We start from the raw sequence: 56,521 nt of genomic DNA, 5'->3' as shown, positions 1-56,521 counted from the left end.
ATAGTTTTTTTACATCAAGAATATTTTGAAAATTTTATGTGAATTTAATTTAATTTTTAAATAATTTTAAAAAAGTGCCCTCATACATTAATATGATGTATTCAAATATTTATTCTGGAAATGCAACTTAATTAAGATCAAAACCGGATTGACAAGAAAGAGACCCCTCTGCTTACCAACTTGACATTCTTGACTTGCCCTGAAAGGAGAGCTGTTTTGGCATACTAACGGTGTTTAATATCAAATGCAAAACAATAAATAAAAAAAAAAGTGAATGACGTGTTACAATGACAACCATAGATTTTATTTTGATGAAGCGGCTCTTGATCTAGTCAGCAACCAATCTCTGTAATTAATGTAGCAAAAGGAGAGGAGGGGTCCGTCACTCAGGGTAATATCTTAGGAAATTTGCTTGGAATAACGTGAAATGAAATTTTTTTAAATTTGAAAAAGGATTGAAATCTACTTTTTAAATATAAAAATTATGAATCAATTAATGAATAAAATATTAAAGGATAATGTATAATTAAATTAATTAATAATTAATTTGGTCAAAAGATGGAGGAGAGATGAGATCCTTGAATTTTTAGAGGATCCTTGAAGGTTTAAGTTGCGGTTCTTTTTCCTTATGGCCAATAAGTTGCTTTCAATGAACTAAACATGCCCCATCTATTGGGACAAATAAATATACGATTGTCATGGGAATTTGCAGAAAATTTCTAAGGAAATCTTTTTGAGAGATTTGGGCACGTTCTCCATGCTAAGAACGCCAAAACGACAGTGAGACGTGGAGCAATCAAGACCAAGACAATCAAAGGACCATGCCAACTCGCAGTGCGCTTTTCTACATTTCTTCTACTCCTGTAGTCCTATATATCTTTTATTATATGTTATTCGGATAATGTTAAAATAAATAGAGCCAATAGGTTAATGGTTAATATTTATATAACAAAAATACTAAAACTACTTAAAAGAGAATTCTTCTTTCCTTACCTCTACTCTACTGATTCAGAAATTGTGAATGGTTTTCCAGGGGAAAGACTATATTATCCGTACACCTAGATAAGTAAAAGAATCATATATTACCTATAATTTATATATGGTGTGAGGAGGATTTTAGGAAACTATTATCCAAAACAAGAATTACGAGAGTGAGATTAAAGGCAAGCAGAACAACTAGGCAGAATTCAAGCAAAGCCATATTAAGACTGATTCTATTGTCTTCAAGGAACCGGTAATTGATTCCAATCCTTGTACCTCAGCAGCAGTGTGTGTGGGGTTAACATTGCACGAGTACGATATAAAATTAAATAAATTTAATTTTAAAATTATATATTAAATATGTCAAATTCACTTAATTCATCTTAAATTCATTTATTTTGTTTAATTAATAGTGTTACCATTTCGATATGTATATCTCGTTTATTCATTTATGATTTGTATAAAAAATTTGTATAAACTTTTTTTGAATTTATTAATATATTATTTTTATTTTATAAATAGCTTTTATAACCCAAGACATGGTATGTGACAATGGCGCGGAAGTCTTTAATCTTGACTTTTGGTGTTTTTATATAATGATGAATTATGGATATTATTTGAATTTTATTGTGATTCTCTTGTGTTGATGTTGATAGATTTTTCATATGCTTGATAGATATTATTTTTTTTTGAAAAGCAAGGAGATTTCATTAATCAGATGGGAAAAAGATTTCCCCTACAAGAGGCACAGCGTACAGCCAAAGCAAAACAAAAGGAATATTGGTTAGTATACCCATCTCATGAAGGGGTATACTTCCCCAGAACTCTTGTTCAAAATTAAATCACACGTATGGACTCAAAAGTTCCTCGTAGACTTACAAAAAGAATCAGCAAAAAATTAGTCCTTCCATTCAGCATTCTGGAAAAGAACCACCAAGACCGGTTTGGAGTCCTAACCTTTCGTCATTTGAGAATCCAGAAAAAACATCTCCAAAAAGCACAAAGACAACAATTCAATCCATCCCACAGTAGAAAAAACACACAGGAAATTCAAGCATAACCATCCAGCTGGCCTTTTGAAAAAAGATGGGAGTGTCATCAACAAAAAAAAAGGGGTTCTTACCTTGTCAGACGATCTCACCAGATAAAGTGATGGAGAAAAAAGAGAAACGAGGTAGGCTGCCCCTTTTAAGCCCAATAAGCTTACATTGGGTTATGAAATTCAATCAAGTCAACTTCTCTGCCCACTCCCTCCTTAGCCAAGAGATCAGCTTCCCGATTCCCTTCCCTCAGCGTGTGTCTAATTTTCCAATCTATCACTTTTTTCTTTAAGACTTCTATGTGCAACATCCATTTCCTCAACCTCCAAGGTGTTTTGGAAGGGTCATTAATCCACCTGATGGCATTTCGTGAGTCACTCTCGATAACAAGGGAATGGTTGTGCGCCCATATGGAGTTTAAGAACAAGATGAAAGCTTCCCTAATGCCCAGATATTTTGCCAAATTTGAATCTCCTCTGCCTATAGCTTTGGAAAATTTGATAAGGACTTCCCCTTTTTCATTCCTAAGTAAGCCTCCGATTCTCGCTTCACTTGGGCTTCCATTCGCAGCACCATCGACATTGAATTTTACTGCATCAGCACTTGGTTTCTCCTAAACAATTAAGGGTCTTATGTTCTCATCTCTCTGCTGATTGAGACCAATAGCAGGGAATCTGTAAATATCAATGATCGAACTAGCAGTATCTTGCCATCTAGCCTTAACCCACATAGCCACTATGAGTTTAATCAGTTCCCAAATGACTTATTTGTCCCAAACTTTGTTGTGAAAAACCACCTTGTTCCTGCCAATCCATACGATCCAAGTAATAGCGAACATCGCTGTTTTCCAGACCCTTTCACAATTTGATGCCATCTTAATGTTGTTCCACATAATCGTAAGATTTTTGAATCTTACTGGCATAACCCAAGCTAAACCCCACTCATTACACGAATCATACCACAGACTTATCACGCTTTTGCAACCAACAAAATAAGTGATCCACGGTTTCAATGCACTCGTTACAGAGCGGGCATGATGCATGAGCACTATTGATGATCCCTCTCTTCAGTAACTCTCCTTTGACTGCAGCCTTATCATGCAAGAGTTGCCAGACCAGAGCTTCCGTTTTATGTAGTGCTATGCCCCCCTAAACCCATTTCCATACCCTTTGGGTTATCCGTCCCTGTTCACCATACTTTTTGCATAACGATTTGACTGAAAATGTGTCATTGGCAGTTTTCTTCCACACTAGCTCATCTCTTATGTTTTCACAAAGAAAGAAATCATCGATTGTCTTAATAAAAGTATTGTACTACTCTTGTTCCCAACCAAAGCTATTCCTTCTGAGCTTGACTTTCCATTCCCAAATCCCGTTTTCCCATTGCCCAAACTCTTTGACAGTTCCACATTTGTTTTCAGCCAATGCGAAAATTCTTGGGAACATCTCTTTTAAACAATTGCTCTCCATCTACTCATCAATCCAAAAGCGGATATTCTCACCATCGCCGAGAGCAAAGCCAAAAAAAGGTTGAACCTGCATAAAAAGGAGTTAGTGGGGGATAGGGGTTTTGTGATGTTTTTCCAAATGGATGAAACTCTCTTTCCGATCAACACTTAGGGCAGAAGACACTTTACATTTTCCTCATTTTTTTGACTCACCACTTTCCTCCACAAATTCTCCCTTTCACTTTCATACCTCCATATCCATTTGGTTAAAAGAGCCTTATTTTTTGTCTATAGGTCAATGATGCCCAGTCCCTATTCATTTCTCGACTTGCACACCTTATCTCACCCTATGTAGTGGATCCTCTTTCTGTTTTCGCTTCCACCCCAAAGGAATCTATGTGATTTTTTTCAATTTCATTACTCACTCCAATAAGCATGGGAAAAATAGACATGTGATAAGTTGGTAAATTGGAAAGCACTGACCTCATAATCGTGATTCTTCCTCCCATGGACAGCAACTTTGATTGCCAGCCAGCAAGTTTATTTTGAAATTTTTGAATGACTGGCCTCAAAGTTAGCTTTGATCTGTGGTTAGCGCCTAGAGGAAGCCCTAAATAAGAACTGGGCAACGATTCGTTTTTACGTCCCACCAAGTTTGCCCACTCCTTAATAATATTTGACTCCATATCAATCTCCATTAGACTGCTTTTAGCAAAGTTAATCTTGAGACCAGACATCGATTGGAAAATTCTAAGAACCCTTTTAATGGTCTTTATCTACTCAAGATCAAGATAGTAGAAAATCATAATGTCATTCGCGAATTGGAGGTGGGAAACCGTGAGTCCATTTCTGCCAACAAGTATACCATTGAGAAAACCTTTCCTTTCAGCTTCTTTCATCAGAGAGTTGAATCCTTCCGCTACCAAGTTGAATAAGAAAGGGGACAGCAAACACCCTTGACGTAATCCTTGTCTCATGCGGAAGTTATTTGTAGGTGATCCATTCACAGCTTGATAGATATTATTGTTATGTTATAATTGTTTTATGATTATTAATTTTAAATTTGAATAATAGAGTTATATTTTATTTGTGTATGTTAAAATTAAATTATTAATAAAAATATTTTAATTTAATCATATTAATAATTTAAACGAGTTATTATTTGTGCCATATTGTATAAAATTTAATTTGACTCATTTAATAAATATGTTAAGCATATCGTATCGTGTGCATATTTAATAAATATATTCGTGTACATGTTATGATTTTGATATATTTAATTAATTGTGTTGTGTTTGTAGTTATCTATTTAAATATTAATACTTTATATTTATGCGAGACAATTAAAATACTTAGACACAAATTATAAACTGCACTTAGCACAAACCTTGAACATCTTCTCTCTCTTTTTCAAATCACTATAAAGAACAATGCCAGTTATTTGAATATTTGCCTGTTCCCTTTCTGTTTTTGTGCCGATAATAATAACTTTTGAAAGTATAAATTTTATGGCAATGTTATTGAGCTCAATTTAATTACGGCATTCAGCATCATTATGTAAATTATACTTATTTTTATATATAAATAGATTGAAAATAGAAATATAAAAGTAAAAGAGAAGTAGAAAAGCGTATTATTAAATATTTTGTATTTGTCCGTTAACGTCACCGTGTGATTAAAACTTAAAAGAATTGGGTTTTTTTATTTTTTATTATTATTATTTGTTTTGCTGGAATAACAAAACCAGAAAAGGGTAGTTACAACGTGCCACAACAAGAAAATGACAATTATGCCCTATGAGTGCATTCTTCTTTTCCGTCGAAGTTCCGATCTTCCAGATGCTTCGAGAAGCCAATTCATCTTTCGCAAAAACCCTAATCCTAAAATTCAACCCAAACCCCCACGATCTCTGACGCTAAATCCCAGAAATCCGATTCCACTCCTTCCAAATTTCAGTTCAAGTGCGGCAATCTCACTACTTCATGGGAATAATAAAAAGCAGTTTTTCGTTCATCGCAGGCACGGTTTGCGGAATTTACATTGCCCAGAACTACAACGTTCCCAACATCAAAAAGCTGGCTGACACCGCCTTCTTCATGGCCAAGCATGTCGAAGAGAAATACCGCAAGCCCAAGAACAGGGACGACGATTAGCTGCTATACGAATCCGTTTTTTAGGAACCAATGGAATCAACAGGTTCAATTTTGTTTTCTCTTCATGATTACAGGAAAGAAAAAAGATTATTTTGTTGGATCAAATACGATATTGGGGTTTTGTACAAGAGAAGCAAAGATAAATTACTGACAAATTTGGGTGCTCTTTTACTCAATTGGGGATATATTGGTTTGAATATTGTTGGTTTTTAAAAAAGTTTATACTTTAATTTTGAAATTGGAATCTTATGTTTTGGGATTTTGGGTTGATTGGTGTTTAGGGAATGAATGCAACAGGTCTTCAAAAGCCTGTAGCCTGTTCTTACTCACTCGGGCGTTTGTTCTTTTCATAGCTTGAGAAACGATAATTTACCATTAACTTGGTTTCAAAACAATGTCAGGCTTTGCATAATTCAATATTTTGTTCAATGATGGAGTTATGTTGATTTTGTATATGGAATTTTTGCAGGTGTTAGTACTATTGAATTAATTCTATTTTGCATGATAGGCAGTGATCATTCTTTTCATTACGAACTGGTGGATGAGTTTTCAAGTGGTTGTTAATTTTGGAATGTATGATATTTTCAATCAGCTGCAATACAGTTGCCAGCTGGGTTAACCCTTTCAATTAGCATTAGCCCTTTAAGTTTCTGAGATGGATTTCCCTTTTAGGCATTGCTTTTATTGAAGGGAGACCCTTTCCTTGTTAACTTTATTTGATGTTAACCTTGTGTTGTGTGTTTCTTTCACCTGCAGTTCGGTGGTTAATCCTGTGCCTTGATAGCTTCCAATTTTTGTTTTGGAAATTAGAACTACTCAGTTTTAAGAGTTAAGCGAATTGCTTATCTTTGACATCTGGTTATTAGTGAATTATGGCGTGGGGTTGGTTGTGTGTCGTTCCTCGGTTTGGAGTGCTTTGTGAGGCTTTTCTGGTGCCTTGCTCTCTCAAGGCTCTCTTAAGTCTCGAGTTTTCTGGCATAAAGGGCAAGTAGAATGTAGCTTCTAAGTGTTGGTGGTTATAGGTTATAGGGAAAGTGTATATTCGATGCCGGCATTGTCCCAGCTATCGTCATGATAGATAAGATAGATAGGTAATAATGCTTCTGTTCTCTTTCCGCAGCATATCCATCATGTCATGGCTTTCAAGTTATGTATATCAAGTGTATGCTTTCTTGCACGAGGCCTAAACATGGGCAATTTGGTGGCTACTTGAATTTTTGTTTTGAATCTCAATACTTTGGTCAAACTGTTGTTAGTGGTTTATCCTTTTTCTTTTGAGAATGTTTTAATAGAAACACCAGCAAAGATAATAATAAAAATTGATCCTCATTCTCGTTCATGGGAGTAGCTACACTCAATTAAACTTTTAATGGAAAGTACCCTACCCTGAGAAAATGTTCACCCTAGATATCATAACAAGTTTAAATCTCTTCAACGTTGACTAGATTGGCGTAATTCCGGGGGCACTGGTATATCAACAGTAGGTCTTTAACTGTGCGTAGACTGCAATAGCTCCGTGAACAGGATCAGATAAGAAGTTGCTTACCAGCTCCTGGTTAATGGGAGCGCCTGAATCAACCTCTAGGAATGCCTGTTGAGTAAGGATGTAACCAAAACGTGGAGCCCAAGCTCCACTTTCTTGAACCCAATCGTGCAGTTGTGGAACAATTATCAACCATGGAAGAAACTCCTCGAGTATGCATGAAGGGGTTCTGTCGCAACGTGCGGGTTCGGGAATCCGTCCGTCAGACGTCGGCGAAAATTAAAATCGTTTAGGAGTCGCCACCAATCTTTTTTATCTATGTGTGATCGATCACCTATTAACTCGATTCTATCGACGAAGTTCTAAATTGATTTTAGATTTGTCGACAGAGTGAGAACTGGTCCACGTTTTTAGAGATGGGTTCGGGAGTGCGGTTACGCACGGAGAAGGGTTAGCACCTCCGTGGCGCCCGTTCTACGAACGGTACCATTTAATCTCAAGTCATCTTAATATAGCATTCTCTTAGTTTAATCCCTACTTTATTAATTAAATTTTTATTAAATTAACAGACTGAGTTTTTTTTTATTTGGTTTTACGTATGCACATGATGCAAGCGTAAAATGATGTCATGACTTATTTATTTTAAATGATGGAGTCGGTAATCTTTTATTAGAAAATTGTTCGAAGATCATCCCAATGCTTTGGTGAAGTCTCTAAATTTTTCTCACCTAAAGATATTCTCGGAAGAACTCGTCTCTACAAGCTCCTCGGGGAAATCCCATCATCGGGATTTCCGCACCATTTGCAAAATAAATGTGGCATGCAATGATAATATAAAATGATGAAATCTACATGATCGTGTTTATTAATTAGTTGGTTGGTAATATTAACATGCTTAATAATTTCAAGAAATTTATTGACTTATTCATATATTTATCATTATTATTTATCATTATCATTATATACTATTTTAAACAACAATTATTCGGACTAATGGGAATAGGAGTATAAAATTCGGATTTATTACGACGCTTCGATGAAAATTCGTTTCGAACTCCGCCCTTAAGTGACTCACTTGAAAGAGACAACTCTTTGCCCCTGTTAGGTGGTAATACTCAAGTAATTGTTTCATTTATTTATTTTTATTATTTTTTTTTATTTGCAAGTCTCTAAATATATTTATAATATTTTTTATTATTGTTATTATTTATTTATTTATTTTATGTATATATATTTATTCTTCTTTTACTATTATTTTTATTTACTACTATCATTATTATTTTTTAGCATTAAAAGAGACATTTATATATATATGGCTAACTTTCCTAATGTGGTTTAAATCATAATAAAAATGTAATTTTTTTAAAACAAAACGGGCTAACTTCAAATTAATTGAAATAGGCCCAAACAAAAAAAATGGGTTATACTTTACTGGGCTCGAATTAGCCCAACCCGTCGACCTGCAGAAGCCCAAATCTGTTACACCCGGCTTGCCTCCTGAGATCCACAAAGCAGAGTTCAAAACGCACCGTTTGGTGCCTGTGGGGCTGCTCAAAACGACATCGTTTGGGCCTGGACCTTCCAACTTCTGCCACTCCACTAAAACGACACCATTTTGCTCTCATTCTTCTGGGTATAAAAATCTTTTTTAGCTTTTTTTATTCATTTTCAAATTTCTTTTTCTCTCTCTAGCTGGCCATTCTCTGTCTTCTCTCTAAAACCTTCTTTTCTCTCTTCGTCGGCGTCCTTTCTTCTCTCTCGTCGGCCTTTCTCTTTCTTCTCTCTACTCGCTGGCCTCTCTCCGAACACCTACTCGCCGGACTCTCTCTCTCTCTTCTCTCTAATCGTCGGCTTCTCTCCGAACACCTACTCTCTACCCGTCGGCCACCGCAAAAACTCTCTTTTCGTTTCACTTCTTCCCTTCTTCAACTTTCAGTCGGTAGCCTCCCTTGACGTCGATCTCCCTGTTGATTCTCTCCAACCCAAAAAACTTTTTTTTACCCTTAAACTCCCATCTCTCTCATTTTTCAGATCTCACTAGTTTTCTTTTTTGGTTTTTTCTTTGTGTTTGTTTTGATTTTTTTGTATTTCTTTGCTTATGGCTAGGTAACTTCTGGTAGTAGCTTTTTGATCTGTGTTTTCTGTCCCCTTTTTGTAGACATTTAAAAATAATAATAATAAATAAATAAATAATTTTAAATTATAATAAAATAAACTAAAATATAAAATAATATAAAAATATATAAAAAATATAAAAAAAAGGGTATGGCTGGGCGTATGCCCAGCCATCCCTTTCCCCAACCACCACGCATGATGGGGTTCTGGCCACCAACTCCCTGGTGCCAGAACCCCATCGTCGGGTTATCCAAATTTTTGGACAACCCTGCTTTTTAAGGACCACCTGCAAAAACCAAACAGGGGGCAGAAAACACAGATAAAAAAGCTACCACCAAAAGCTACCTAGCCACAAGCAAAGAAATACAAAAAAATCAAAACAAACACAAAGAAAAAACCAAAAAAGAAAACTAGTGAAATCTGAAAAATGAGGGAGAGAGGAGTTTAAGGGTAGAAAAAAGTATTTTGGGTAGGGGAGAATCGGCAGGGAGATCGGCGTCAAGGGAGGCTACCGGCTGAAAGTTGAAGAAGGGAAGAAGTGAAACGAAAAGAGAGTTTTTGCGGTGGCTGACGGGTAGAGAGTAGGTGTTCGGAGAAATTCCGACGATTAGAGAGAAGAGAGAGAGGTCGGCGAGTAGGTGTTCGGAGAGAGGCCAGCGAGTAGAGAGAAGAAAGAGAGAGGCTGACGAGAGAGAGAAGAAAGGACGCCGGCAAAGAGAGGAAAGAAGGTTTTAGAGAGAAAACAGAGAGTGGCAAGCTAGAGAGAGAAAAAGAAATTTGAAAATGAATAAAAAAAGCTAAAAAGGGTTTTTATACCCAGAGGAAGGAAAGCAAAACGGTGTCGTTTTAGTGGAGTGACAGAAGTTGGAAGGTCCAGGCCCAAACGACGTCGTTTTGAGCAGCCCCACAGGCACCAAACGGTGCGTTTTGAACTCTGCTTTGTAGATCTCAAGAGTCAGGCCGGGTGTAACAGATTTGGGCTTTTGCAGGTCAACGGGTTGGGCTAATTCGAGCCCAGTAAGGTATAACCCATTTTCTTTGGTTTGGGCCTATTTCAATTAATTTGAAGTTAGCCCGTTTTGTTTTAAAAAAATTATATTTTTTATTATGATTTAAACCACATTAGGAAAGTTAGCCATATATATATATAAATGTTTCTTTTAATGCTAAAAAATAATAATGATAGTAGTAAATAAAAATAATAGTAAAAGAAGAATAAATATATATACATAAAATAAATAAATAAATAGAAAGAAAATTCATAATACCTATAGATTTTTTTTAAGAAAAATATATATATAAATAATAACAATAATAAAAAATATTATAAATATATTTAGAGGCTTGCAAATAATAAAAAATAATAATAAAAAAAATAAATGGAACAATCACTTGAGTATTACCACTTAAAAGGGGCAAAGAGTTGTCTCTTTCAGGTGGGTCACTTAAGGGCGGAGTTCGAAACGGATTTTCATCGAAGCGTCGGGATAAGTTCGAATTCTATACTCCTATACCCATTAGTCCGAATAATTGTTGTTTAAAATAGTATATAATGATAATGATAAATATATGAATAAGTCAATAAATTACCTGAAATTGTTAAGCATGTTAATATTACCAACCAACTAATTAATAAACACGGTCATGTACATTTCATCATTTTATATTGTCATTGCATGCCACATTTATTTTGCAAATGGTGCGGGAATCCCGATGATGGGATTTTCCCGAGGAGCTTGTAGAGACGAGTTCTTCTGGGGATATCTCTACGTGAGGAAAATTTCGAGACTTCACCAAAGCGTTGGGATGGTCTTCGAATAATTTTTCAATAAAAGATTACCGACTCCATCATTTAAAATAAATAAGTCATGACATCATTTTACGCTTGCATCATGTGCATACGTAAAACCAAATAAAAAAAAAAACTCAGTCTGTCAATTTAATAAAAATTTAATTAATAAAGTAGGGATTAAACTAAGAGAATGCTATATTAAGATGACTTGAGATTAAATGGTACCGTTTGTAGAACAGGCGCCACGGAGGTGCTAACCCTTCTCCGTGCATAACCGCACTCCCGAACCCATCTCTAAAAACGTGGATCAGTTCTCACTCTGTCGACGAATTTAAAATCAATTTAGAACTTCGTCGATAGAATCGAGTTAATAGGTGACCAATCACACATAGATAAAAAAGATTGGTGGCGACTCCTAAACGATTTTAATTTTCACCGACATCTGGCGTACGGGTTCCCAGACCCGCACGTTGCGACAGGTTCAAGGAATCAACCGCTTTAATCAGACTCGATGATGATTTTTGAGTATGAATGGTCCTTCTTTCTCAAGACCCCAATCTGGTGGCAATGATTCATCAAGTTTTAAAAGTAGTCTACTCTCTTCCTCTAGCTGCTGGCATATTATTTGCTGAAAATCCAGTGCTGGCAGTTGGCTCTTAATTCAAGATTGCTAAGAATGAAGAAAACGAAAATTATGGGTGCTAAATAATTGGTATCTTGGTACAATCGTTTTATCCCGTTTTCTATGTCTCCTTGCCCTTCCTACAAAACCCACCAAAAGATTAGTTGGCAAAAGGAACGAACCAAAAGATAAAAGTGACTAACCAGTAAATCTGAAGCAGCTATTTCCATATAGAAGTCAAAATGTATCTTTTACTATGTAGAAAGTTAAATTGTTTATTCTTTTGTTCAGTTATCATGGAATGCACCAGTTTTCATCAGGGTATTGTAAACTCGTTAGATTACAAGGGGAAGAGCCTTGTTATTCACCTTTGAATGGCTTTGGAGATTCATTTAGAAAGCTAACAGCGTTCAGAAGTACCAGGTTCCCTTACAACTAGGCTTAGTGTTTTCCTTGGTTGTTGGTTCTTTCATTTATTCCACAGCCGGCCTAAGAAATATGGATCCATGAAAATATCATTTTCTTTTCTGGGAGAATTGGCATATTTCTCCTCTGAAAGCATCCTTTCATTATTTTGATGTTGGGCCGTGATCTGTTATCGGGTTAAGGGTCCAGAACAGGGCCATGCACTCCATTTCTTCTTCTCTAATTCGCATTACTTTGTCACATTTGATGGAAAAATTCCATCACCATTAAAAGTAACAAAGGCAAAAGATAGGAAACGACCGGTGCATATTATTATATGCAGAAAGACAAAAGAAAGATAGCATAGGATTTTACGTTTCTTACTAATCTATTTGTAAAATTTAGAAAAGTTGTCACTATGTGTGGTTTAGGGATGAGAATCAGTTTTCTAATCTCTATGAGAGACGGAGAAAGAGAGAGAAAGTGATGATTAATCAAGTGATTTTGAGAGATCAATAGGAATATAGGTTAATATTATTTTATGTTGATTGACGCACCTAGCAAAATTTCATTCGTAATTCGTAAATGATTAATATTTAATTTAAAATTTTTTAATTTTATAATTTGAAATAATCGTGATTTGTAAATGATTGATATTTAATTTATAATTTTTTAATTTCGTGGTTTACGCGGTAATCAAATCAAGTTCGTGGCTGATACACAAAAATAGAAATCATCTTGATATCTGTGGTCCATACAAAAATCAGTATCAGATTGATTAATTAAGTAAGGGACCGAAGGTCGGTTTCATCATTTTAGTATTAGTTTAGTCTTAGCGAGTGACAGAGCCAGTAAACCGCTGGGGTTAAAACCGACAAACAGCATAAAACCCCGCCAAAGCATCTATTTACTGCCACTATGTTATAATCTTGGTTAGGGAAAATTTCCCATTAACCTCTTCATATCTTTAGAATAATCTTGAAACCTAAACATTTAAAACTATTTCAGTGTTTAAAATTTCATGTCTTGTTTCATTGTTATAAAATTTCATAAAAAGGTTATGAAATTTCATATTGAAACATTTGATAAATAATTAGTGCATGTATTTTTTTATTTAAAAAAATATTTTTTTTTCATAATATATATATATATATATAATATTTATATGTTCAAATGACTGTTAAGAAAACGGCCTTGCGTCTAAGAAAATGTTTTCATTTGTCTGGATAGCAGTATTCCCCATGTTAAATGTGGCAAAGAATAAACGAGGTAAGAATAAACCAGGTAAAGAGCTCCTGCTCCTGGCAATGGCATCATTTTCAACTTGCCAACCCAGGCTTTTTCTTTCAGGATAATTAATTGATATATCTAGCCAACAATTACACCTGGACCAGCCTGCTTGCAACCATTAAGAGGACCAGCATTTTCCTTTTTTGCATATCTGATAGCAGCCATTATAGAAGCATAGCTTTCTCAAAGTCAAGTGGGCCGGTCCAGCGTTTGGTGGAGAACATTTATAATATAAGTGGTCGAGAAACGCATGGGCAGAGCAGCTGTTTTCAATCGTCTAGTCAGAAGGCTAACGAACCTTTTGTGTGGACCAAATTTTTCCCCGCTCCATTCCCTGTATCTATGCACATTTTGTACCTTTTCACCTTTCACACATCTATATGGGGCACCACTCTGGGCCAGTTTTCATATTTGGATGTGCTTTCCGGCCAACAGTTGTCTTACATTGTCTACCTGGATCCTCAACAGTCCTAAACAGAACTCCACTATCAAACTTGTTTCATGGACATTTCTGATTTCCTTTTCCTGAATCCTGGTTACAGAAACATAGGCAACACTTTTTCACTAAAAAATTGGTCGATGGTTTGATTCACTCTTTTGTTTTGCCAGTAAATTTTGTTTGTGTATAGGCCATGGATGCACAAATAAATATGGCTCCAATCAGGAAATGCTTAAACACTTTGACAATAAAGAAAGGGTGATATTCTGAATAAGCAATAATATTTGAATGATATTATAGCATACAATATGTACATACGGAGGGACATGGATAATCCTCCCTCCCTGCCCTCTTTTTTTTTCTCTTTTCCTTTTTCTCCCAACCTCTCCCTCCATTAACCAAGTAAAAAAAATAACTAATAAAAACATGTATCAATCTAAAACCATGGAGAAGGCTACAAAAATCTTCTCCTTGCCCAAGCCATAATCAAAGGCTCTTCCCTCTTCATTTTATAGCTAGAGCTAAGACAGACATGAAAACCACACACTTTATACAGACGGAGCTCCTGTTGCCCCTGCAATAAATCAAACATCCAGTTCTGCAGCTTCAGATCTTGACTCCTGTCCACCTTGTGACCTTGATTCAGAAATCCTTGCAGCCACCTCGGCCACCACAAGCCTTGTCAACAACAGCCCTGCTACTAGAGCTGCTCCCATAAGCATGGTAAAAACTGCACTCCAGCTCTTGGCAGAAATGTAACCAGTTAATAATGGTCCAATTGCAGCACCAACAGAACCTGTTCCATCTATGATTGCTGTCACAGTTGCCAATGCCTTTGAGTTCCCCTTTAACGAACTGTGTGTTCCCAGGTCGGCCGAGACGGCAGTTGTTATAAGAGCATAGGGCCCATTTACAAACATGCCGGAGATGAACATGAGAGCTATGTTCATTGCCAAGGAAATATGTCCATAACTACGATAGAAATAAAGAGCAGGGATAGCGCAATACATAAAAGTTGCTGCTGTTATGGCTCTGGCATCTAGACGATCAGAAATGTGGCCAGCTAAGATTCCTCCGAGCACCCCTCCAACATCAAAAAATGTTGACATGTTTCCAGCTGTCTCGTTGGATAAATATTTTCCCTCAATCGCTGCCAGATAGATGAATAGAAACGAAAATTAGTAATGAATCATCTATAGTCAGCCAAGAACATTTTAGAATCCATGAATTCAGCATGTTAATGTAGTCATTGAATTTACATCAAAGGATGAACAAAAATCCTATGGAGATAGTTCAGAACAAAATGCAAGCAATTCAAAAGTTATGAAACAGCTTCAGGCATTCTAATGGGACAAAAGGTATTCCATGTTGGTTAAAAAAGGTCACAAGTACCTTGGGTCTATACAAATTCGATATTTCTATAATTCTATGTCAACTAGCGACAATCCATAGAGTGCCCTGTTTTTTTCTATGGTCAAGGAAATCAGTCTTTTAATGATAGTACATGGATGCAGAAATATGTGATTGGTGAAAGAAAATATATTAGAATACCTGTATGGCTAATGTAGTATGGAAGCCAATAGAGGAATGTGTAAGCAACCAATTTGGCAAAGAAGAGGCAAAATGCAAAAGGAGCAACCCCAGGGATTTTCCATGCTTCTATGAACCCCACAGCTTTTTCCTTAAGCTCAGTATCTGAGCCCAACAGAGGCTCTGTTACCCCCTCTCCATTCTTCCTAGGAGAATCTACTTCATCTTCTTCTCTATCAACTCCAACCGATTCAGGACAAACAGGCAGTAAAAGGAAAACCACCAAGCCCAAAAAAGCAATAATGAGACCTGGCACAACAAAGGACCAACCCCATCCATAGCTTAATAGTGCTGAAGCAATCAAAGAACCAGTAATGTTCCCAACAGATGTGTGGGCATTCCATATACCCATAATCAGCCCTCTCTTTTTCTTCCCGAACCAGTTACCTACTACAGCAACAACTGAAGGCCATCCTGTTGATTGAAACAAACCAGCGATCATTTGTACTATCAGGAAGTAGTAAAAACTATGGAGTTTAGCCCAGTATCCAACACCAAATAGTGCAGTAAACAAGCCAGTTCCGATCATTCCCACTGTCAGAAAGATCCTTAAGTTCATTCTATCACCCAAGTGTCCAGAGAAGTACATTCCAAAAGCATATACCGCGAGAAAGGCCACATCGAGTTCACCAAGCAAGGCGGTCCCATCAGATCCATTAAAAGGGGCCCAACCATCTCCTAGAACCCACGAAAGTCTTTTGCTTTCAGCAGGTTCACTAATGTATGTTATCCTCCATGGGAACTTCAAGCCTACATCAGATGACTGGGGATCAAGGGCACTCTTGACAATGCTGGTGGTTTTCCTTGTTGCATGGTAGCTAGTGTAAGCAAAAAACGTCACAATCAAGACAATGGCTTGATAGGTTTTATAAGAAAGCTTTGCTTTCGTAGTGGATTCTAAGAATCGAATTCCAAGAGGCTTGCTATAACTTCTCTCCGCTGGCAATTCAGATGGTGAACCCATATAATTTTGATTCCCTCAAAAAACTATAAAGAAGAAGTACGGCTCCAACTTCTCCTGATAGACCAAAAACAGCAAGCTGGACATTTGAGAAACCAATAAGCAATGTGAGACAGTTATTCAATAAGCAATTCCAAACTAATATTTACTCAACCAACAAGAGAATTCTAATAATAAAAGATCCTATAATCTAATCTAACAATCAAGTTAATGTTGATTCATACTAAATCAAACAATGATTTGATATCACTCAGAAATAGCACAAATATCGCAGAAAAGTCGTTAAATTCAGGGCAGAGTGCAGCGATGCTAATTTTCCATGAAATTTACCGTCCGTCAGTCCCCATATTACTCTCTTTTTTTTCCTCCAAAAAAAAAAAAGGAAAAAGAACAAGCCATGGCAAAGTTACCATATCAAGCTGCTATAAAATTGAGATACTGTGCTAAAAAGGTCCATCAAAATCTAGTCAAAGTTCAATTCAACTTCTAAGGTGAAAAAAACCAGTCCTTAGAAACTAAAAAAGATATTCCCTGTCTTCACTAAAGAAAAGACCCCGATTTATTTCTGACATGAACTCTCTCAAATTTAACATAAAAATCAACTGAATCCTTGGATGGATTGTATCCAAAGTCCACATAATCCGTTATCAATGATGCTAAATAAGAGAGGATTCAATAGGATCTTAAAAGAAAGCAACATATTTCAAAAAAGGGCGCTTAAAATGAAAACAAAACACGATCGAACGTTATATACTGCTTTGTAAAACGCAGGTGTGAATACAGATTACACATGAAAAAACAGAGAATCTCCAAGAAACAGGGACAAACTGAAATTTTTTCGGACTTTTCAACACACAGTTTGACCATTCGGAAAAGAAAACACCCAGTCTGTCACACTTGCTTCATAGGAGATTCCCTTCATTAAATCAATGTTACCAGCTAAAGAATGTCATGAAGAATTCAAAAAATCAATATAAGAAAAGAGGGTGAAAACCTGTTTACAAGAATCAGAAACAGACACATTTAACAAAATACAGCAATGAAAAAGATCATTACCTCTGGCTCAGCTGAGCACACTAGATTGCTTCGTGTTTCAATATAACTCTTTCTTTTCTGTCAAAAAATATATCTTTCTTTCCTCGCTCAATCTCTTCTCTTCTCTTCTTTTTTTTTCTCTCCTCTGGTTTTTCAGTTGCCAACAAACGAAAACGCCTCACCGTTTTAAGCTGTGACAGCGGGATGAGTCTTACTGGAAAAACAATTATTTAAATATGGGAATTTCCAATCGTGCCCCTACTTAGTTTCTCAGTAGTTTCCTGTTTACTCCTTTATATACGGTGCTCGGTTTCTGTGAGTTGACTTAATTGCCCCTCGATAACACATGCTGGTTACAGCAATTATTATGTGTTAACCTTAAACAAATTCCCACTACGACAAGACACAAAACTTAAATTCAGAAAAAATAGACCAATTAGTTCAATTTCGTATATTGGTTTTGGAATTTTATTTTTGTTAATAAATTAATAATTACTTAAATTTACTATGATAGTAGTTTTTTTTCTTCTTTTTAATGGTGCAAGTCTCAAATAAAGTAAAAACTACATATGGAGTAGGAGAAAGGAAGAAATATGCTTGTTAACTTTTCTTATGGTCTTTTTCCCAATTAAGTCGCTAAGGGCAATAGGCAACTAGATCGCGTTCACAATAAAATGAGCTATATATATAAATAGTAGTCTTTTTTCGTAATTAACATACTGGAGGTAATGAAATGAAATTGAAAGTTTGTGGTTACTTTTTTTTTTTTTTTTGCCTTTTTCATAAATATATATGATTTTTTTTTCTTATTAATTTTTTCCACATATGAAACTTGAAAGTAACAATATAATAAAGTCTTAAAAAGCGAAACCCTACAAGAGCAAGTCTCCCATATTGAGAAGAAAAAAATTGACACAGCAACCGACTGTTACCCACTTTCCTACGTATACTAGAAACATTTTTTGTTTTATTTTTCTCATAGATATACAAATCTCTGCATATTTTTTTGAATAAAAAACAAATTTCTGGATGCGTTTTCAACTAATTCGTGTCACGTGCCGTACCACTATCATTGGAAGACCAAAAACAAAAAGGGATATGATAAACAAATAGAAGCATATAGAAAACAGAGTGCGATCATCAAAATATTTCGGTTTAGTTTGCGTGAAGAACAAGTGCAAAAATTAAGTTTGTGTGTGTGTGTGTGACCAAATTGAATGTATCAATTTAATTTGTAATGAAAGCTATCAGGTTCAAACACCAGTGGATCAGTTATTTTATTAATAATTTTCTCTTTTCTTTTCCTTGCAAATCCATGCTTCAACTTTTGAAAATTCTACTATATCGTAACACAAATTACACAAATGAAATTACTACTAAGCTTTTAGACTCATTTAAGTCAACCCATGATGAAATCTTTTCTCTAAATAAATAAAGAAAGAAAAAATGTTTAACTTTTAAATTATATATTACTAGTTTCTCTAAATAAATTTAAAGTTTTTTCTGATAAAATATTTTATTTAAAATTCATTGAAAAAGAATATTTTCGACGGAATAATTAGTAAAAAGTTTTATCAGAAAAATTGTAATCAAGATTGCATCACTTTACTAGCTTTGCCCTAAGCCTCCCGGATAATTTATTTTATCATGTCAATAGAAAATTAAAAAGACAAGAGTGTGTAATTTAGTCCTGGTGTGAAAAATGTGGAGAAGGAGAAGGAGAAGTTGAGAAGCACTGCCACCGGCGCAACCGTTTTTGTTTCTTCGTGACGTTTCTCTCCTTCTCCCAAAGAAAGAACAAAACAAGCAATTGTTTGTTTTATTCAAGGTTCGAAAGCATTTGGCATAAGCATTTAAATAAGGAGAGAGTCGTCGTTTAGTCGAGGTTTCCAGCCATTGTTAATTTAAAGGACATTGTTTTTCAGCACCTGACATAAGCAAAGGAAGAAGTTTTCCTAATTTACGAAAGGGCATGAACGTTTAATGCCTGAGATAAATTAAAAGCAGACGGAAAAAAATAATCAAAATCTCTTCTGTGAAAAAATGTTTGAGACATGGAAAGTGCCACATTTGGCTTCTCTCTTATTTTTCTTTGTATTCCTCTCATGGATTAAGTTGCTTTTTCTAATACTTAAAATTTTTTAAAAAATTAAAATTTTTATTTTGAATAAATTAAAAAAATCAATGATGAATTTAAAATTTTATATGAAGAGTGATTAAAAGATAATCACATAAAATTATAAATTTATATATTTCAAATTTTATATAAATAATAATAAAAAATTAAAAACCGATCATCACTTTTCATCACCAAAATGGCTCCTTCACTAAAAAAATATATATATAAATCAAAATTTGCAAGATATCAGCTTTGTACTCTCACCTCATATTCGGATTTAAAGCTTTTAACGGTTGAGAATATTAAATTAGTTGATTTTGATTTTTGATGTCAATGTACCTTTATTTTTCCCTAGTTTTCCTGCCCAACTTCTTGGTAGCGATCAGGACCCACCAAATTCAATTTTCCCGGAATAATATTCATCTATAAATCTACTCCGTCCGATCCACATCTCTAATGATCTGGTGTCCCAACTTTTTCCAGGATTATTATTTCAGGACACATGGTCCAAAAGGTCATTTCGGTCACACTATCCAAAAAATAACTACAGAGCTCAACCTGGCACAACCGTAATTTCTCCAAACATGGGGGATATTTCCGTTAATCCACTAGCCGGCTGTATTTGTAATTGTAGAAAGGGCGGGTGGACTCAAAGGCATATTCGCATATCCAAGAAGAATTATTCTTAACGCGCAGCGTATATCCTCCTCTTAAGAAACGGGGACCCGCAACTGCCACGTGGGAGTACGAATAATGACGTGTCAGTATTTTGGATCATGTTTAAGGAGAACTAAAGCCAGGATCTTAGGCCACGTTGAGATGGAGATACCAGGCCTCCTATGGGCTGGTTGTCGGCATCAGGGAGTGGCCTGATTAAAAAGAAAGTAAGGGGAAGCAGGGAAAGCACACAGAAATTTCGTTGTCTGGCATTTCCCGGTCGAATCAGACACTGGGGGCTTCAGCCTTTTTTTGTCAGTTTGGATTGTAGCATTCATTGAGTAGTTTTCGGATATGTGTAACTGTAATTTTCCTTTGGATCCTATTTCCATCACGTATCTCTTTAATTCTCGGTATATTGATATTAATGTTTGTCATGCGACAGACATTCACTCGATAGTGGGCTGCTGGGTGGTGGCATGGTCATAGCTTTTTTTGTCTCTGGATGTAACCTTTTGCATTCTGATAACATTTAAATTGATTTTTTATCAGATAATTAACGTGGTTCTATAAAGATTTAAGTTTAAATTATAGTATAGTTTAATTATAAATATTTGAGGTTTGTAGGAAAGGAAAATTTTACGTTTTGTTATGCAACCAAGCTGTATTATTGGACCTAGAGACATTTTTTTGTGGATTTTAATTTAATTTAACTTTATATACTTCGAATCTTAATTTGTTGCTTTATAGTAGTATTTAATACTTTTAATTAACAATTTTCATTTAAAAATAAAAAAACCTTTTATATTGTCAAAACCATGTAATTATTGCATAGTCATGTTTATAACATTTAATACATTTCAACTAGTGATCAGGTGTGCGCATATGAAGATGAATAAGATATATGGTTTTGGGTAAAATAAATTATTTAATTTTTATTTAAAAATAAAAGACTTTTTATATTGTCAAAACTATGTAATTATTGCATAGTCATGTTTATAACATTTAACACTTTCGGTGTGCGCATATGGGGATGAACAAGATATATGATTTTGGGTAAAATAACTTGTTTAATTTTCATTTAAAAATAAAAAATCTTTTATATTTTTCAAACTATGTAATTATTGCATTATCAAGTTTATAACATTTAACACTTTTGGTGTGCGCATATAGGGATGAACAAGATATATGATTTTGGGTAAAATAAACTGTTTAATTTTTGGTAGGCGAGGTGTGCCTTTTGCCATTAATTAACTAGATTAACTTAAATTATAATAATCAAATTGCTATTGTTGAGAATTTAAATAGTAGTATAGTGCGCGTTTATATGTTCAATCTCGTGGGTTGCGGCGTGCTCACCACCAAGCAGACGGACGACAGTGAAATTTCCCAAATGTCTGCTCCGGAAGTCCATAAACTGACGTAAAATAAACTTGGTTCGTTTTTCCCAACGTAACAACATTCGACTTATAAAAATCACAAGAAAAATTAAAGCCGTTCAAACTAAGTTTGCTGGCTGCGTTTTCCATAATCTTGTAAAGAGATGTATTGGCGTAAACTGATCAGCATCATCATCATCATCAAACGAGCCTCGAATAGAAAATTATTTTACCTATATTGCACTCTCAGCCCAGGGCACGAACCCTTGATTATTTAAATCATATGGAACCTAACTTATGATGAAATGGAACCCTCTCCACGTAATTCCTTTTTAGTTATAAGATGCCTCAACAGAATGCAATGGACGATGTCTGTTTGTTGCATTATATTATACGAGTCGTGTGTCAAACTTAATTAGAAGCATGTGACTTGGGGTTTTGCTCAGTGACGTGTGGAGAAAGGACACTCGTAAAACTCTTGTTCGTGAGTTCATCCATTGAGAATAAAATATGAAATGCGAAATTATTTTAATCTATTAGTAACAAAAAAAGTAACCACAAATACTAATAAACTAATGACATGTACAATTGATCGATGTGTACATGTACATATTAAGTATAAAGGTAGCAATAAGATTAATGGAGTCGAATTATTTGTTAATTTTATAGGTTTTTTAATTTAAAGAAAAGAGATTCGAATTTATTATTTAAACACAAATTATATATATTTATTATTAAATCAAATATTTTGATATTTTATAAATATATATTTAATTACATGATTTTATTACTTCTTTTTTTATTTATTTTTCTTTACAGAAATGTTTAAAATGTGAAGGCTCCATGGAATCTAGTAGATGGCACAAATTAAAGAAAAGCATCAAATGGATTCAAATCAATTTTATTTTAATTTTATATTAATTCACAATAAAATTGAAGAAATGTTTAATTTTGTTAGGAGTCATATATATAAGATGCTCAATTAGAAAATGTGGATAAGATCGCTCTGTATTTGATTTACAGAAATGCATGCTTCCTTGTTGCACAGATGGCAGTAGGGGATAAATTGCTTGCAAGAGGAACATAGGGAGGAACTCTGCTTGAGGTCCAACCGTAGCAACTGGATTATTCTATGTCAGCACATCAATTATTTTCTTCCCAAACACTTGTTAAAAGGACAATCATATTGAGTCGAGACTGGAGATTTTTAAGCACCAAAGAGGCATATTGACAGCTGATCAAGCATCATTTTTGGATGATCATGTTGAGGGGGACGTTGATGCTGATGCATCCATCCAAAAGCGATTATCATTATTGGCTTTCTGGGGTCTGTTTTGTTTTGGATCAGGAAGCTTTTTCACATATATATATTTCCTGAAATGGAAATTTTGGGGAAAATACATGGAAAGTTCGTCTTCTGGAGTTTTTCTGCCTCATTACTAAAGGTTGGGCCGCTTTGGATTTTTTTGCATTGATTGTTTAATTTGGACATGCCTGGATATTTCGGTCACACAGTCGGAGGGAAGACTTACTACACCACAAATCTCTGGCATTTTTTTTTATTTAATTAATTGATATTTTACCCTCAACACTAGAAGGTATCAATACGAAACAAAGTTTCTTTTTGCAAATTCTATCATGAAATGATTAATGTTTCAAACTCTTTTTTTTTTCTATTTTCAATATCTTTTATTTATAATGAAACATTTATAAATAATTTAATTTACGTAATTTGTTTGAACAAAGTTTAACTTGATTTGAGTATATCTTAACGGAAAAATAATCACATAACTTAAGTTTAATTCTTTCTCTAAATAGTTAAGATCAGTTTTATGAATTTACATACATGTCAAATGCTGATCAATTCTAAAGTTGTTGACAAGATTTGACTCAATTACAAAGACGTCTTAAAGGAAATGGACCTACGTCAAAGCAGCTACACTTTATGGACTGTTTTGACCAAAACCGAAGCACAAGTGGTTTTCCTTTGAACGCAGAATACAATTTGCTATTACTTGTGGGCGAGACATGAGAGACCTACTTGCTACGTTTCTCCAACCGTACGTTTTGTTCCAAGGATTTGAGAAAACATGCGTGGCCTAATCTTAAATTTTCCATTTGATATAAAATGTAGTACGATTAATTAGATGCGCACGTGCATAAAATCAAATTGTTTGTTTGGAGTCATTCACGTTACCTTTGGTCAATGGCTGCGGGCGCACCTGCCAAAGCAGATGGATGGCGGTTGGTTTTCCTAGATGTCTACTAACAAAAGCGCGAACGTTTGAGGCCGAACGCTTACCTTATCTAAAACGTACTATTCCAAGGAATAACCCAGCCTTTGCCTATGCCCATACTGACTGCGCCCTTCACTCTCTCTCTCTCTCTCTCTCTCTTTGTTTTGTATTATTTCTATCATATATTATAAGAGATAAGATGGTGTTTGCTAGAGAATTTTTGAATAGTAAATTTTGTATGTTTTTGTATAGCCCGAACCTTTTGACTTTTTAAATTAATTGTCCGTTTAAAAGATTCTTTGAATTATTTAGCACCTATACGCTAACTGGGGATAAGCCTTTCTATGCTTTTCTAAAATTTTGTCTAAATGGTGAGCAATGAAAAGGGAACCATGGCTAAGTTGAAACTGAGTCATGTGTCAATTTAAAAATGACGTGCGGTCTGCATCGTATCACATAGTATTGGGTGGACTGCATTGCTTGGATAATGGGCGTGGGCTCACAGATGGCAACGCAGGTTTGTTTTCAAACGTTTTTTTCTTATTTCTTTTCAATGGAAAACCTTTTTATATATCAAAGGCTAGACATGGGCTCTAGCTTCTAGTTTAGTGACGTACAGAAAAAGACTTTCTTGCTTGGTCTAGGCTCTTCTCGAATTTTACTTCGACCTGAGAGGAAAGAGGAATATAAGTAACTAGATGAGATGGTATCCAATGAATTATACCTCATGTTCTAAACCAAAATAGAAAAATGCCCAACCAACGCTAAACAATCCGGTTCTTTTAATGGAATTTTACTCACCTTCTGATCCTTTTCTTTGTTGATTCACAAGGGGCAAACATGGTTTTATATTATCTTTGCAAAAGGATTGGAATTGACTGCTTCTGACTCTCAACTCGTATCTAATGTGAAGGAAAAATGGGCTGACGAATTGGATGGATTTCCAACTTTTCTTCTACTTGATCAATTAGAATTAGGTCTACATGATGTGTGTATGAATCTGCCAGAAGGTCTTTAAGGTTTGTTGGTTAAATGAACATTTAAAAGTTAGCAGGCCTTTTGCCACATATAGGCTGGGTTAAAGCTAGGCAGATTGCTTACAACCAAAATCCAAAAATAATCAATGGAGACTTTGGACTAGCTACTTCCTTTTCAGTGACGTACTGGTTTGTTTTCAGAGTAATGAAATATGTGCTCAGTCTGACTTTCAAAGTGGCTCAACCAAATAACTTCCCCTATTGCCATTGGGATTGGGATTGGATTTTGTCGAGTGATTTGCTTCGGCTGAAGCCCATAACGCATTTTTGGGCTTATAAATCAGGTCCATACTCATGATTTTTAAGGCATTTAAAAAAAATGTTAAAAAGGGGAATTTTCTAATATAAAAGGTAGATCTTATATGTATTAAATATAAACATAGTACAGAACAATCATTTCAGACAAGTCTTGGTGAGTTAATACCTCTAAAAAATGCTAGCAATTTGCTTTAAAAGTTATATTCGAGTTGATAATCATGTTGGATATAATTGTTTTCATGTTGATATCCATGTTAAATTCATGTTTATATTTAGAATTATTTTTCAAAGACAACTTACCGTTGTCAACATTTTGATTTGCTTTCAGAAAATTAGGATTCTCTCAATTGCATCGAGTTTTAAATTCTGTTAGCATCATGTATCATTCAAAATTGCCAACCTTTAACATCATTTAGAACCTATTTTCTTCAAAATAGAAACATTTAATATATTTTATTTTTAAACAATTAATTTTGCAAGACAAAAATACTGTAAAATGACAGTAATAAACTTGAGCTTCTCTTATGATTGAGTGTTCCAGCAAAAATAAAGATGCATTTATAAGAATGAGCAAAATCTTTTCGAATCATAAAGCTCGATTAAACTGAGGTGAGTTTGATTTTTTCAATTTGATTAAAACAGTTTTCAAGCTGTTCTGTTTTGTAAACTTGGTTATTTTGAAGCAATTAATAAAGCTTTTTTTTTTTTTCAGTAACAGGAAAATAGATGTTTTTTTTTTTTTATTGAAAGGAACATAGACGTTCTAGACTTCTAGTAAAGGTCTGGTACTCTAAAATATTTCCTGGTCACCTTGGCAAGAAAAATTATTCCAAGTACAAAGCAAGAACAGCATTTCACAGTTGAAGAACAATGATACTGTCAATTTCATTTTAAAACGGTTGTGAGTAACCTTTCCTCTTTCCTCTTTCCTCCCAAGCCACTTTCTTTTTGGAGTTCTCAATTAGAATTTAGGCCTCAATCCAATCCCAAGCTAGGCCAAGAAAAAAAAAAAGAAAATCAAATCCCACCCAGCATACCAATCTACTGTAGAATAAAGCAAAGCTCAATCTTCTAAAAGAACAAAATCCCTCTGTTTTATACACTGCAATTCACACAAACAACCTTCACTAGCAACAGGTAAAGCACACACATTTTACTTCAGGCTTCTAATTGGCAGAACTGTTTCATACTCATAGCCAGCTAGTATCTCTAAAATCATGCCCTCACTTCCATACATGACTAGAATCTGAACTACCATTTGTATAGTTGCTCGAATATGCTGTTCAAGGAGGCATCAGATGAACATTTCAAAACCAAGAGTAGCAACTTTGTTGCAATTTTGATGAGCTTTCAATTAAAAACTGTCACGTGGCAGCTCAGGAAAAGATTGTTTCTTATAAAAGCTTAACATGGAGGATGGCTAGAGGGTGTTGGATTTATGACAGAAATTCCAGCACATAATCTAGCGGTGAAAAGGTTGATTATGTGGCAATGAGAAAAGCTCTGGAGAAGGAGAGAGGCGGTGATGATTCTCTATGTAGCAATGAAGAAAAAAAAAAAAGTGGGTTTATCAACGGTTTCAATCAAATTAACATTATGTTTAGTAGTGATTTGTAGTTAGTACCATCCTCTCACAAACTGGCACCACGTAACAGAAAAGGAAGATCCCAGAACACTGACACAAATGCTAAAAATGAGGAAAAAATATTTGGAAAGAATCTGTATTCTGAAGACTAGAAATTAACATGCAAGTTGTAAAGACATAAGGAACAGAAATGCATGCTCGGTTCACGAAAACCTTCAAAGTTTCCCCACCTCTTCATTTCTTTCTCTTTTCTCTCTCAATTTTAATCAGTGGCTCCCCTAAAACAAAGCGAAGGAACCAAATAAAAAACTTTCAAAATTTCTCTAAGTTGAAGAAAACAAGGAAAGGCAACAAAAGATCATCATGTCAGGGTTCTCCTAAAGTGAAGAAAAGAAGGAAAAGCAAAACAAATTTATTTCCAAACATTTTCTCCCTTCCGAATGAGCTGATGACAGAAGTTTTAGCTCGGGTGGCTGCCTATTCATTCCACGATTTCTTCGATGTCAAGTTAAGGTGTGTTTTCTTCAGTTTCATCGATAAAGATTATTAATTATGATAATGTTCTGTTTCTTTTTGTATTCATTTGTTTGTACAATATTGTTGCAGTTGCAAGGTTTTTCATCAAATTGCTGATGATAAGTACATACTTCAACATGTGTCCCTTGAGAAGTTTCCTGTTACCCCATGGTGTTCAACTAAACAATCTTTCTTCTTAGAGAAGTGCAAAAGGAGTGGACATCCAGAAGCCTTATACAGGGAAGGAGTGGTTCGTATTAGACTTTTTTTTTTTCTTTTCATTCCCGTTGTCAACTTGCCAAGAAAATATGGGAAACTATAAGTGTTTTAATGCATATTATTATGTCTCCTCACCATCAGGTTGAACACTTCAGTTTTGCGAGGGTAGAAGAGGGACTAAACTGTCTAAATAGTGCAGCAAAAGTAGGACATCTTGGAGCGTCTTATGTGCTAGGGGTTATCCTACTCTGTACAGAGGAACCTGACCAAGAGCAAGACGGTAGAAGACTTCTAAAACTAGAAAAGTCAAAAAAAGGTGTAAGAGAAAGTCGAAAGAAACTAAATGACACGATAAGAAATATTTGGCTGAATAACTTGTTGGAAGGAAAGCCTAATTGTTGTCCAATGCGAGACCAACACAGAATAAGACGTGGGTGGCCAAGTGACAATGAGGATGATGTGGATTATGAAGCTTGTGGCTGCGACTTGGAAGTCATTTTCGTTTGTAATTTGTTACGCGGTATTCTGACATATTAACAAGTAGTCAAGAACAAGAAGCCAGCCGCAAGGAAATTCTATGGAAGGTAAAGCAGCATTGCCCTTGCATTATGCCATTATGGGAGGAAAAATGAAGGAAAATGATATTATAATTTTGGCATATAATAATTAATGTTTTCAAGTTGATATAGTTAGCTGGAATTGGCAAAACAAAGCCTGTGCAGACTCTCAAAGCTACGTTTTCTAGTTTCTACCCTGTTGCAAAGCCTTATTAGTTATAATAGTGCTTGAAGAGTTGGTTATCCTGTTCTTTAATTAACCCATTGATGCCTTTCATCCTGGAAGTTTGAATTGCCTTCATTCTCTCAGGGAAGGGTACCCTCTAATTGATGGCAAGTAAGAGTTGATACTTTGCAATACCCATAGAAAGTTTACTTTTCATTTCATGATCCATTTGTAAGCCAGCATCTGTCTAATTCAGCTTAGATTTCCTCTCTAATGTGACACAAGTGAAATTGCTTAATTAACCAACCTTTTTACTATTTGAGGAAAAACTTGTCCAACCAGTTCCAGAATTGGTGTTTTACCGTCTTCAGAGTTGTGGCTCGCGATCACTATTTGGAAAGGTAAAATCAAACGCTCATAGCTAAAGCAGTAAGCAGAGGGCACCGCTGTTGTTTAAATGAGAGCTGGCGTGGGTTGGACTGGACATGTTGCATATGGGACAGTGAATAATTCCAGCTCTACGGATTAATGACAGATTGAAGTCCTCATCATCTTCACTTTCTTTCTTTTGATAAAAGATGCATAAACTGGCTAACGCTGTTATAAAACTTTGTTGCTCAGCATGCTGGATGTACTGATACAAGAATTCTGCTGCCCCTTTACCTTGTACATTGAGTTCTCATTTCTATCTTTACCGTTGATTATGAATAATGGATTTTCGTTTCATCTCCAGGTAAATAAGAAATTACAGCGTTATTGTCTTTCCAGCTAACGATTGAAGAAACTCAATTCAAATCCATAATGCCAGTCCAGTAACTCGAATCAATCAAGATTCAACACAGATCACCACAAAATTGGAAACAGACGAACACAAAGATCCAAAAAAAGCCAGTTAAGAAGCCTTTGGTAAATTTACACCGTTTCATACTGTGAAGAATTCTTTTGCAAATTTACTTATTTTCCCAAACAAAGCTAAGTACCCAAAACCCTAAAACATATCTACTAAAACCCAAACAGGCCCGAGCCGAAAGAAAGGGTAAAAACACTTAGACGTATCCTGCACAAAGCCCAGCAAATCATTCAATTTGGACCTGAATCACATCACTCCTCTCCTCCTCCTGAATCTTTGGCACAACCACTTTAAGCACACCATTCTTCATCTCAGCCTTAATCTGATCCGTCTTGTAAATCTTCTCAGGCAGATGGATCCTGCTTGTGTATTTCCCGCCACTCTCCTCATCTTCAGATTCTTTGGCAGCCTCACCTTTGATGATCAAAGTGTTCTGCTCCACGGAGACCTTGACATCCTCCTTCCCAACGCCTGGCATGTCAATGCGAAGGTTCAAGGCGTCCTCTGTTTCCTTAGCGTCCCAGCTTCGACGGAGCCCACCCCCCATTCCACGCGAAGCCGAGAGGAATGGGTTCTCCATGAATTGGTCCATCATGTTCAGGACTTGGCTTAGGCTCCTCGTTGGAGAAAAAGGGTCAAATACATCTGCACAGGAAAAATGGAAGCCAAATTAGAGTCCAGTTTAAAGAACCAGAAAAGAAAATAAAGGAATTTGAAAGGAAAAAACAGAACGATGAACAACTACCTGAGAAGAAACCATCGCCGCGGCGAGAGAGTGAACGAACTTGGCGTCGATCATCGTTGAGGTCACGCTCGTCACCATGGTCGTCGAATTCGCGCATGGCGTTGGTGTTAAAGAGTCTGGAGGTGTATGGAGAGGTGGCGATTGGGCGTATCACGCGCATGGAGCTGGGTAGGATGTTGGAAGAGACAAGCCTCCTAAGAGCCAGGGACGAAGCCATTGCTGTTGATTTCTAAACAGAGAAATCTGAAATGCGCTTGGAGAACAAGAAGAATATTTACGAGCTAATTCTGCCTGAGGTTTTTGCTGCCTAAGAGGACGTCAATTCGTGGCTTTATAGGACTGGTGCCGGCAGCTGCTAGGGAGAAATTTCTAGAATATCTGTTATCGGATGATTCTCGAAGCACATTTCAGACATATTCTCGCAGGTCTGCTTGGCTCCCAAGAAAACTGAAATAGTATTTTGGGCTTAGGCCCATTGGAATTCTCATTTCTTCTAGAAAAGTCTCGACCGCTCGCAGCTTTCAGCTTTCTAAATGCCAATATTGTATTGGTTTCCACATGGAAAGTGAAATTGAGTAAATCCTACTGACATAGTTTATAGTAACCAATTCTTAGTTTTTTTTTCCCGACAACCAAACAAAGTTTATAAGTATATATGAGATGATGAAGAATATAGAGGAATTGGATTAATCCTGTTATAATTTTGCATTATGTAAAGATGACCAAAGTTTAATTGAGTTTGCATAGATATAGTCCTCGGAGCCATTACAAAAAAAATTAGTTTTAATATTTTTAGGTATTATTATAAAAAATAATTAATTTTAATAGTTACAAGCATTATTACAAAATATAATAGTTGTTAATAGTTTTAGTATTATTATTAAAAAATACAAATTTAGTAACTTTATGCATTTCAAAATTTAAATAATAATTATTCAAATATTATGTTATTTTGATCATCTTTTTATTTATTATTTTAAAAGTATAAAATTTGGAAATTTAAAAAATTTATATTAAAGTGTTTGCAAGTGTATTAAATTTTGTATTTTCCATATACAAGACTAAGTTTATAAATCAACACTACATTTTTAATAAAATACTTCTAGACATAACATTGCAATATAATTTTTAAGATTTTAATCCATACTTTCTTATATGTGCCAAACATATAACCTTATTTTTTTGACAATTAGTTTTTCAACAATTGCATTTTATTGGAATGTTACGGTGGTAAAATATCAATGTTAACTTAAAAGGTAAATTTTCAATTTGCATAATGGAATTTCTTTTTTCCAAAATTTGCATTTTTTATTTAATTATTATTGAACCTTCAAAACGAGGTCGTTGGAGTGTATACTTGTTCCCACGCCCCTGCTCTGCTTTAACCGGAAGGCAACTCCCATGTCGTCAGTTAGTCACCAGTTCACCATTAGAACGGCAAAGAATACTCCCCAGGAAAAGAAAAATCGTCCTCTCATGACTCGTAAGCCTTATAACTCAGCAGAAAAGAAACAATGATGCTGGATCTAGGCCCGTTTTCGGACGAGAAATTCGATCCGAAGAAATGGATTAACTCGGCGGGTAAGTCTCGGCACCCTCAGGACTCCCTCGACAAGCACATGGTGGATCTCGAGATGAAGCTCCAAATGGTCTCCGAAGAGATCGCCGCTTCGCTCGAGGAGCAGAGCGCTGCAGCCCTTCTCCGTGTTCCTCGCGCCACTCGTGACGTCCTCCGTCTCCGTGAGGACGCCGTTTCTCTCCGCATTTCCGTCGCCGGAATCCTCGACAAGCTCAAGAAGGTCTGCTCTTTTCCTTTCAGATCTTATCTCAATTAAATGTTGCATTGGATCTGGAGAAATTACCGGAAACTTGAAATGTTCCTTAATAATTGGTGGCCAAATCACAGTATATTTTTTTAATTTAAGCTGATTTAGATTCAATTCCAACAAATTACAGAAATTAAGCTTAATTTAAGTCATTTGAGTAATCTGACGCTTATATTTCTTATGTTCTAATGCTATGAAATTGAATTTAATGTTGGTTTTAAAATGAATTCATGAATTCGAAGGTGGACATTTGTTTTCTCTCAGTGATCTTGCAACTAATTGGCTATTATTTGCAGGCCGAGGGATCCTCAGCAGAGTCTATAGCTGCTCTTGCTAAAGTTGACACTGTCAAGCAGCGAATGGAAGCTGCATATGAGACACTGCAGGCGAGTATCATTGATTTTTTATCATCCTGATCTGTCACATATTCGACTTTCAAGTTCATGTTAGGGTTTCTTATAAGTATTTTGTTTTGTTTGTATCTGGAAAAACAGGATGCTGCAGGGTTAACACAATTGAGTGCAACGGTGGAGGATGTGTTTGCAAGTGGGGATCTTCCTCGTGCTGCAGAAACCTTGGCTAACATGAGGCATTGCTTGTCTGCTGTTGGGGAGGTAACTATATTTTAGTGCTATTTATATGATATTATCTGGTTTTTCATCCATAAAGTTAGATGGTTTAATGTTTATCCTTGAATTATCTGTTTCTAGGTAGCTGAATTTGCAAATATTAGGAAGCAGCTTGAGGTCCTAGAGGATAGGTTAGACACAATGGTGCAGCCTCGTCTCACAGATGCATTGTCCAATCGCAAGGTTACTGTTTTCTTTACAAGACTTTTGTTGCTTTTCGTTACTTGTGGTTCCATCATTTTATTGTTGTTAATAGATTGCTGTATACATCTCTATCTATTATGGCTGTACAGATTGATGTTGCTCAAGATTTGCGAGGAATTCTTATTCGAATTGGAAGATTCAAGTCTCTGGAGATGCACTACACAAAAGTTCACCTAAAGCCCATAAAGCAGCTCTGGGATGATTTTGACTCTAAGCAGCGAGCTAGTAAGCTTGCTAATGAGAAGAGTGAAGTTGAAAGGCTATCAATTAGTAATGACTTGCGGTCAAGTTCTCCAACAGTTTTCTTCTCAAGTTGGTTGCCAAGTTTCTATGATGAGTTGCTACTCTATCTTGAACAAGAATGGAAGTGGTATTGTTCACATTTCAATGCTCCACAGTTTGAATTCTCAAAGTGTTTTGCCATGCTTTCTTATTTTATTTTCTGGAAATTTGTGAAATACTTTAGATTTGTTTTGTCATATATGTTACCTATAATTTTCTGTAAAAGGAGTTCAGTACTCCGGAGTTTATGTTACTTGCATTTTCTGGCATATATCTCAGCAGATGATTTTTTTGTCGAAAGCTGCTTGTTCTACTTTTATTAATGGAAGAATATTTCTGAAAGAACTGATCATTAGCTAAATTCATTGCACTTTTTTGTCTTTAAAATGGGAAATTGGCAAAGATCATTGGATATTTGTGGAAATTTTGCTTTTTTCTTTTTCAAAGAAACCTAAATATGATGGAATATGAGCATTTACTAAACTCTTACCCCCAGGTGTACGGTTGCTTTTCCTGATGATTACAAGACTCTTGTCCCAAAGCTACTCATGGAGACCATGGCAGCTGTGGGTTCAAGTTTTGTTTCCCGCATAAACCTTGCTACTGGAGAGGTTGTTCCTGAAACTAAAGCACTGGCTAAAGGTAATAGTTAGCTTTCATAAGAACCTTAAATTGTTATGTGCATGTATCTGTCAGGGTCTCAGCGGAAGGGCAGCTCTTGAATATTATATTCTCACATTCCTTGTTTATGACATCAGGTATATTAGACATTCTATCTGGAGATCTGCCTAAGGGTAGTAAGATTCAGACTAAGCATCTAGAAGCCCTGATTGAACTACACAATATGACGGGAATCTATGCAAGAAATATCCAGCACTTATTTTCAGAATCTGATCTCCGAGTTTTAATGGACACACTGAAGGCAGTGTACTTTCCGTATGAATCATTCAAACAGAGGTAAGTTAGTACAAGGATAATAAAACTCAAATACCTTTTTTTGTTCTTTTTCCTTATTTCCTGATGTAGAGGCACAAATTCTACAGATCCACCTCGTTCTCTGGGTGCCCAACGGTGGAGTATAGTGTAAACTCAGCTTGTTTAATAGCAAACAAACAAATTAGGCTGTTTAGTTTCTAATCATTTTCCTCATGATCGTTTCTAGTTCAGGTTCCATTCGGCTTTTAACTTTTTCTTATAAGATGTGTCATTTCTGATTCTTGCAATTTTATCTATTTGTGTTGGATAGCAAAACTTGGTGTTCTCTTCTTTAATGAGTAACTGGATATGATCTAGGTATGGACAGATGGAGCATGCTATCCTCTCCTCTGAGATTTCTGGGGTGGATCTCAGGGGAGCTGTCACTCGTGGTGTGGGAGCCCAGGGTATTGAACTCAGTGAGACAGTTAGAAGAATGGAAGAATCTATCCCTCAAGTTATTGTACTTCTTGAGGCAGCTGTAGAGAGGTGCATCAGCTTTACCGGTGGTTCAGAGGCAGATGAGCTCATTCTTGCACTTGATGATATAATGTTACAGTACATTTCTACCCTCCAAGAAACCCTTAAGTCGCTTAGAGCTGTCTGTGGAGTGGATCACAATAATATGGGCTTCGACAAGAAGGAAGGGGCACAAAATTCAAGAAAGGTTGACTTGATCTCTAATGAGGAGGAGTGGTCAATTGTTCAGGGGGCCTTGCAGATACTCACAGTTGCAGACTGTCTAACAAGCAGGTCTTCTGTCTTTGAAGCATCATTGAGAGCGACTCTGGCTAGATTGAGCACAAGTTTGTCGGTTTCAGTATTTGGTTCAAGTTTGGATCAAAACCAGTTACACATCACAAATGATGATGGAAATGGGGAACCATCCTTGGGTGGAAGGGCTGCCTTGGATGTGGCAGCTGTTCGGCTTGTTGATGTTCCTGACAAGGCCCGGAAATTGTTTAACCTTTTAGATCAGGTATATGAAAATAAAATCTGTGCTTCCTTGTCTGTCTTCTGTTGCTCATATTTATGTTATTTTCGTGAAGCCACAGTAGCAGAAGATGCAAGGTCTTAAATCTTTTCATATCTTTGCTTTGGCTGCTGTGCTATTTCTCCCTCATGTAGAAGACTAGTTTTGCTTGCCACTGCACGCTGACTAACTTCGAAATGATGGTGATAATTTTTTTGTCATGCAGTCTAAAGATCCCCGATTTCACGCACTTCCACTTGCATCCCAAAGAGTAGCAGCATTCGCTGAAACTGTGAATGAGCTTGTTTATGATGTACTTATATCTAAAGTACGACAGCGTCTCAGTGATGTGTCTCGTTTGCCAATCTGGTCTGCAGTAGAGGAACAAAGTGCTTTTCCCCTTCCAACCTTCAGTGCATACCCTCAGTCCTATGTGACCAGTGTTGGTGAATACCTTCTTACTCTGCCCCAACAATTGGAGCCACTTGCTGAGGGCATTTCTAACAGTGACGCCAACAATGAAGAAGCTCAATTCTTTGCAACAGAATGGATGTTCAAGGTAGCAGTCTATCCTCTGAACTGTAAATTATTGAATATGTGACCTAACCATGATAGTTTCCATGCCTGGCTAGAAATCTTTAATATTAGGACAGTAACTTTTCTTTAAAATGGGGAGGGGAACAAGTGTTTAAGAAAAAGGGGGAGTTTTTTTATGAATCCTCCCAACTGCGCATTTCACATGCAATGTTGGAATTTCCACATTATCATACAATTAAGACATGTATTAACCCTATACATCCCCTTGGAAGTTCTCAATGGCCATGCCAGTTTGTGCTCTAGTATAGGCAATTGAGTGGTTGGCCTGAATATTTGAAGTTGCTCAATTTAGAGACGAAAGATGTTTGAATATACTTTGACTGAATTTTTGTTTTATGTGTACTCTATAACTAACATAATATATGTCTTTTATCACCCTGTGTTGGAAAGGTTGCTGAAGGTTCCACTGCACTATACATGGAGCAGCTCCGTGGCATCCAGTACATAACAGATCGTGGAGCACAACAACTGTCGGTTGATATCGAGTACTTGAGTAATGTGCTTTCTGCCCTTTCAATGCCAATCCCTCCAGTTCTTGCAACATTTCAAACCTGCTTTGGAACCCCTAGAGATCAGTTAAAAGACCTATTGAAGTCTGATTCTGGGAACCAGCTTGATCTTCCAACTGCAAACCTTGTGTGTAAGATACGGCGTGTCAATTTGGATCAGTAAATTTTGCTCAAAATGATTTTTGACTGTGTAATTGAATACAATTCCGTCAACATACCATAAGTGAATTACTGCGAAAAGATTTAATTCGTTATCTTACCAGTGAAAATCTTATGGTGGCCTCACCTTTCTAAATTTCTCCTGTTCTGATGTTCGAATTTACCCTCAAGTTTCCCGATTAGCGTTTCTCACATGGGACTTCATCCCTAGACACGTGCAATGGAACTTCAACGCAGTATTCGTCACCTCTTTTTTTTTTCCTCCAAGGTAAATGCAATGAAACTGCAATCATGGCTTTCTCAAAATTTACGTTCAGACCAAAGTCTAGCAGTCCCTCTATCAGCTTGTACCTTATGCACGCGGCCTCTGCCTAGGATTAAAAGGTGTGAATGGATAATAAAAATTCTCTAACAACAAAATAAAAATTGTAAAACATTATATCTGATTAAGAAGACTGATTTAGGATTTCGTAAATTTCTCGCCTTTCAGCTTTGAATAACGAGTAAACAATGCCATTTGTACTTTTTCTGGATCAATCCATTATCTTCATAGCAATGTGTGTGATTCCCGAGCTTTAAAACTTGGAAGGAAGAAAAGGAGTGACGGTTAAAAAAGGGGTTTCAAACTACAAGAACGATGCCTTCCAAACAAATTGAAAATTTGTGATCATACAAATCCATCACAAAGAACAAAAACAGGAAACCACAACTGAATCTTGTCCTTTACAAAACAATTAAACAAAAGGAAAGAATACTCTAATCCTAGTATATTGCTTAAATTTACAGTAGCACAAAAAACATGCGTGCTTAGGGTACTAAAAAACCTTCAAAACCACATATGTTTAAATGTACTTTCTCAATTTGTCTAAGATTTTCCCTGTATTATTCCACAACAGTAGCCTTTGCAAACAAATAGTAATTGATAAAAAGCCAAATAAGCATCCACAAAAAGAAAGAATAAAAATATATACATGTATAAGTATGAAGGTTAGTCAAGTATGGCATGGTGATGCTATAAATGAAATTTAATTTGTTACCTCATTATTGGAAAGAGGTCATCTTTCTCAGCAGCTTGACTATAAATAAGCATATAAAGGAAGAGGCATAAGAGACTCAAAACAATGCCCACAGAAATTTAGTCCAAACAAGATAAAAGAGTTACAATAATGTTATAATAATGTTATACCTACCTCAACCCTTTTCTTCTCTAGTAATTTTGATCAAAGGGAGTGGGTATAGTCTCAACAAAGCTGTGAGATACGAAGAGAAAAGTTTCACCCATGATGACAAAATTTAGCACGACTCCAAAAGCACATGTTTGTAAACTAGAAAAAAATAAGAGGTCTACCTCATTGGCTTTCAAAGCCAAAACATTTATGTACAGAATGCACTAATATCGTTGACCTGGACTTCTTGAGGACCTCCTGTGACTATGTCTACCAGGGGAACGTGACCTGCTGCGGTCCTTGTGCCTATCTCTGCCTCCGTCTCTTCCATTCTTGTACCTCCAATCCCTCTCTCCATCCCTACTACCTCTACCATTCCATTCTCGAGACCTTTCACGTTCCAAATCACGTTCCCTATATCGGTCCCGATCCTTGTCTCGATCACGATACTTGTCCCTGTCATCTGAATCACTTCTCCTCCTCCTACTCTCATATTCCTTCTCCCTCTGCTTTCTCCGTTCTTCAACTTCTTTCTCTCTTGCTAATCTTTCCTCTTCCCTGGCTTTCTCCTTAGCTGCCTGGAAAGTTCATTCAAGTTCTTCATTCACACTTCCACAGCAAAAGGATAAATGAACTAAAGCCCCCAATTCATTCTAGGAAGCAACACTTACCTTGAACTCAGAAATGAAATCCCGAACCATTCCATAACCAATATGTTGCTTTCCTGTAACATGGGACTGAGTCCTCTCAGCAGCATCATTAGCTACTAGAAAAGATCCGCAAACCTCACATAGAGCCATTTTTTTCTCCTGCGCAAGCATCAATACTTTATCGTTTTGAGGTTGTTGAGTCAAGGCTGTCTTCTCAGCATTAAGCACCTCCACCTATAAACAAACATCACAAAGGCCAAACTTCAAAATCTAAGAACTGCCAATGGTGATGAGTTGATATATCAGGAATGAAATGAACTACATAATCATAATTCAAGAAGCAATTAAACATAGACATAATCCCCAAGGTGATTAACGTTGTCTGTCCACGATGTGGCAACATTGGGTGATCAATATCTCATAAAACTTTTAGGATCAATAACTAATAGATAAAGGAAACTCTTATCAGTACCTTTCTCATAAGCGCCTCAGCTTCATCTACCTTTCCGGATTCACCAAGGTTTTCCACTTGTTCCAGCAAGTTTTTTATTTTTTCCTCCAACACAGATAGCTGCTCAGACTTTTCTGCAGATACTGGAGCAGGTGGCGCTGGTTCCACCTCTTGAGCAAGGCGTTCTCGTCCACGCCTAACCCTTCTGTCGAGGTCCATCACCTAGAGCAGAATAGGCATGTTATGGAATACATGAACATTAAAATTGTTATGACAAGCAACTATAAGGGATACTAGTTCGAAAAGAAAAGGCAATGGAACTCACCAATTTCTCACAAAACTGAGCCAGTTCAGCTTCAAATTTGGGCACATAAGCATCGTGTCTTGGGGACTTCTCAAAACTAAAGTCACAATTTTCAAACACCAACTTAAAACCGAAGCATAACAGTTTTATCACAGAATATGCAACGTTCAATATTGACACAATGGTTAGAAGGTCCACGATAGGATAAACCATGAACCCCCAAGGGGAGAGATGGATATGAATCCCATGGTACATTCATAAAAAATTTATGTCGATCAGAATAAGGCATGTCTGGTTTGGACAACTCAACCTCCATATAAGAGGTTCCAAAATAGCTTGTAGATAAGCTATTTGAGTAGACGAAGCAAGATAAAATATGCAATTACTTGGGGAAAATAACAACCAGCAAGTGAGCAAATGGGACAAACTAATGCAGCAGAACCAGATGCCAAAGAAGCAGCAAGAATGTAATTTAAACCAAGAGGCTTTATAGAATCCCAGAGTTTACACCTTCACCACAATAGAAGTTAAAAAAAAAAATCAACCACAAAACCCATGGAAAACAAAACAGACAGTATCTGAAAATCTCTGTTCATATTTGACCACGTTGCTCATTGTTCGAATGTCTAAAATCTTAGCAAACTACATGTATTAAAGACATCACCTGATTGAAATCAAAGAAAAGATAGCAACTGCAAAGCCCATTAAAGGAAGGATTATATCACCAATTTATTATAAGAGCTTTAGACCAAGTAATTAAAATGTTTTACCCTGCACATTATTCAACCTAAAACTTTTGGCAGCTCATAGCCATTAGCTCTATATATAACAATCCTTGCAGTGAATTTAATAGTGGCAAGGAACATTATTCCTCTTCAAAGTAAGTTATTGCTTACATCTGAGTTATAAGTTATAAAAACTTTACTGCATCTAAATTATACTTATAAAAACATGAATTACCATAATTTCTTCTCAACTGATATTACTACATATTACCATAGTAATTTCCTGTCCCCCCAAAGATAAACGGCAAAACTTTACGGCATTTTCAATCAATGTATTTGCCCTGTATTGGACTTCACTCTTGCAATAAAACAATCTCATCTTTTTAACATATCAGATGAGGTAAGGATGGAGACAGAAGGCAAAACATACCAAAGAAAATGTTTCAAAAGAGACAGTGTTTTGAGATAGGTCATAAGGGAAACGATCCAGTGCCAATAGGTAGGAAAAACTACTCTTCAAAGCGCATTACCCACCCAGTTACATAATCCAGGAATGATACCATTAATAAAACACGCAGAGAGGTAATGTTAGAAAGTTATATCCAGAATACAATCAAGGTCCTTATATTCATAAAGATATAAAAATATACATGCAATTTCATTTGTAAGTAACAGCCCCAACTATCTCTGATGGTGTCAACCACGATTGCAATGTCTTGAAGTGAGGATTGGAGTAGGATGGGAATCCAATAACAAGGAATAAATATCAATGATGTCACACACCATCTCTTACTTTGATATCAACTCATATGATTTGAATTTTCATGGCTATTACCACTCCAAAAATATATAGAATATATAGTATTTTATATTTCACTTTCTCTTGAAGAATAAAATTTAGATATTAAGCATTTTTTTGCGAGGAAAGTCACAGGTTTTACAAATGATCTGACATAAGATGTCTCAGATGCCTCATGCACAGGGCAAGAATCAATAAACTGAACTCCCAAGTAAACATCCTAGTTTGATGAGAGTTCAATAATCTCTCCCTACCCCTGCAAGGATCTGATCAAAATGTTTAGATCGGTTACCTCAAAAAGAAAAACCAGCAACACCTTAGCATACCGCGTGTAATGCATATTTAAGTTCCATCCTACACGGACATATGAAGCAGCTAACTTAATAAGGTTAATACAAGATCAACAATATTCTAAACAGATCATTTTGATTAAAGTTTACTATTACCAAGAAGGCTAAGCAAGGTTAAAAACCAAGAGAATAAGCACGGGCAATTAGATAGCTCATTGGGATACAGTTGTACAAAAACAAATTTCTTATAGCATAGAAATCCGGAAAGAATGCCCACTCAATCACACCTTTCTTTCAACTTTTGGTCATGAACTCTAGGGCATGGTCCTGATGCACAAAAAACCACCACGAAACAAAGAACAGTTATTAAAGAGTCCCATACTCTAAAAACTGACTAATATTGTAGTTAAAGCTGAGAAATAATGCAGCTAAGGAAAATTAATAATTATAACCAAAAAACTTAAAAGCTTAACCGTCTCAGCTACTATAGAACTCAATTACAGAAAAAAAAAAAAAAACTCTAATAATGTTATCAATTTCTCAAACCTACGATTTGCTTTTGCCTTTCTCGGCAACCAAAGAGCAAGTGAAAAGTTAAATCAACATAAAATTAAAAACGCACCGAGATCACTGCGAGTGTTGACGAAGAGGTCGTGAGGACAAAAGCGAACCATATAAAATCCACAAACCTCTTTATCATCCCATCGAATTTCCCTGTAACCCTTTTTCTCTTCCTCCGTTAAATTACGAGCTATAAAATTCCAAAAATAGTCAGAAATTTTTCAAAAATAAACTCATCCGAACGCAATAAATTAAACTAATCTCAGAGAAATAAAAACGATATTTCTAAATACCTGTTCCCATGAGTTCGTCAAGCAAAGCACGCTGTGCGTCCATGGCTTAGAGTTGAAAATAGCGAGAAATATTAAAGAATTTTGACGATTTTTCCCTAAATAGACCTCCTAATTTTTGCAATTGAAAATGCAAATCGAATATTAATCCTAATAAGTCAAAGGGGGAGAGGTTCAGGGTTTTCTACTAAGGAGGAGATGGAGTGGACTTTAAGGCAACTGTGAAGTGTTACCTGGGGTTCGGCCCTTTAGCTGGGATCTGGAGAGAGATAAAGAGGGAGGCAAAACGGCAATCCCAGTCGCATAAAAACGACACTAGGATGGACGTATATAAGGGGCATAGCCACATAGGGCAAACCTTCTTAATAAATGACCAGAGACTTGCCAAATTTAATAATTACGCGAAAAAACTTTGATACTATTTTTAATTTTATATCTGAGTACGTTGGTTATTATATTCTTTTTATTACTATATATTTTTTTAACATACAAAAGTGTATTGAGCTTTTAGTTATTTGGTCATTTAGCTTAAAAAGAATTTATTGTACTTTAGTTATATAATGGGAAGTTATCATGATTTTATTTTATAAATTCTATTTTATATATTTAAATTTAATTAAACTTTAAATTTTTAAATAAAAATAATAAAATACATTATTTTTCTATTCAATCAAATAAAATATCTCAATAGTTAAAATTTAAAAGAAAGAATGAGATTTATGAAACATAAGTAAACTATCTGTCATTGAATAACTTAAAGACTCAATATACTACACATGACTAGTAACAGTTTATATTCTTAATTAAAGAAAAAAATTGAGACTATGGATTCCACTAGCATTACATTCTAAATGCCAAATAGAGTGAGTAAACCACTTTGATAAGCTTTTTAATTTTTTTTTTTTATAATTGGGGAGGAGGATTCGAACCTTACTTTTTAGGTAAAGAGATTATGTACCAATCAATGAAAATAATTTATTGTACTTTGATAAGCTTTCTAATTCTTGTTATATAATCCATTAATTAAATAAAAAATTACATAATATAAGCTTATTATATTATTTAAAAAAATAATTTCATTAATTTCTTCTCATAAATCAAACTCAAAATTTAACATCTGACCAAATTTTAATCACTTAAATGTCCCTCCGGTTACTATTTAAACATGCTAATAATACAAATTAGGAAGTATAAACCTCAAGGTTTGCACCATGGTACTTGGCTGTTTAAGTGGAACTGCATTCCCCACGAATATTTTGATTTTTTTTTACTCCTAGTTAGATGTAACTGGTTCTTACTTTTCACCACTCTTTGGATGTATAATTTTTACGGGTTATCTGATCAAGCATACCAAGGCCATTTGCTCACCTTCGTTAAGAGACATAATTTGCTCCTGTTTTAGATGTGGCATAACACTAGCTTCAACGCCAGCATTGTACAAATAGATTAATGGTGGTTTTGTAGAACTAAACTTCATATTCTGGGAGCTTTGTCTCGCCCAACAACCTTTAATTAAGGCTCGTAAATAGTTCTCTTTTCTTATTAACACTTAAAGTTGAATTGAAAGCGACGATGATCGTTATTTTTTAATTTTATATCATAATTTAATTTTATTTAAAAAATAATTGATTTTTGTTTCGAATTGAATCATGAACTTAGATTCATAATTTTGTATTTATTTTTTAATTATTTTTAATGTAAAATCTTGAATTTATGAGAAATCATCTGTTGTAGGGAGACTATACCTTTTAATTTGCCTTGAGTAAAAAAATTTAATGCATGTGGCTTGTGTGCTTCACTCTATGGCCTATGCATGTTTATTGTTAATAATTGGTATTCCATACTAATAATCTTGATATTCAAGTTCAAATATTAATTCATAACATCTTTTGTACATAATTAAGATTTGTTTTGAAATGTGAATAACGACTAGAATGGTAAAAAGATTTTTTACAATATCATTAAGGACTTAATTTAGTTTTAAATTGTTATAACTTTGATATTGGTAGATAAGAAGTATTATCATATATGAAGAAGAAATTTGTCCACTTGGCAGTCCAATTGCTGGCGGTGAAGGCTTTTTTGTGCACAAGACAAACAAAATAACACAGAAAAAACTACTGGCTGTAAGGAGCTAAACAGGGTCCAACCACAAGGCAACCATTTCGGATTTCACACAATTATCCCCAAAACAAAATTTCTGTGGCTCTCCTTTATTTTTAAATGGACACTTAAAACCTGTCAAGAAACCAAACGAGCTCTTCACTGAGTTCATCATCATCAACAACAACCAAATCGATCCTTAAACCTATTACTTCAACAATGAATGACACAGTAGACAAGCTGGTCATCTTTCTAGCAAAGAGAGATGGCATTGACAAGCTTGTCAAGACCTTCCAATATGTCTCCAAGCTTGTTCACTGGCAAGTGGAAGCCACTCACCCGGATATTGCAAATAGGTTCAAGCAATGGGAGGTTGCGTCGGGTCTTAGCAGAAAAGCCTTTAGAAGTGGCAGGTTCCTTACTGGTTTCAATGCCCTGAGAAGAAACCCTGGCTCCAGTCCAACATTCAAGTTCCTAGCCGTTCTTGCTAATGCAGGAGAGATGGTCTATTTCTTTTTTGACCACTTTCTTTGGCTATCAAGAATTGGAACTTTGGATGCCAAGTTGGCAAGGAGGATGAGCTTCATATCTGCATTCGGTGAGTCTTTTGGTTATATTTTCTTCATTGTTTCAGATTTCATCATCATGAAAGAAGGGCTAGAGGCAGAGAGGAAGCTTATTGCTTTAGCGGAAGAAGATTCAAAAGATGCAAAAGTGAAGATAAGAAGCATCAGAGCTGACAGGGTGATGAGGTTGATGGCAGTGGCAGCAAACATTGCTGATTTGATTATCGCACTAGCAGATATCGAGCCCAACCCATTCTGCAACCATGCTGTGACTCTCGGTATCAGTGGACTGGTCTCAGCATGGGCTGGTTGGTACCGAAATTGGCCCTCCTAGAGGAAAATTATAGGGAAAACGATGAACAAGGTCTGGGACATGAAACTCTTTCAAAAACCTTGATGTGTAACTAGCTCGAAAATAGTGAGGATTATCGATTTTGCGTTTGTTTTGTTCTATACTTGGAAGGAGGGATGGTTTTACACTTCTACTGCTAAAATCAGCTTTATGTTTTAAAATGAAAATGATGGTACACATTTAGTGAAATATTTCTTTCATTCTCGAATTAATAAAACTAACAATCTATGTCAATAATTTGACTGCCATAGTGCCATTTGAATTATAATCAAGGTTTAGAGCTAATTGACATGAGGTTGGTAGGAACATGGGGTAGGGGAAAAAGAGTTTTTAGCTATTTCTTTTTCTTTGTTCATATTTCTTTATGGTATTACATCTTACTCTATTTATTCCTTACAAGATTATTTGAAGATCAAGACCTGTAAAGTTATGTGATGATGAAATAACAAATAAGAACAAAAAGAAAACGGAAAAATGAAATGATATCTGTAGAAAAATTTGGCAAAGAAATAATTATGCCCTCTGGTGCCTGGCCCTCTTCCATGGTACACTTCCGTGATTTGTTGTGTGAAAACCATGAGGGTCACTGGGTAAGTGCATTGCATGCCTACCAACATATGGTGTAGAGAAATTTCTCTCCATTTGGCTAGTGAATCTCTTCACACTCAAGATTAGGAACTAGTGAAATTTTGCTATTTCTAATTTCTACCATCGACAAAGGATAAGCAGGGTAACAATCACTTTCTCCACCATTAATTTCATCTCCAAACTCACATGTTTCCTATTTTTTTTTTAAAAAAAAGTAATAAGTAAATCGATGAAGAAAACCTAAATTGAAACTTTTCTTTACATAACAATGCAGTTATAATGTGATAATTACGCCTACAAATCAAACTCACATGTTGAAATCGTGACTAAACATGGAAATACATAACCTTTCTGTTTATTCATGGAAAACTAGGGAAAAAAATGCTACTTGCTTTGGACTGTTATTGTCATTACTTACATTATAAGAGCATTTTTTTTTTGTTATTTTTCTGAGAAAATAACTTTGGATTCTTAATCACGTGATTTTATCTTCTCTGTTGCTTTCATCATGGAAATCATAATTGGGAAAAAAATAAAGCCAATGCAACACTCTCTAATATGCAACAAATAATAAAAAGGCAGAAAAAGAAAAGACAAAAAAGGCATGAAACTAAGAAATGTACTACTAATCAATATTCTAGATTAAATTAACGTAAATGAGATATGGGTATGTAGGTTACTGTAGACCGGAGAGATTGCGGGTGTGCGACACCTGTTTTCTTTAATTGTTTTTTGCGAGGGAGGGTTAAAAACACGACGCCGTTTATTGCCAACTTTAGTTGCCAAAAAATTATAGAAGCTGAGTTAATTATAGTACAAGCTGTACTACATTGATTTACCGTTCTTTCCAAAATTTAGAGTATTCCACTTAAATCCGCCGTTTACTTTCCTTACCATAAAGAATAAGAATGCAGGAATCATTTTTTGTTGTCAATATCCCTCAATCTGTTTCTTCAGTCTATTATCAAAGAAATAAAAATAATCAACTCATTTAGATTTACTCATACTTCTTTTTTACTAAGTATATATAACTTTATATAAGTGGTTATTTCTGAAATCATATTATCAGGATGTCCATTTTTCATAATTTCCTTTTTATATTATCTACATCTAGGTATTAAGTTAAAATTTTTTTTCAAAAATGTATACATTTCAATTTTAATTATTCAATTCTTTTAACTTGTTTTATATAATGCTTAAAAAAGCTTTTAAATTATTTAAATTTTTTTATTTTTTATCATATGGAGTCAATTTTTTATATTTTTTTAATCAAATAAATTTTTATAATTAATATTTAATTACTTACTATTAATCAAAATGTTTATTTTTATTTTATAACAATGTGACGTTAACATGATATTGATATAAAACGTAAAAAATATAATATGATCATGTTATCATATAATATCACACATATAACGTTATTATCGATTATGACATATTAACTTGTTATGTTAGTGTCAGGTTAACTTAACATAACATATAATGATAAATAATATTTTAAATAAATAAAAAAATTAAATTTAAATTTTATTTGATTTAAAATATATAATAATTTATTTAAATAATTTAGAATTTTTTTTAAATATTATAATTTTTTTCATTTAACATATTAAACATAAATATCGCAGCAATAGCGCGGGTATCTTGCTAGTTAGTACTTTTCTGACACGTGGAAGTTTGCCGTCTTGTGTCAAAACGGCAGTCGAGCACTGCCCGGTGGATCTAAACCCACTTCTTTGCAAAATCCATGGGTCAAGCTTAGGTCGGTGGTGGCATAGAGGAAACCGTAGAGATTAGACTAGACCGGGGAATTGGAGAAGCTGGTTGACCCTGCAAGCTTTACTTCTTGTTGTACCCTATTTTCGGAAATTTTGATAATTGCCATTCTCCCTAACTTTCATATTTTGTCTTCTTTGGAAACTTCTCCGAAGATCTCGTATATTACGGAGGTTGTAAGACTTTGAATACTCATCTATCTTCTTTCTTTTCAACTCCGTAGCATTTTCTTCTTCTTGGTTTTTTTTTTTCCTCGAAAAATTTTCCAAGCACTAAAAGAGAGGAGGGTTGATGTTTTTGATTTGATATTTTGGGTGTTTGGATCAGATGGAGGACGCACAATCGAGATACGTTAAGCTGACAAAAGATCAGGCGCCTTTGGAGGATATCAGACCCGGTGAACTTAATCAGCCCATTGATGTTCCTCAGGTCTCCCTCTCTCTATTAAAAAAAAATCGGCTTTTCAATTTTTTTCCTGAGATTTTGAGTGTTTAATCTATAGAAAAATCTGGTATCTTCTTTCTGATTCGATTGTTTTAGAGAAATTTGTTGCTGTGGAATTTGAAATTGTTCGACCATGTAACTTTTTTATTTATTTCTTCGAATGCTTTAAGATTACAATTGTACCACACGGTGGTTGAAATAATATTTGAAAATATGTGAGGATAGTGGTGTAGCTATTTCTTTTAGGATGATAATTGGGTTAAAGCTTTACTTGAAGTCCAGCAAATTTGCACACGAATTATCGGCTGTTTGAAGGATTTTTTGGGGGGACATTCAGATCTGTCTGGAAGTCCTATTTTAAAAAGTTTGTGAAATGCTATAGTGGTTTTCCTTTCTGTGCCCAGGAAACATCCTTTAGCGTGTAGGTCTTTTGCATTAAGATCTTGTTCATCATGAAAATTATGAATTTGGAAGTGTTTAAGTCAAAAATAATAAATATAAGATGCCTTCCTGCCTCAATTTGAAGGTTGTTGGTTGTTTTCGATCTGGGAAAAAAAATTTTCAGATGTCTGTGCATGTTGGGATATAGCTTGACCATTCTGGTCAAAAGGTCATTTATTTATAAGAATTGAAGAATGATATAGCATGACATTTTGTGCAAAAAAGGTCTTTTTACTTATTGGGAGATGCACATTGATGTACTCACTGATATGGTGGATTGTTTTATAGTTGCATGTTCGAAAGTGCAATGAATGTGGACAGCCTTTACCTGAAAACTTTGAGCCTCCTGCTGTTGAACCTTGGACGACTGGAATTTTTGGCTGTGCTGAAGATACAGAAAGTTGTAAGTTGATGTGTCATAGTGTTTGCTTTGTCAAACTATGACTTGCCATTGTTCTTTTATGTTGTAGCTAATTGTGTAGGAATGCTTACATGCTTGTACGGATGAACAAATTTTTAAGTATCCTATTAGCTAACTGATGAGTCATTTTCTAAATCTAATCACTCAATGATTCTATACGTGTTAGTACATGTCTCTTAAGTGAAACAAAGGGAGAGCGCTTTTATTTGGCAGCCGCTGTAAGAAAATGGTTTAGTATGGCCCACCCTTATGCTACTGTTCTTTCATGAAACCATTTGTGTTTTAAATTAGCATATTGACTTGCTCTGCAGGCTGGACGGGACTGTTTTGTCCATGTGTTCTATTTGGGCGTAATATTGAGAACTTGAGAGATGATACCCCTTGGACTACACCATGCATTTGTCATGCTATTTGTGTTGAAGGTGGCATTGCATTGGCAGCTGCAACAGCAGCCTTCCATGGTATTGATCCGAAGACATCATTTCTCATTTGTGAGGGTTTGTTGTTTGCTTGGTGGATGTGTGGCATATATACTGGTCTTGCTCGGCAATCCTTACAGAAAAAGTATCATCTCAAGGTAGTATCTAAGCTTACTTTGCCCATATGCACTTATTAATAAGGCAAAACAAATACAACCTTTAAGTATAGAATATCCAGCTTAAGTAGTTGCACAGATAATACTTGTTGCTTGTATAGCTTTCACATGGTAGAATATTTTAATCAAATAAGCATTTGTATTATTGCAAAATATAGTATTAGTAGAATAATAGGGTCCAAGTCCTACTAAACATTATGTTTATGATTGACGTATTAGCTTATATCCATAGAAGTAAATTCAAAAAATTAAAGTTTGCCTGAAGCTCAATCTATCAATTTGAACCTTTTGAGACTTCTTATTGGTGAATTCTATCATTTGTAATTTAGTACTGATTATTCTTTGCATCTTACCAGATTAAACATGCAGCTTAGTCTGTTGTGTATTTTTGGCATGAAGCAAATCCTCCATTACATATGTTGGTCCTTATGCAAATTAATTAGAAAGTCATGCCTGAAAATTTAGTTGACTTTTGAATTTTCAATGTGTCTATTAATCTATATACCTGTACCGAAAATGAATTTTTCCCAAAAATCCTGGGTTTTGGAAGTAAAGAGATTCTACTTCATTAGTTGACGGACTTCCATTTGTTAACTGCAGAACTCACCGTGTGATCCATGCATGGTGCACTGCTGCATGCACTGGTGTGCTTTATGCCAGGAGCATAGAGAGATGAAGGGACGTCTGTCAGACAACTTTGTCATGCCAATGACTATTGTCAACCCTCCCCCTGTTCAAGAAATGAACTCTGCCAGTGAAAACCATGATTCAACACCACCCTCCGGAACTAGCACCAACTTGGAGATGCAGGCGCTGTAAGATCCGTCATTAATCGAACAAAAGCCATTTTGGTGAATGATTTTCGTCTCGGAGTGGTCTTATTTTCATGTTCTTGCCTTGTTTCTCAGTAGAATTGGCTAGCCTTCACACCCGAACTCCTCCATGCTCCCTTGCATACGCTCATGTTGGCACTTGGAGAGATGCTTTACTTAATTCTCTGATCCGTGAGGCTTTTTATTAGATATACAGATATGGTCACTTCAACTTTCATTGCTTCATTGTACAGGTGGTGCAATTTTATTTTATAAAAAGGTACTCCCATACGATCCATGATGATTTGTTGTCAACTGCCAACCACCCCTTTGAACGAGAATGTAGGCTGTCTCACCTTTGATGTCTTTATTATTGTTGCCATTTTAGTCGTGTTATGGTTACTGAAGTGACGCAAGTAGATCAAACGTCAACCAATTGAAGCTAAACTTTTCTGGAAATTCAATGGAAACAGTAAAAAGAGAAAACAAAGAAGAAGAGAAAAGAGACGTTCAAAGCAGTGGAAAAATAATTGGCAAAAAGCACAAATTCATTTCTAATTTCAGTATTTAAACTTTCACAATATCAACGTTTCCTAATAAACCGGATCGAAAAAGAAAATTTCACACTAACCAAAACACAGCTCAACGGTAATATAAACCAGACAAGCCACCTTGAAACAGAAAATGAAAAGTAGACTAAAACGGCGCCCCAAGGTGCGTATAAGACTCAGCTAAAATAAATCAAAACAAAACGACATGAGCAATATCATTTTGAATACAACAGGCTTAAAAGCTAAAACGATGGCGTATTTTGACTGGATAAGCTGGTGGCGTGGGCGTGATAATTTTTCTACTCAGTTTGGAACAGTAGAAAATATTCCCTTCTTCTTTCACCTCCATAATATCAGATAGGCGTAATACTTAAAAAGTTTTTGTTTTTATTTAAAAAATGTAAATAAATTTTTATTTATTTATTATCATTAATTAAAAATTTATATTTTTATTTCAAATCAAAATAAATATTTAAATTTTAATTTTTAAGTAAATAAATTTTTATATTTAATAGTTAATTTAGTCAAATATCATATATAAATATAATATTTATCACCTTTCAAACAATATTATGTTAATCTTTCATAAAATAAACTAATAAGTAATTGATTGATTAATGATAATTAATTATAAATATTTATTTAATTTAAAATAAAATATAAAAAATTAATTAGATATAATAAAAAAGAAAAAATTATTTAAATTTTTTTATATTATATATATTAAATATTAACTCACACAACTTGTATTAATTACACGTCATGGAAATGTTTAAACAAAATTGACGTGAAGGTTAGCATTTTCCATCTAAGCCGGTGGCGGTCGGCTCCTCCTTTTCTGATTGTATACAATAACGGTAATTCAATGCGTAAATAATCGTAGAAATGGGCAATCGGCACCCCACAAACAAATAATTGATCCAATAATGCCTGACTCTTTTCTCAAAGTTCCAAAAGCCTGAAACTTGTAATCCCTACCTACGGGCCTAGTCCCTATTATTATATCTGTAGTCTGCAGTTGTACCTGATCGTATCTTTTCTCTACCATTTCAATCTTTCTATCTACTATAATTCTCTAGTTTTTCAATTATTTTGCTTGAAAATTCAAAATAACAATTTAAAAAACACTGTTGTTTGTCTCTTTTTAAGTCAAAAGAAGCAAATGCCACCAGTGCTGGTCAAAGTTAGCTAAAAGTTCAAACTTCGAAACCTTTTCTGCTACCAACTTCGCACGCCCTTTTATTCCAGCAAAACCTTTATCTTTTTCCTTTTTTTTCTTTTTTGTTCTCAAATTTCAGTTCAGTGAATGGAGAGACAACGCTCAGATAATGGAAGAAGAAATAGACAGCCAAAAGCCAAAGATTCTTCGCAATGCAGAATCCAGCGCGCTTCATCCCTGCCCCCGATTGCAAGAGCTCCACCTCCTCCAGCCAACGAGCTGAAGCTTGCAGCGATAGCTATTAATTTGAACGTTCGGCTGAGATCCGCTGACATGCCTCTGACAATGCAAGAGCGAGCTATCCGGCGAGCCAGAGCTCTCGTAGACGCCAACCAAGATAAAAACAAACGACCCAATCCTACGCAGCTCGCAATGTGCCTTAAGAAGGTAACCCAAAATCTTGCCTATTTGGTTCTCAAAAGTTTTTTTCTTTTCAATTTTTTTAGAGTATTTAACTTTGAGGCTTGAAAAAAATTGATGCAGGAATTTGATGCATTGTATGGACCAGCATGGCATTGCATTGTGGGGAAGAGCTTTGGGTCGTTTGTGACACACGCGAGTGGAGGGTTCTTGTATTTCTCTGTGGACAAGCTCTGTTTTCTTCTCTTCAAGACGGAGGTCCAACCGGTTGTTAAACCTCCTACATTGCCTAGATTAAAAATTAGTAATGCCTAATGTTTTCGGTAGAGAATGAATGGGATCTTTGATTTCATCGTAAATGGAGGATGGCTTTACTCTATAATGGCGTTCTTCCCCAGCTCCTCAAGTATATTGTGGAGTGAAAATGCTGTCTGTGTCATTCAGCATTTTCTTAGAAAGGCTAAAGATGAAACTTGGTGAAAGTTTTCAGCGCATTTGGCGTGATTTTATGTAAGGATTCTTTTACATTCCTGTTCATCTTTTCAGTTTATGCAAAGCTATCTTAGGCTTCAATACACTAAAATTTGGATATGGAACCTGCACAACTGATTTGGGCTAGTTTCATCTCTTTGCACATTGAGGTAAAAAAGCATGGCTGTTAACTTGAGTTTCCTTTTAATTTTGAAGCTTTCATTTTTTTTTTTGATAAATATTATTCCCCACTTTAGCTGTTAATATTTTTACAAATTCCCAATTGCATGACCATGTTTTAGCCAAAATTCGGAAATGAAAAAAGGAAAAGAAAAAGAGAAATTGATGACAAACAGAGAATGAGACCAGACCTACATGATGTACGAAGCACAGTCCGCTGTGCCCTTTTTCAGTTTCAGATCAAAGAAAATAAAAAGGCACCAAACACGAACAGTGGGACAAAGGCAGAATACAACTATTATACTGTTGGCGCCTAGGTTTCACTCTCTCTCTCTCTCTCTCTCTCTTATTGAACTTTGGCTGGGTTAGGTTTTTGCTGGAAGCCAGCATGATATAATCCCTAAAGGACCTCAGACAGCCTTAATCCGACCACATAATAAACATAGTCTAGCACTTCTATTTCAGCTCCTAACATGTTGACATTGCAAGTTGGATCTAACCAACTTGAGAACTGGTCCCGTGACAATGAATTAAACCATGTCTAACCAACTCTAGGAGTCAGTGAGTAGGCTGCAATTGGTCCATTACCCCGGCCAGTCAGCATGTATAGCCATGTTTTTTTCTCTTTGTTTCTCCCCGTAAAGGAAGGGTGGTCTACTCTCAAAACTCCCCTAAAAAGGGCTGAGTCCGAAACGGGTCAAGACTGTCAAGGCACATGTTAAGACCGAGCAATGACTTGATTCAAGAAAAGATATGCCAAAATGTGCACGGAAGGACAGAGCCAAGGTACCTTGCAAACAAACAGAAAGCAATCAACTGATCTGAGCAGAAAACTTTTTAGTGTATTTTTTTCTTTTTCAAGGTAAATGTTAGTTTTACTATCTGGTTGTTAACAAGTGCTAACATTTCGGGGTGATACATGTAATTCTATGACTTAAAAAATATTATCCTTTTTGGATCACTGATGATTCCTAATTTTTTTAATTACTACTATTTTTGTTTGTATGTGTGTTATGTATTTAAAAAAAAAAACCCAAGAATTCTTTTCAACAAAAAACATGAAAAATGAAATCATCGAATGAAAAAACGCCATGTCAGCAAAAAGTTGTAGTTGATACTTGATCGGACTCGCACTCAATGATAATCATTAAAACCAGTATTAGTCAAATCCTATCTACAATCTTCTCCAAATTTCCGAATGCAGTAGAACAATTACTACCGTTTCTTCCCTCCTCGCTCCGTTTCCGAAACCGATATTTCAACATCCATGGCCAGAGGGATCCCCACCTACGACGGCGATCGCAGCTCCTGTGACTGCGGCGGCGGCAGTGGAAGGCAATACATAACAACGCAGTGCTATCCCTCTGCCTCTTCTTCGTTTCCGCGCGTTGATTCTTTCTACTATTCATCATTGAATCGTGGTACTGTCGGAGACGTGTTTTTTGGCACCGACGATATTAGGGACACTAGAGATTCAATGTACAAGGAAGATGTGATGGAGAGTTACTGTAGAGAAACGGCCATAAAATCTTTGAGGCGGCAATCAAAGAAGAGATCCATCTCGACTTTCGGGTGTGTCGAGTTCTTGAAACTTTTAAGGTGTTGTTGCAGATGTATAATATAAGATGATTATTGATCGATTAATTTCTAGTTAGTAGCATCGCATTTGACTGTATCTCCCTGCTCAAAAGAATTGGGAATTTTTATAAAAAAAAAAGTTAATAAATAAGCAGAAAATTAAATTTCTGTATTTTCCTGATTCTTTGGCTCCTTCCCTCTCCGTTCAGCTCATTATCAGATCAAATCAATTAGTTGCAGTAGTTAAAAAGATGGGAAAAAAATCAGCTGTCTTGAGTTCTCCCTATCTTTATACCTCTCGAGGCCGAGCAACCCTTTTTCTTCAAGCATTAGACAAACTGGGGTTTACTTGTTTTAGTTGTTTAAGTGCAGGAGGACGCAATTTGGATTTGGGAGATTTGGATCGGCACGATACGGAAGTTCGATTTACGGAGTTTCCTTCTTTCCTTTCATTACTATTTATCACTTCAACCGTCACATTTTCCACGCTTTTTTATTATTTTATGCTTCTAGTACATTCACGAGGAGTTTTCATCCCAAAGTCGGTTGGGTAAGATGTGAGCTGGCATTGGATTTTATAGTAGTTAGTATTTATAACCATTCCATGTATGATAGTAACCTTTATAGCATGTTCGGTGCCATTCCTCCTTAACGAGCTTTTGTTTCTTTCTTTGATTGTGAAATAGCTAAAGGAATAGTCATTCCACATCTTTAAAATTAAGAAATAACTAATACCACCTCCTTATGATATTAACAAAAATCAAAATACTTCTTATAAGTTTAAAAAATTACAAGTCTATTTGTATAAAATATTATTTAAATATTAATATTTAAATTATCAATTATTAATATTTAAAACAAATTATAAATTATTACTATTTAAAAATAAAATAAATAAGCATAATAACATTTAAATTATATATAAAATATTAATAATTAAATTATCAATTATTAATATTTTAAATAAATTAGCAATTATTAATATTAATAAAATAAAATAAAATAAAAATTAATCATACTAATTTTTAAATTAAAATAAAATATTAATATTTTAAATTATTAATGATTAAGTTATAAATAAAATATTAATATTTAAATTATCCATTATTATATTTTAAATAAATTATCAATTATTAATATTTTAAAAATAAAATAAAATAAAATAATTAATCATAATTATATTTAAATTAAATAAATTATTAATTTTTTAAAACATTAATGATTAAATTATAAATAAAATATTAATATTTAAATTATCAATTATTAATGTTTAATAATAAAAAATAAAAAAGTTGATCATAGTAATATTTAAATAAAATAAAATATTAATATTTTATTTTATTCATGATTAAATTATAAATAAAATATCAATATTTAAATGATCAATTATTAATATTTTAATTGACTTATAAATTATTAATATTTAAAAAATTGATTAAAAAATAATCATATATATAATAAAATATATTTTTATCTTTTTATTTTTTATTCATTTCTTATTCCAAAGTTGTTGTTACCAATCAAATATTGCAATAAATCATAACAATTATTCCTGTCGTATCTCATTCATCATATTAAATTATATAATAATTATTCTATTTTCATATAATAACTATTTTATTTTATTTTTATCTATTCGGTCAACCAAACGTAACCTTAGAGTTTAGTTAGAGATAAATAATGCTAACATATACCATGATTGATACATTAATAACACAATTAAAAATAACTAATTCTTACTAAATATAAACCGACTTGCTGTCCAAATTACTATTAAAATGCTAATCAATTATAGAAAAAATTAAACTTGATTTGATTATACTTTCTTTTAAATAAAAAAAATGGCTAATTAAATAGAAACATGGTATGTAAATGCAACTTTTGCATCATCTAAATAATCTGAAAGATAAAAAGAGAATATTGAAAAGGTAATAGGAACAATTATCTCAAAGCATAGTTCGTTTCAATACCAACATTACAGTAGCTATTTTTTTTTTAATGTTCTTTTATATTTTTTTCAAATCACAAACTTATGATATTAAATGAAAATAAAATTCTGGAAGGCCTTTGTTCTTATTGGTATATTTTAGAAAATATAAGGGAAGAAAGGGAGTTAAAAACTTAATAACATTGGAAAACCAAACTGGGATTGTTTTTCCCTTTTTAACTATACTTCTTAGGCTTGAGAAAATTCAGAATTGGAGTATCAGACATATTCCAAAGTCAGCCAAGAAGAAGTTGATAAGCGTGCTAAGCAAGGGCTCAAAGGACAAGTTATTTGTCGTGGATTCTAGGAGGTAACCACTCTTAACGCATATATAACTAACGTTGAACTTGAGATTCAAGGTAATGATTGATGAATTCATTGTGATGTTGTTTGTATTCGGGAATTGTGTGATAATGATGGTAGCCATTGTTACTTGCTTACATGATTTTTTGGTTTATTTCTGTTTCCGAGTAACCACTGATAGTGCGGATGGTGGAATTGTGAGTGGTGAGTCAATTGTCGCTAATGTTGATGTTGAATGGTTCGAATGTCAAATGCCCACTAATGGTCAGCCTATTGATTTATTTTTGAGAAATTGATAATTACACTGTTTCTCTCGGGCAATATTTGTTTATAGGTGCCATGTGTGAGGAATGTATAGAGCATATCCTCCATTTTTTGTTTCAGTTTTGTACAAAGGAAGTAGAGAATATTGGCTTTTTTGTATATGTATGGGTATCATATATAATGAAATTCATATGCTTTATCAATCAAAGAAAAAACTATACTTCTTGGCGTGTTGTGAGTCCACATTGTTTCTTTCATTGGTACTCCATGCGTACAGGTTATAAAAAGCAAAGTAAATATTTTATAAAAATAAAATCACTTCATTTAGATTGATTGATCAAGTTTACTATTCATATATTGAACAAGTGAAATTGTATGACTATATTTTTTTATTTGATTAAAAAAGTCAAAAATTAAAATATTTTATAAAATATTCATT

General features: G+C 34.9%; 9 protein-coding genes across 21 annotated transcripts; 6 read left to right on the top strand and 3 right to left on the bottom strand.

Moving 5' to 3' along the window:
- The first annotated feature begins 5,229 nt into the window (after window positions 1-5,229).
- Window positions 5,230-6,050, top strand: LOC18605359 (uncharacterized). Its single transcript, XM_007038327.3, has one exon. The coding sequence runs from the start codon at window positions 5,451-5,453 to the stop codon at window positions 5,619-5,621; it is 171 nt and encodes a 56-aa protein (XP_007038389.3). The 5' UTR covers window positions 5,230-5,450; the 3' UTR covers window positions 5,622-6,050.
- Window positions 6,051-14,029: 7,979 nt separating this feature from the next.
- G3PP1 (putative glycerol-3-phosphate transporter 1) lies at window positions 14,030-17,543 on the bottom strand. The gene is made up of 3 exons (XM_007038325.3): window positions 17,375-17,543; window positions 15,319-16,397; window positions 14,030-14,917 (listed from the first exon to the last, which is right to left on the bottom strand). The coding sequence occupies exons 2-3, from the start codon at window positions 16,319-16,321 to the stop codon at window positions 14,352-14,354; spliced, it is 1,569 nt and encodes a 522-aa protein (XP_007038387.2). The 5' UTR covers window positions 16,322-16,397; window positions 17,375-17,543; the 3' UTR covers window positions 14,030-14,351.
- An 8,939-nt stretch (window positions 17,544-26,482) lies between these two features.
- On the top strand, window positions 26,483-29,104 carry LOC18605357 (uncharacterized). The gene is made up of 3 exons (XM_007038324.3): window positions 26,483-27,138; window positions 27,232-27,391; window positions 27,502-29,104. Exons 1-3 carry the CDS (start codon window positions 26,816-26,818, stop codon window positions 27,895-27,897), a joined length of 879 nt encoding a protein of 292 aa, XP_007038386.3. The 5' UTR covers window positions 26,483-26,815; the 3' UTR covers window positions 27,898-29,104.
- On the bottom strand, window positions 28,961-30,085 carry LOC18605356 (HSP20-like chaperones superfamily protein). 2 transcript variants are annotated; one of them, XM_018118606.2, is made up of 2 exons: window positions 29,676-30,085; window positions 28,961-29,578 (listed from the first exon to the last, which is right to left on the bottom strand). In XM_018118606.2, exons 1-2 carry the CDS (start codon window positions 29,893-29,895, stop codon window positions 29,160-29,162), a joined length of 639 nt encoding a protein of 212 aa, XP_017974095.1. In that variant the 5' UTR covers window positions 29,896-30,085; the 3' UTR covers window positions 28,961-29,159. The 2 variants fall into 2 exon arrangements, with proteins under 2 accessions (XP_017974095.1, XP_007038384.2); XM_007038322.3 differs by having other exon boundaries at window positions 29,679-30,079.
- A 960-nt stretch (window positions 30,086-31,045) lies between these two features.
- Window positions 31,046-35,968, top strand: EYE (conserved oligomeric Golgi complex component-related / COG complex component-like protein). The gene is made up of 10 exons (XM_007038321.3): window positions 31,046-31,477; window positions 31,801-31,890; window positions 31,999-32,118; window positions 32,215-32,316; window positions 32,427-32,707; window positions 33,116-33,261; window positions 33,378-33,576; window positions 33,913-34,573; window positions 34,794-35,126; window positions 35,555-35,968. The coding sequence occupies exons 1-10, from the start codon at window positions 31,193-31,195 to the stop codon at window positions 35,834-35,836; spliced, it is 2,499 nt and encodes an 832-aa protein (XP_007038383.3). The 5' UTR covers window positions 31,046-31,192; the 3' UTR covers window positions 35,837-35,968.
- On the bottom strand, window positions 35,255-41,368 carry LOC18605354 (LUC7 N terminus domain-containing protein). Of its 12 annotated transcripts, XR_016025180.1 has the most exons (12): window positions 41,072-41,368; window positions 40,840-40,968; window positions 40,505-40,544; window positions 38,425-38,500; window positions 38,121-38,321; window positions 37,670-37,882; window positions 37,181-37,576; window positions 37,023-37,082; window positions 36,870-36,908; window positions 36,316-36,413; window positions 35,960-36,199; window positions 35,255-35,797 (listed from the first exon to the last, which is right to left on the bottom strand). XR_016025180.1 is itself a non-coding variant. In XM_018117797.2 (8 exons), exons 1-7 carry the CDS (start codon window positions 41,112-41,114, stop codon window positions 37,223-37,225), a joined length of 1,056 nt encoding a protein of 351 aa, XP_017973286.2. In that variant the 5' UTR covers window positions 41,115-41,368; the 3' UTR covers window positions 36,943-37,082; window positions 37,181-37,222. The 12 variants fall into 12 exon arrangements, 3 of the variants coding, with proteins under 3 accessions (XP_017973286.2, XP_007038381.3, XP_088660428.1); XR_016025179.1 differs by having other exon boundaries at window positions 35,960-36,203; window positions 37,023-37,576; XR_016025177.1 differs by having other exon boundaries at window positions 37,023-37,576.
- A 1,906-nt stretch (window positions 41,369-43,274) lies between these two features.
- Window positions 43,275-44,278, top strand: PEX11B (peroxin 11B). Its single transcript, XM_007038317.3, has one exon. It carries the CDS (start codon window positions 43,391-43,393, stop codon window positions 44,069-44,071), a length of 681 nt encoding a protein of 226 aa, XP_007038379.2. The 5' UTR covers window positions 43,275-43,390; the 3' UTR covers window positions 44,072-44,278.
- A 2,065-nt stretch (window positions 44,279-46,343) lies between these two features.
- LOC18605352 (PLAC8 family protein) lies at window positions 46,344-49,551 on the top strand. The gene is made up of 5 exons (XM_007038314.3): window positions 46,344-46,629; window positions 46,784-46,885; window positions 47,630-47,744; window positions 48,074-48,339; window positions 48,958-49,551. The coding sequence occupies exons 2-5, from the start codon at window positions 46,784-46,786 to the stop codon at window positions 49,174-49,176; spliced, it is 702 nt and encodes a 233-aa protein (XP_007038376.3). The 5' UTR covers window positions 46,344-46,629; the 3' UTR covers window positions 49,177-49,551.
- A 1,393-nt stretch (window positions 49,552-50,944) lies between these two features.
- Window positions 50,945-51,971, top strand: LOC18605351 (dynein light chain, cytoplasmic-like). The gene is made up of 2 exons (XM_007038313.3): window positions 50,945-51,326; window positions 51,423-51,971. The coding sequence occupies exons 1-2, from the start codon at window positions 51,027-51,029 to the stop codon at window positions 51,612-51,614; spliced, it is 492 nt and encodes a 163-aa protein (XP_007038375.3). The 5' UTR covers window positions 50,945-51,026; the 3' UTR covers window positions 51,615-51,971.
- Window positions 51,972-56,521: the final 4,550 nt, after the last annotated feature.

Source organism: Theobroma cacao, chromosome 3 (assembly GCF_053813885.1).
Source record: "Theobroma cacao isolate CCN51 chromosome 3, ASM5381388v1, whole genome shotgun sequence".
Classification (NCBI taxonomy): Eukaryota; Viridiplantae; Streptophyta; class Magnoliopsida; order Malvales; family Malvaceae; genus Theobroma; species Theobroma cacao.
This window is presented reverse-complemented; position numbering and strand designations above follow the sequence as displayed.

Bases quoted from the DNA above. Each gene is read 5' to 3' on its own strand.
- LOC18605359 (XM_007038327.3), top strand. From the start codon at position 5,451: ATGGGAATAATAAAAAGCAGTTTTTCGTTCATCGCAGGCACGGTTTGC.
- G3PP1 (XM_007038325.3), bottom strand. From the start codon at position 16,321: ATGGGTTCACCATCTGAATTGCCAGCGGAGAGAAGTTATAGCAAGCCT. The intron at 14,918-15,318 runs GTATTCTAATAT...TCTATCTGGCAG, and splicing joins ATACTACATTAGCCATACAG to CGATTGAGGGAAAATATTTA.
- LOC18605357 (XM_007038324.3), top strand. From the start codon at position 26,816: ATGCATGCTCGGTTCACGAAAACCTTCAAAGTTTCCCCACCTCTTCAT. The intron at 27,139-27,231 runs GTGTGTTTTCTT...ATATTGTTGCAG, and splicing joins TTCTTCGATGTCAAGTTAAG to TTGCAAGGTTTTTCATCAAA. The intron at 27,392-27,501 runs GTTCGTATTAGA...CCTCACCATCAG, and splicing joins CCTTATACAGGGAAGGAGTG to GTTGAACACTTCAGTTTTGC.
- LOC18605356 (XM_018118606.2), bottom strand. From the start codon at position 29,895: ATGGCTTCGTCCCTGGCTCTTAGGAGGCTTGTCTCTTCCAACATCCTA. The intron at 29,579-29,675 runs GTTGTTCATCGT...TTTCCTGTGCAG, and splicing joins CGATGGTTTCTTCTCAGGTA to ATGTATTTGACCCTTTTTCT.
- EYE (XM_007038321.3), top strand. From the start codon at position 31,193: ATGATGCTGGATCTAGGCCCGTTTTCGGACGAGAAATTCGATCCGAAG. The intron at 31,478-31,800 runs GTCTGCTCTTTT...TATTATTTGCAG, and splicing joins TCCTCGACAAGCTCAAGAAG to GCCGAGGGATCCTCAGCAGA. The intron at 34,574-34,793 runs GTATATGAAAAT...TTTGTCATGCAG, and splicing joins TGTTTAACCTTTTAGATCAG to TCTAAAGATCCCCGATTTCA.
- LOC18605354 (XM_007038319.3), bottom strand. From the start codon at position 41,114: ATGGACGCACAGCGTGCTTTGCTTGACGAACTCATGGGAACAG. The intron at 40,969-41,071 runs GTATTTAGAAAT...GGAATTTTATAG, and splicing joins TGACGAACTCATGGGAACAG to CTCGTAATTTAACGGAGGAA. The intron at 37,883-38,120 runs GTACTGATAAGA...GTTTGTTTATAG, and splicing joins CTGAGGCGCTTATGAGAAAG to GTGGAGGTGCTTAATGCTGA.
- PEX11B (XM_007038317.3), top strand. From the start codon at position 43,391: ATGAATGACACAGTAGACAAGCTGGTCATCTTTCTAGCAAAGAGAGAT.
- LOC18605352 (XM_007038314.3), top strand. From the start codon at position 46,784: ATGGAGGACGCACAATCGAGATACGTTAAGCTGACAAAAGATCAGGCG. The intron at 46,886-47,629 runs GTCTCCCTCTCT...ATTGTTTTATAG, and splicing joins AGCCCATTGATGTTCCTCAG to TTGCATGTTCGAAAGTGCAA. The intron at 47,745-48,073 runs GTAAGTTGATGT...CTTGCTCTGCAG, and splicing joins TGCTGAAGATACAGAAAGTT to GCTGGACGGGACTGTTTTGT.
- LOC18605351 (XM_007038313.3), top strand. From the start codon at position 51,027: ATGGAGAGACAACGCTCAGATAATGGAAGAAGAAATAGACAGCCAAAA. The intron at 51,327-51,422 runs GTAACCCAAAAT...AAATTGATGCAG, and splicing joins TCGCAATGTGCCTTAAGAAG to GAATTTGATGCATTGTATGG.